The 56,186-nt window shown below is 36.8% G+C and overlaps 1 protein-coding gene across 1 annotated transcript; it reads left to right on the top strand.

Moving 5' to 3' along the window:
* Positions 1–1,830: 1,830 nt before the first annotated feature.
* Positions 1,831–44,205, top strand: UGGT2 (UDP-glucose glycoprotein glucosyltransferase 2; the record flags this gene model as incomplete). The annotated part of the gene is made up of 20 exons (XM_009705505.1): positions 1,831–1,925; positions 5,523–5,729; positions 7,029–7,160; positions 9,118–9,245; positions 10,901–10,996; positions 12,624–12,726; positions 18,059–18,138; positions 19,836–20,025; positions 20,908–21,066; positions 22,243–22,328; positions 27,753–27,837; positions 29,530–29,615; positions 34,159–34,257; positions 34,863–34,947; positions 35,382–35,564; positions 37,374–37,534; positions 37,835–37,949; positions 41,597–41,713; positions 42,985–43,129; positions 43,989–44,205. Coding segments are annotated over 20 exons (2,375 nt in total), but the record flags the coding sequence as incomplete, so codon positions are not given.
* Between the last annotated feature and the right edge of the window lie 11,981 nt (positions 44,206–56,186).

Here is a 56,186-nt window from a genome sequence, read left to right as displayed (position 1 = left end):
ATATATATATATTTTTATATATATGTATTACAAATTGTTGAAATTTGCCAGTAAAGTACCCCAAGTAAGTAAGTATTCCAAGGATCCCATGTAAATAAATTTCCCAATATCCCAGTGTCTTCTTTCGGGAGCCAGATCATGTCCTATTATAAACATCAATTATAGTTAACAGGATAGTTATTTTAGATATTGTAGTTTTGAAATGGGATGGATGTTGTGCCTAGTTGTTTTTTGTTTTACAAACATAAAGTTAAAAAGCTTTGCAAGACGTTTGCATCTTCGAAAACAGTTTTCATACTAATATGGTTTTACTTGAAGATATTAAAGAGACTATATTCAGTTTTCAAGTGACTCTTAGTTGCAGCATTAAGTGATGAATGTGTAGTCTCTGTAATAGCTATATCAAAATTAGGCATTTCTACAATATAAGGAATAATTTATTTTATTTCTTATTTATTAACATTCGGTATCTTTTTATTCTTCCTCTAATTAGATTGTTTAATTTTCATATCTGAAGGTTTCTCTTTCTGTAGAAAAGAGAAAAAATATATATTCTGATGGATTGTCACTCATTTATACATTTTATCTTGCTAAAACTGAGGTTTTTGAACATTTAAAATATTTTTTGATGTAAAATATTCTTATTGCATATGCGAGTACATTCCCCTGGAGTTAGAAGAAATTACAATTACACCAATGGGGGCATAATACTACATGGAATTTTGCAGTAGTCTGTACCTTGTTAACTTCTGGGAGTAGACAGTTAACAACTGCTCATTTACGTCAATCCATGAAGGGACAGAATAATCCTGTTAACAAAGTGCTATTCTTCCAGTAATTTTTATGCGGTATTAACAGTTTTTACTTATTCCATTATCAGAAAGAAATGCCATATACTTACATTTCTTTAGAATAAAATTATCTGACTCTATTTGATTCTCTGTCTACAACCACAAGGATATCTCAGGTAGTTGTCAAATGATGACTGGCTTTCAGTCTAAGTTTGTTTCTAAGATTCAGATCTCTTGTGTAAGACCTATAACCTTGAAGATGGAATCTACATTTCAAGTCTTTGTCCCCAGTATGTTTCTCTAGACCACAACAACACTTAGTAATAACCTCTTCCTAGAATCTAACCAGAACCTTGTAAAATTCCTGTCTATATGTATTACCCTTTAGGGGATATATGATAGACCTGAGCAGACTGATATTCTTCTACAGGTAATTTTGCAGAATTTTTCATGTACCATTGCCCTTCTGTGAAGAATAAAAACCAGAAGGCTATAGACTAACAAAAAGGGAAATTTTCTGCATATACACCTATACAATAGTTTACTTTCTTTGGAATGTATTTGGTATATTGCCATTTGTGTCCAGAAATGGTAAGTTTTGTCCTGCCTTTGGTTGAAGGACTCTCCCTTTGCTGCTGGGGAAAGTGAACGGCCTAACTCATGCATTCTTGTGACTATTGGCTTGTAACTATTCCGGCTATATGACCAGCCTCCATCAAATGTTCACAAGAAACCTCTGGTAAAGCAGGTCTTGTTAATTGGAGCTAGCTTATTATTTAGGGCCCTCTTGTTTCAGTGGTACAACCACAGATTGGCTCTTTTAGTGACTCTGTCATATTAACATAATAAATTACCTCCTAAGAATTTTATTTCAATTCAGAGACCAAAAGATTGTGATGTGGCAAAAATTAGTCTTACAGTTGAAGTGAGCAGTCAAACATACACAGAAACTTCAAAATCTCAAATAGAATGAATTCATTATTCATTATTAGTGAGAAAATTCTCTAGAATGTAAAGCAGAATAATCTTTAATTTTCAGACGAAGATGCATTATATGCTGTTACTATCTGGATTATTGCTGATTTCGATAAGCCAGCTGGGAGACAACTGCTTTCTAATGCCTTGAAACACTTGGTGAGTTTCTAGCAGTTTTTATTAAAATAATTATTGTGAATATGTTCTTAACAATACTGTGCACATTCAGAAATTATACTCTTAAATAAAGGTGTAACGGTATCTTTTTGTGAGTCAGGTGCAGACTTATGAGACTGTGCTTTTTGTTTTGCTCTACTCTCCTGCAGCACTGGCATCTTACAGGCCTGTAAAATGATCATTTGGTTCATGGATTCCTGATGCAGGAAACAAACTATGATGCTGTGCATTAAAAGGGTGAATTTCTTCCCAATTACAGACCTTCTCCCATGAGATAACCTAGCATGTTACCTAGGCCAGGGAAGTTAGGATAATGCCTGTTGATATGAACCATTATGCAGTGTTCTCCTGTGTCATATGGCATAGCTGTGGCCATGAAGTGATCATTTTTCCGCTTGTATACTTTTGAGACAGATTAATTTTTTTATTATTATTATTTTAATATGCTAGGAGGATCATCCATATTTATGAGTTTGCTTATTTTTAAGAATTTAAAGTATACAAGTGAGTGTCACATTGAATATAAATGACAAAAAACCTGGGGAGGTTAGAAGAGTAGTTAGACTGAAATTGGTAAAACATCTAGATTCACTAATAAAGAATGAAACAGGAACCACCCTAAGAAAATTATAAAATTGGTATGTTGCAGGGAGCGTGTGATACCAATTATGACTTAAAAAGAGGCTTAAAAAGCTGCGAAGAGGAATATGCAGTACAAGTCCTTGTTACAGAAAAACCTTTCATTTATCTTACTTCTAGATCTGTGACCCAAACTTGACAGATGTGTTCCCTCTGTAGTTTAATTTTCCGCCCCCCTTCAGTGTGGAAAATGCCATAGCTCCCAACTAGGAAGTGAGAACTATCTGGACAAGTCCCCAGGTGATAGTGAAGAGAATCTAGGAAAAATATTAGAAAAAGCTGTTCTGAGTAAGATTTGTTGGATCTTCTATGAAGTAGCAGTTTAATTGGTTATCCTCATTCTAATTAATAGACTTAAGTAAATCTTGTGTACTTCTTGGTCTAGTAATTTCCGAGTTTCATGACAAAAAGACAAAAACATAGTATTTTTTTAAAGTCCATTGATTTGTATGGAGGTTCTCTACTCCTTTCCAGACCCTTTTTTCTATTGGATCAGGCAGGGTCTAGTAAAATTTCTGGTTGGTGCAGAACAGGCACAGACACCTCTTGCACGTGGCTTGCCATTGGCATTTGAAGAAAAGCATGCAAGAATCTGAGAGGGGAAGTGGCTGAAGGGAACGCAATTTTAACTATTCCAGCTAACATACAATATTTTGAAAACTACTAATACATTCTTACTTCATTTGAAAAAAACTAGAGATGTCTTAGCTGGAAGAGACCTCTGGAGGTCATCTAGTTCAGCCTCCCACTCAAAGTGGGATTATTGCCATCATTAGATCAGGTCTGCTGTAGGTTTGTCTGAGGGAGTCCTGAAAATCTCCATGGAAATGACTTCATCCCTTCCCTTGCCAATTTGCTCTGGTGTTGCACTGCCTTTCTAGTGTAGTTTTTCCTGCCAGGCCAAAATTTGTGACCATTAACCCTTGTTATACTCTTTGCCGATACTGAGAGGAGTTTGGCTCTGCCATGTTTTTCACTCCCCCTTCAGTCATTGTTGGTTGCTATTAGGGTTCTCCATAGCCTCCTCTTTGCCAGACTAAGGAAACCCAGCTTCTTCAGTGCCGCCTCTTAGGCATCTGACCATCTTGGTAGCCCTTTGCCGAAGCCCGTCCAGAATCTCAACATCCTTACTGCACTGTGAGGACCAAAACCAGGCACAGCAGTTCAAGTGCAGCCTCACAACTACTGAGTAGAGGAGAATAAGAACTTCCCTTGATAGGCTTGCCATGTGTCTCTGTCTTGGTTTGGCTAAAACAGGACTTTTTTTGCTTTCAGTAGATTTTTTTTCCTTCAGTTAAGTGTTTTAGTAACTGCACTGTCTGAAGATGACTACAGGTTACAGGCAGTGCCTGCTTTCAGAGCTGATGGCGGTTCATGTCTGTAGGTGTTGCTGGGGCAGGAGCAGAATTGTTGTGCAGAAAGGCCCACGGGTGGGTGCTGGTTCCCTGTGGAGGTGCTTGCTCCGCGTCGAGGGAAGGCGGAAAAGGGTCGCACCCGCAGGAAGCTGCAGATGGGACCGGTGACCCAGGCCTGACCAACGCCGTATTCCATCCCACCCACGGGAATACTCGGTATAAAACTTGGGGATCATGGGGGTCAGCCCTCTCGGTGGGTGCTTGTTCCCTGCGGGCTTTTTTGGGCTCCGCTGGGCTCCTCATGAGGGGAAGGAGGAGGAGGGGTCTCACCCCCAGGAAGCTGCAGAGGGGACGGGTGACCCAGGACTGACCAAGGCAGTATTCCATTCCACCCATGTGAATACTTGATATGAAGCTCAGGGATCACAGGGGTCAAGGCTCTCTTTCCTTCACGGCCAGCATCCTGGTGGGACTCTGCTTGCTCTCCTGCCTCCAACCCTGATCAGTGCATCCCTGAATCCGGTTCCTGTCTCCTGTGGAGTCCAGTCTGGGACATCTGGGTGCCTGCCCTGCCCTATGAGCACTGCAAGCCGGCTCGGTGTGGCATGTGATCCCGCGGTCATCATTGGGAAGATCAATATTGGTTTTGTATATTTCTATTATTAGTAGTACTAGTTTTAATATTATTTATACTCCTTTTCATTGTTATTGCTTTATTAAAGTTTGTTTTAAGTTCCACCCCGCCAGTCTCTCTCCCTTTTCTCCTCTCCTTCCCCTTCTGGGAAAGGAAGGGGCTAACAGAGAGCATCTGCCACCCGCTTTAAGCACCGGCCCAGCCTTAACTAGTGACAGTCTCCAAAAGTAGCATGGCATGACACCTGTCTTCTTTCCAGCAAGGGCATGCTTCTCAGGAACAGTTTGAAGTACCCATTTTCAAGGTTTTCAAATAAATGTTTTAACAAAACTTTTCTCAAGGGCTGCAATTTAAAGTTTGCTGTTTAAATATGTTGCGTACCAGTGATTTCATTCCTTATTTTTGTATTCTTTACTGCAATAGAGTCCATTTACCTTTTCTTTAGTTAGTGATGCTATTTGATCCTACCTTAGAATCATCATTCTCTCTAGTAAAATTTAAGTGGGAAAACTGGTTTTAGCAAGTGAAAGATTTTCCTGCTAAGATTAAAGCGATAAGTGGATAAATTGTCTAGTATTTATTTTATACTTAGTTTGATAGTTTTTGAAAAATAGAAAAACATCTATAAAACTAGTTCTGAAGTCTGTAAATGAACACTTGTGTATGTCCTTTGTTAAAAAAACACTTCAGCAAGAATGCTCAAAGGCAATTGTTCTGTAAAAAAAAAATGTTCTATCTACAATATGTATTACAGAATAGGTGAATCCTTACTAATAACATCTTTACTTCTAGTTGAAGTTCTGAATTAGGCAGCGTTGTATCTTTTCTAAAGACAAATAGCTGCAAAAAATTACCTAAGGGCATTTCACAGAGTTATAAGAGATACGAATATGTTAGGTAACAGCAGATAGAACTGTAAAATTGTGTATTATTCTGTATTTTTCTTCGCAGAAAACAAGCAGTCATACACGAGTTGGGATTTTGAACAATCCTTCATCAAAAATAACGGAAGATAACACAGCCATTGCAAGAGGAATTTTGGCTGGTTTTCTGACCCAAAACAACAGCAACTTAAAAAGTTTCCTAAGTAAACTCAGTAAGGAAGAGACAGCAAAATCCCTTGCTGCTGGAACTAAAATTGCTAAATTCCTCATCCCAGTGAGTGCAAACTAAATTAGACTACTTTCTTTTTCATTTTACATATAATTTATTGTAAGGAGATGTTGTTGAGAGTAAAGGTGTTCAGTCAAACGCTATGAAGTTTATAAGCCTTATACAATTTCTGCTCGAACAGATTTGGATTTTTGATGACTTTTATGTGATAGAAGAATAGAGAATTTCTTTAAAGAAAAGGAAGAAAAGGAGTACTGAAAAATACAGAGTACAGATACTGGAGTATTGAGACCAAAATAATTTTTAATTGTTGATTTTTGTTTTTTTTTTATAGCTCTCAATTAAAATTACTCTATTAATGTTTGTCAAGAATTAAGACTTCAGAAGTAACCTTGCTCTTGTGGTTATGAGCAGTGATAGGCACAAGCTGAAGCAGTTGAAGTTAATGAGCATTGTATATTCTGACCAACATTTTCTGGTGTATTTCTATGAAAATTGATTGATTTAAAATACAAATGTTGCTGATTTCAAAGTTCACATGTAGAGTGGAGCTGAGTTATCAAATAACAGCTGCAAAGTAGTATTTTTAAATAGGAAGGTTTGGAAGATGAATAGAATTCTCTGTCACCATATTGGAAACTTAATTAGCTGGTTTGGGTCATGCTTTTATTTCATTGTCTCATAAATTCTGAAAGACATAAAGGTAGCTAATTAAGCAGTGTATGCATGTTACTAATTTGTTTTGTTATATTAATTGTATCTGAATTAATCTGTTTGCTTGGTCTGTGTATTTCTATATACATAGCAGTGGAGTTCCATAGAGCAGGAGAATTTTGACAGGTAAGGCATAGTGCCATTGTAAGCATGGTAAAATTCCAGCATTTTTTCCCACTTTGGACACTGATTTGTTATGTGTCTTACTGGATGATGCTGGCTTCCGCAAAACATGTTTAAGGTGTATCCAGAGACCACATTAAAATGACTGTGAGGGTTTTACAGTATTAGGGATTTTTTTATACCTTTTTCCTAAAAGTGAGAATATGGTTCAGTTGTTAACAGAGAGTATTATTTTTAATACTGGATCATAGAAAAAGTGCTTAACCTCAGGCTCAACTTTCCTCTCAAGGTTATTCACAGTTGCCCAAGGGTAAAAACTGCACACTACCTAGTTGGAAGACCATGGCTCCACACTGACAGTCATGTACTTACACTAAAACCCAGGGGGTTGTTTTATTTTGATTTCTGATTACCCCGTAACTTGAAGAAAATCCTTGATTCCCTCAGCTGTTAAAAATTTATTTTTTCTGAATCATTCTGCCATCTCATGCTTTACCTTTGCTTTAGGGAATGGATGATGATACTTTTGAGAAGAAGTACAACACTTTAGGACTGGATTTAATTAAAACCCACCAGATGTTCTGCCAGGAGGTTCTTAAGCTGCTTCCTGGGCAAATGGCTGTTATCAGCAATGGCAGGGTAAGAAAGAAGTTAAGTAATCTCTCAGTCTTTCTGTAGGTATTTTTTACTTCCTGGAATTTCAGTTTCAAGCTAAAGAAAATACCTTATATTGATTTCCCACTTATTCAGCCTCTTGTTAGAGAATGGTATGAATGTTTGCCTTGGTTTTTATTTTGTTTTACTCCTAATTTGTTTATTCGCTCTGTTCCATTGAAGCTGCAATGTACATCTGTTATTCCCATAGCTATGTAAGAGTTAATCTGACAAAATTCTCTAAGTTAATATTTGATGTATTATTAATGATATTTAAGAATAAATTTTGATCCTGAAGTTACCTATATTTTACATGTTTGGGATAGGATAAACCTACTGCATATATAATAAAATATAAATTACATTGACTAGGGTAGTATTTCAAGCTCTAAAAACTCAAATTGTTTATAAATATTAAATTGTTCTGTAGTCTTAATGTTTAAATAAAAGTATAGTAGTTTTGTTGTTTCAATTTTTGTATGTATATTCTGAAACCAGTAGCCTTAATTACAGTGTGGCTATAGAAGAACTGTGATTAAAAAATACAATATTGGGTTCAATATTTAGTACTTACATTACAAATACAATTTATACAACATACTCTTTAAGTCTTTTCTATTTTCTATTTGTTGCTCCATCATTAGAAAGAAATAGAGATACTATGTTGGCATCTCATTACTGGAAACTCTCTTTAAATTATGTTCTTAGTTACTCTTGTGCATCCTAAATGGCTTCTGAGATACAACTGAAATAGCACTAACGAACCCACAGAAAGCGTTTTTGTTGGTGAAGCACAAAAGAATTGTGTTGGCTTTTTTGTGTCAAACCTGTCCCCCCCAATAACTAAATATGCAATGTTATTTTGTAAATGGTAATTACTGTTTTCCATGTCTAAAAAAGCTCAAATAATGTCGTATTTTAAGTTTTGAGGAAATACATTTCTTAAAAATACTTTGATAAATTTGATAAGGTATAGTCATCTATCTGAAAGTGTGTTTTTTCCCTTTAAAAGATTACTTTTAAAAAAAGGCCTAGGATATCTTTCATTTCTATCCTTGCTATTTTCAGCACTAAAGTTTTGTTTGTGTGACCAATTTTTTTTTTCTCTAATTATGACTTCTACAAAAGTAGTATGGTATTTTGTAATCACACTATGGTTTTCTCTCTCTCATGCATCATTAATATTAATAAAAAATTCAAAAGTGGAATTTTGTTAGATAACCTCTTGTTTCTAGGAAGCAGTTGAATTTTGGGAGAGGGGCATTCAGCTCCAAACTTGCATCATGACATTGTACATCCTGGGAGCCCCATAGGCTCTTGAAGTTGACTTGAGTCAGTTTAGCCTGGTGGACTATGAGTAGGAAATCCAAACAACATCCTCAAAGCTGTTTTCTGGGACTTCAAGGCACCTTTTTTTCCTTCAGACACCAAATAAATGTGGTAGTTCTGTTTCTTGTCTCTGGATATCCTCCATTTCTTATCTTTGTTCTTCCTTTCTATCCCTTCTGCTTCATTTGAGAAGCCCTGAGAAGTTAAGGTTGTGTTCACAGATTTAAACACTAGAGAATGTGGTAGGCAGATAGTAATTTGAATTTCAGTTTAAAATAATGTACCTAACAGAGCTTTTTCTTCAACTTAGATTTGTTATTTCTAAATAATGTACTCCTTTACATAGGTATGTATAATGAAAAATATAATGGATATTTCCATTGCAGCTGTTCTTTGTGATTGATAATTAACTGTATTTACATAACTGTAAAAACCTAGTCCTGCATAGTTACTATACAGTTTAGTACTATATAGTTTATAATATTAATGTATGTAGGGCTGGGGGTTGCATACTGAATATTGTGCATGCATTTGAAATATTAGTATATTTTTGCTTACAGAAGAAACGTTATTGGGACATTCTACGCTTAGTAACATTTTTTCTCTGTCTAAGGTACTGGGTCCTTTAGATGAAAATAAATTCTATGCAGAAGACTTTAATTTGTTGGAAAAAGTAACATACAGTACCTCAGCGGAGAAGATTAAAGCTATTGTCAAAGAGATCGGAAACAGCAGTAAAAGGTAAAATTCTTTTGCATTTTGAGACTTTATGATATACTGCCTTGTTTATCGCCTATGACAAGTTAATAATCCTTTTGCATGGGAAATATGAACAAAGGTTCAAATATATAGTCATAGTACTCTTCATGCTATATACTCATATATATACACTGTACATGCACTTAAAGTGTTTGCTGTTTGTGTGCTATGTGTTTGCTGTCCTCTTACTTTGCATCCAAGTACTTCTATGTAAACAGGTTTAAGTGTCCCTCATTTCTTTTTTAGCATTTTCCTGACAGACTTAGCATACTTACCTACCCATACCCTATTTTCTAGAAGAAATGGCCCATCTGCTAAATTTTGTATCACCTTTATGCTTGGCTAATTATGCTATTTAACATAGTTTTCCACTGTATATATAAACTGTATATGTTGGATTTCAACTGCATGTGTCATTTACCCTGCTGCTGACAGCCTCTTTGGTACCTTGTTGTTACAGCACAGCGGAGAAAAAAAGGCATGCCGTGTTATTCAAGGGACATGCACCCTTTTATCATTGGTCATATGTGTGATGAGGCTAAGGCATAAGATCACTGCGTGTCCAAAGAATCATATCCTCTCCAACTTGCCTCATAACGTGTGTGCACCTCTGCAAGCTTATTCCAAATACTTTATCTATGTTCATTGTACTTAAAACCAAGAGACAAGTACAGCTAACTGTAAACAATTCCTACTAGCTTTGGTTTACTTAAGAGTAATTATAAAGAATAATAATAAGCTTGATAAAATCTAGTGCACGTTGAATCCACAGTAATATCTGAGTATTGATATTTGAAGTAAGAAAGTGCATTGTCTTTGGGAATCATCAGAAAAGGAGCCTGTAGAGGAGTAGGCAGATGTGGTGCTCTGACACCCTGCTAGAAAACAACACATCTGTTAACTGAAGAAGTGTAAAGATGAGTTCTAGCCAGCTTTTAATCTAAGGATCCAGTTTGTGTACAAAGAAGAGAGCAAAATTACATTAATTTTACAATATCTATTGACTTGCTATGTTTGAGTATCATTTCCGTTACCTGAAAGGACTGGCACAACTGAAAGAATAACTACCAGAGAAACAAAATCAGGAAGAGGTGGTAGAACTATCAAGGAGACAAGTAGTGAGAGGTAAAACGTGTTTAATCAAATATAAAGAGTTAGTGACACTGAAATAGAACTACTAAGGTTTCTAAGGAAATTCCAGTAAGAAATACCAAAAAAATTAGAAGATATGGCCAAGTGAACTTGAAACTTGTTCATTTATGTCTGTTCCTAGATGTTATCAAGAAGGGAAAAAATTGTGTGTGTGTGTGGGGGGAGAAATAAAGAGCTATAAACATCAGCAGATTGTACCATGCAAACTTTGAGGCTGAATGGTAATTCTGCTAATTCTGCATCACTTCATTTTAAGAAGTGTGCAGCTCACAAGCTCTAAGGCAGTAGTGGCTCTTGGGCGTTGTCATGCTAAAAGTTTTACTCAAAGCAACAAATCTCGAGGTGATAATCATTTTGAAGAGGCCAGGTTTGGGATGTGGGCTTTTTAAATATCCCTTATGCAGACAGACATACACACATTAAAATGTGAATGTTTTACTCCTTTTCTAATGAAAAACAAATTATATGTGCCTTATTTAATATAGTGGCAGTGATTTGATTATGAAAATAGATGCCCTACTGTCATCTTTGCCTAAAACAGAGATGAGACAAGATGCTAAATTACTCAAAGAACAGTACAGGTAAGTTCTGTCTGTCATGATAATGCACTTATAGTACCTTCATATTAAAATTAGAATGTACTGGTGACATGATTAATTGGTAATACCTAATGATTTTTCAGCCTTATCCGTTGCTGGAAAAAGAGTGATTACAATTGGTGTGAACAAAAGTGGTGATCTGGAATTAGAAAACTTGGAGTCCATACTTTTACTAAAATGTTAGAAGTATTTTCACAGATTAGAGCTAAAAGAAGCACCCACTGATTTTCATTAATGTGGAAAAGTCTAGCAGAACGTTTTCTGTTTGTGGATCTTGAGTACTGCTGTCAGGGCTAATATATACATGCTTACACCTGTGTAACAGTTCGTGCCTTAGCAATGTCGTTCTTGACCACAGCTAAATACACAGCTAATACAACTAGATCACATTCAAATGCAAATTAATAGGGCTCATTGGCACCTAATTCCTTAAGAAAAACTGAACAGACTGTTATCAGCTAACAGATTTACACTTGGAGAGCTCATATTACTGACATTAGTGTAGTTACTTGTATGTTGGCTCCTTGTGTTTCTGATCCTAGATTTAGAAAATGAATATGCCCTGAGCGTCTTCTTTTGTTGTCATTGTTAATGAATGAAACCTACAATACCAGGATGTGCATCTGTGAATCCTGTCCTCTTTGTAATGGGATACTAATGGTAGCTGGTTTTAATTTAAGCTTAGCTGGGCAAGCTTTCTGGAGCAGACAGCTACATTTTTTAAAACGATATGTGATAACACGAGAACCATGATCAAAATAAAAATTTTTGTAATGCTATTCCCAAATCCCTACTTGCTTTTATTGGTAAAGGTGCTCTCCTATGCTGTGCCTGTGACCTGGCCCTGTTGTAGAAAATACAAGGAGTGAAATCAGTAGTAGCCTTTTTAGGTGGCTAACACGATTTCCAAAGTTATACTAATAACAGTCAATACTATGCTATTACCATATTAGAGGGAGTTTGACTCACTAATGGTACTTGCATTTTTAGGTATATTTTTTCTGAAAAACAAATTCAGATAGTCCATTTTGTGTATTTGCAGAACATTATTTTTTTTAAGTGAGGCTTATTAACATTTCCTTCCTGTACATCCGGAGTACTTTAACTAGGGTCTCCTTGACTTAGTCTAATCAAGTTTATCAAACTAAATTACTTTCTGGACTGCATAAAGCTAATCCATCCTATCAAGTTTCACGCTTCTCAATTGCCATTTTTCCCACTTTTTTCTTAAAATTCTGGCACAGCCGGCACTTGTCAAATGTGATTATTCTAGATATCGGTGAAGGAAACCGTAGACTAGTGACAAAAAAGTCGATTTTAAAATTTTACGGTATGTTTTCATTTTATTTTATTAATTTTGTTATGGGACATGTATTTAATCAATAAACAGTATGGAACTATGTAAGTTAATGCTAAATGTTTAATTGCTGTTCATGTTTAGCTTTCCTAGTGATATCACAGGGAGCAATGATTACTGCTTGAACTGAGGGAGACATCTTCATGAGCAGTAAAATCTAAAGTGCCTCTGATGTTACAAATTCATGCCTGAAAATGTTTGTTATTTCCACAAATTCAGTGCAGAGTTTTCACGTCCCTTATTTTTTAACAGCATAGTGAAAGTCGATCCCCAACAGAACGAACCATTCTATGATGTTATTGCTATTGTGGATCCATTGACAAGAGAAGCACAGAAGATGGCTCATTTATTGATTGTAAGATGGTGGTCATTTCTTTTAATTTACATATTTGTAGTTTAATTTTTACTAAACTTTTTCTAATTTCAAGGTACAAGGTAGTAAAAGGGTAAACAAAATTTATGTATTTTTTAAAATATATATTTAGTTATTTAAATTTGTATTAAAAAGTTGAGGATGATCTCATTCATCATTGTAAGTACCGTATTTGCAATTAAAATTCAATGCCCCGTGAAGTCTTAGAAGTGAGTCTATAAACGCTCATATAGTCAACAGAAGGAAAGGAGGAGATTGTTTGCATAATATAGAGCGAAAGGATCTCCCATCTCAAAACCTTAAGAGGCATATGCTTCTTTCCATTAAGCCAAATCACCTTAGTTTTCCAAGGTACTTAAATGAGGTGATCTAAATCTGACCTATAATATCATCATAAGAAGATTGGACTATAAACCTTTCAGCTCTTGGAAAGGTATTTCTCAGTTGATTAGTAGGACAGAAAAGGAAGAAAATAATAATAATGGTAATAATAATAGTAATGATAATAATAAAAGAATTAGAATGTACAAAACAAGTGATACACAATGCAGTTACTCACCACTCGTCGACCGATGCCCAGTCAGTTCCTGAGTAGCGGCCCCCAGCCAGCTTTCCCCCTAGTTTATATAATGAGCATGACATCGTATGGTATGGAATATCCCTTTGGCCAGTTTGGGTCAGCTGTCCTGTCTGTGTCCCCTCCCAACTTCTTGTGCCTCTCCAGCCTTCTCACTGGCAGGGCATGAGAAGCTGAAAAGTCCTTGACTTAGTATAAACACCACTTAGCAGCAACTAAAAACATCAGTGTGTTATCAACATTACTGTCATACTAAACCTAAAACCACAGCACTGTACCAGCTACTAGGAAGAAAATTAACCTAACTGAAACCAGGACACAAGTATATCTAGAAGTCTCCCATTGTGTGTGGCTATTGATCCTCTAAAGAGAATCTGTCCTAAAAACATAGCTGCTAAAATGATTTTCTTTTTTCACTAGCTGCAGAATATCATGCTATCTCAGGTTCCTTTATAGTTTCCCATAAAAATGTAAATTTTGTCTTCTCTTTATGGTCTGTTACAATTCTGAAGCCTGTAACTTGATTTTTGCTGGATCCTGGTTTATCTTTTTCTCTGCAGTAATTATGAAAGTTTCCTAAATTATTACACTTCTTTTTCCCCTCTCATTTTCATACCCTTTTATGCCTTTTGTATCAAATGTTGAAGCATCTACCCACTCTTCATACGTAGTAGTGAAACAAAGTAAAATATTTTAAAAATGCATGAAAATCCTGATATTTCAAGACTCTGGAATACTAGCTTTTCTCTAGAAGCAGATCTTTCATTTCACCATTCTCAGTTAAAATGAAAGCTTGATATTACTACATGAAAATATTTTCATTTTGGAATTGACTGGAAACTCTCTCCATTCAGCCAGAAGTTCGTGTTATGGTAAGCGGCATCAAGGACCTTGTAGCTCAGATCAGAAGCCTCCATTCCTCCTCACGCAACAGGCTCTCTGATGAGCAATATCTTCCCTAATCCATGCCTAGACAAATGACTCCTATGGTGTACCAAGCTGTTCATCCATCGCAGATCCTACTTCATTCATAGGAGCTGTAGTCTTATTCAACAAGCCAACTCTTAGGAGAGAATCATGAAATGCTGTTGAAACTAAACGAATTGGAAATATTTTAATATACACTTTTTTTAAAATGAAAAATAAAATAACCTGAAAATTAAAAAAAAGTATATATCTAATTATATCTAATATATCTATATTATCTTTCTCTCTCTCTCTCTCTAATATATCTAATTGTCTGGAAAGCCACCACCTCCTGTTGTAGAGACAAAACAGGCATACATATACAGCAAGCCCCAAGCTCAAAGTTCCTAAATGGATGCCTTTCTTATTATCTTACTGTATATAGCATTGGGATATATTTATATTAAAAGAATCTTTTTTTGAATAACATAATTGGATTAGTGTCCAGTATTTTGGGATGGTAGCTATTCACAGTGCAAAATATTTGTAGTAACTACCACAGCAAAGCACATGATTCTTGCCCCGGTCCATGTTGAATATGTCCACATTATGAATTTTTTTTTTTTACCATGGTGAAACCATGCTATTATATTATGTTATGTCATTTAATAGTCACTTCAAAGAAATCTTTTGGTAATTTTTTTAAAAATATAAACAAAAAGTTACTCATATTAAATGGAATCGAGATTGAGAAGGTGTAAACAGCTATGGGTAAACTGTAATCTAAATTTTACTACTTAACCTGACAAAATGGCAATTCAAGAACAGAGGCAACATATAAGTCAGAGCAATAATGAGAGCAGAGCCAAGACTTTTATCCATTTTTAAAATAGATACTGGATTGTGTCAGAAGAACTGCTCTATGTCCTGTCCAGAGGAAGGCAGGCAGAACTTTCCATATAACCCATGTTTTCCCTTTTTCAAAAAGTTTTATCGTAGACTTCAGCATCGAATGTTTCCAGACAAGGCAACAGTCACTGTCTACAGTAGATCTTTAAATACTAGCCATAACTTGACTAGGGTTGGACCACATCAGTTCTCAGCAGAATACATGGAACAGCTAACTAGTCCTAAAGTTATGAAGGTGGTCCCTAAGGTGATGTGAAAAAGTAGAAATTCCTCCTAAAATGAGGACAAAATTGAAGAGGTGTGGTTTTTTTCTCATGGCTCACCAAAACCAAAAAATATACGTGGTGCCACTGAACAAACTATCCCCTAGCCTAACTGCTTTATTCCAGCAGTATGTAACTCTTAGGATTATCTACTTTTTCTTGTTGCAGTAACTGTCAAAGAACTCAAAAATACGAAGAGAAAAATCAAACATTTTTTCCTGTCAATTATCTTTTGCCTTTTTTCGTTTGTTCATTCTGTCTTCAGAGAGAAACTCTTACTCCATTCCTAAATTGATAGGAGCCCCTTTTGATAATCTAGTCTGATTTCCTATATAACATAGGTCATAGGACTTCTTTTTATCAATGAGCATTTGAAGTAGAAATTATTTTTTTAATCTAATCCTAATTTAAATATTGTCAAGCAGTTGAGTACAGACCACAGCTCCTACTGAGCTTTTCCAGTGGCTAACCTGACTGTTAAACTCAGACTTGGAATCGCAAATTTTTATTTAGCTCCACGCTGTAAGCATTCATCATCTCATCATTTTGCTGGTTCCGTGGAAGATTCTGCTTAAGAGTTTATTTTCAGTGTAGATACTTCATATTATGGTGATGTTCTCAAACAATACCAAGTGATTGGTTGAATAATCATGGTTTAGTGAGTTAATGCTTTTCAGATGAGTTGTGGTAACTTACAGTAAGCATTTTGCAAAGTGAGTGCACATGCAAAATAAAACTTGCTCTTAAATAATTTTTAAGTTTTTCAATTTTTTTCTTCAAATTTTACAGTATGAAATACTCCCTGAACTAAATTTCCATGCTTTTCTTTGTATTTTCTGATTTAAAGTAAACAGACTGAACTCTTAAAATACTCTGCTATATAAAAGGCTTTCCAGTCTTGTAACCATTTTCATGTGTTGACTTGAATGCCCTGGCTTTTGGTGTCCTCATAAGCCCTAAATCACAGAACCAATTCGGTATTTCAGAAGTTGCATTGTTGGAAAACACAGAGATAATGCATTCTTGTCTTCTTTGTCATTTTCTGTTTAAATTCCTTTGAAATGTTAATTAAAAATGGCATTGCTCTTTTGGCTATGATGCTATACTAAATTTCATGATCAGCTGATGAATTGGGATGATACCTCAGTCTTTTTCAAGATCATTTCATTCTACACACAGCAACCTATCAACGCAGGTTGCTGAAGTATCATTCTTACTAATGGGGTGAGGTTTTGTCTTGTTTGAGGATAAAGTCCAGTACAGGTTTACATCATTTTGGATGCAACATTTTTATTTGAGAAATTGTTTTCTTTAATGTTGAAAATTCTGTGTGTGTTTTAGTAGATGAAACCAGCTAGACTGGTTAAAAATGCTTTTTATTCTGAATGATAGATAGATACTTGAGTCACTTTGACCTGCATTTTGATTTTGGTGGTCTTTAGCCCATGTCACACAATACTTTCCCTTCTTATGCTTCCAGTGCTGTTGGGTTCTTGTTTCCTGCTTCTTCATTTGTTCTGACCCTTATGCCCTTCCCTAGTCTCTATTTTTTGCTCAGTAGTTTTTCAGTGAGAGTATTCAAGTGGCACAAAGGATGAGAATAAGAAACTAAGAGCAGAACAGATCCCTAGGACTATGTAAAGTTGTAGCACTATAGTAAAGGAACATGCGGAGCCATGGGTTGAACTGAGGAAAGGAAAAAATGGTTATAATAAATGAGAGATTTAAGGATGACCATTGTCTTGCTTTGTTGCCAATTTACTTGCTGTTACAGTAATTTTAGATTTTTAGCCTTAGTGGTATCAGTATTGTAACTTAGCTTCGTATCTTATTTGCTTTTCTGGTAATATCCATAAAGGTAGACACAGCTGCTTCATGCTTTCAAATAAGTACTTTGAATCAGAAAACACAGAAATGAAGATAACTAGGTAAAGGTTTTTAAGAGTGCTTTAAAGAAATTAATAACTTTGTTAACTTAAAACAGATTACTCACAGAAATGAGAAAAAAATACTGTCCTAATATTATAGTTCCTATATAACAGCATCCAGAAAATTAGTTTTTTTAGAAATGAACAGATGAACAAACTGAGAAAGAAGTAGAAAGATTTTCACTTACTGGAATGTTTTGAAGTTGATTGAACAGTTTCACACATCATTAATCTGTTGCTGACATTTAAAATTATTAAGTAATTAAGTATTAAAATAATTCTCTGAGCTTTACTATATTCAACAATTTCCTGCATACAACTATTTTAATAAGAGTGAAAGTAATTGTTTTAAGATTGGTTATTGAATAAAAGGCATGTATTATACTTACAGATTTTCAAGTGCTTTAACATCTCCTAGAAAACAATATGAGAAAGATGATAAAATAATTTACTCAGCTCTTTAAAAAACTGCATCACTAGGGGAAAACATGAACAATTTTGACTATCAAGATTATCATGTGCTAAATCATGCAGTTTTAGAAAAGGTCAAGTCTTTATTTGGAATACCTGACAACATCCCTTAATATACAGATATATTTAGAACTTTAAAATGTTTGCGATTTCTACTGAAGCTTGAGAAATGACAGGATGTTGCAAGGATAACTTTGTCTTATTTTCAAAGTTTGACGATTACCAAGAACCATTTTTTACAGAGGTTTTTTCTTCTGTAGGTACTCAAAGACATTATCAATATGAAACTCAGGTTGTTTTTGAACTGCAGACCTAAGCTGTCAGAAGCGCCACTGAAGAGGTAAGTAGTTTATAGTTTTTCTTACAAGTATATGATCTCACTCAGTTTGGAAAAACAGCCTTAACAGTGTATATTCCCTTAAAAAATAAACAGTAGTTTATGTTTCCGAATTCTTTTGTTGCATTAGTTATTTTCTTTGAATGTAAGTTGACTGTTACCTAAGCAGTTTGCACTAGTCTGGAGGAAAATTCTAATTCTAAGGTGTCAAGCATGGGATCACAGGGAAGTGATGTAGTCCATCAAATGCCCCTCTCATAAACAACCCTTAGAGAAATCAGTGGAGAGTCTTTCACACCTGTGAAACCTTGCAGAGGGAGATTGTCTGCCTAACTTCGTCACTTCTTACAGCCTCCTGCCTGTGTAATGAATTTTACAGATTAAGTACACTGAACTTAAAAATGAAATTCATCTGCGTAAATGTACAGTCTGCATTTGAGATCTTGTTATAATTTGTAAGATTATACCCTCAAAGCAGCTGCCTTAAATTTAAGTTTCTTTTGACAGTCTGTAAAGACCAGGGTTCACTAATTCAGTTATAGACGTTCACACTGAAGTGAATTCCCCAGAGAGGATTCCTTTCCCTCTAAGAGAAATGTTAAAGCACTGCCATCCCTTTGGCAGACGTTTTACCTGTAGTCATCTTATGAGAGAAGCTGGTGGTAGTGCCTGCCCTTTAGCCAGCAGGCTAGAGAATTAATCTCCCACAAAGCAGAAGTCTTTAGTTTCTATTCGGTTTGAGGGGAATTGAACTCGTACCTCTTACACTGCAAGACAGTGTCGTAATGATCAATCTTCTGTCTTGTGTGAATATTGTCATGATCGCTTTTAAAGCTAGGCACTTTGCAGGTGTTAGTGCCTGGTTGTTTCCCTGTGCTTGGGAGAGGTAAGAGGGAGAAGTGTTCTGGCATCTGCCCTGCGGACAGGTTGTATTTTTCTTGCAGCAATGGTTTCACATGAAATGTGTCCATGTACTAGCCCAAATACTTTGGAGAAAAATTGTATTCCTCCTGATGGGTGCAGACTTTCTTGCCTTTTTCCTTTCTGTAATAATTTAATGTGCTTTTTTTTTTTCCATATGAAGCACTCATTGCTTGCTGCTTTCCCTCTCCATCTTCAGTGCTTTTCTTTCTCTGTCCTGATTCTTCTCATTTTGTTGAATATCAGTAGATGAAGGAAGAAAATAATAATTATTTTGTTGTTGCAAGGACCTTTTACCTGTGGAATGAATGGAGTAAGAGCTGGAGAGGAAGAGAGAGACCCCTCCTTTTCTCTGTTCTCTGTCTTTGGTGCTGCTAGTGTCAGGAGTCATTCCCAAAGACTCTTTTCTTCCAGCAGAGATTTGTCCTTCCGTTTAGTTTAGTGATACAGATTCTGAGAATTCAAGGCAGTTCACAGTCAAGCTGTTTAGATGCACCTCTTGGGTATTCACCTTCCCAGCTGTTTAGAATGTTAATGGGAACTTCCACTTCCACAGTAAAAAATTATCAAAAGCGAATAGATCTGTGTTCATCTACCAGCCCATTTGAGATGCTGTAAGTATTGTCTGATGGTATTTCAAAAGAATAGGGAGCTACTGTGCCTCCAAACATCATTAATTTAGTAAACATTCAGTATATTTTAAAGTATTTCAGAAGAAATGTATTTGGAACTTCATGCTTCAGTAAATGTATTTTTTTTGAACACTTCTTTTTCAACAGCTTCTATCGTTTTGTTCTGGAACCAGAATTAACTTATGGGATCAACAAGCACCTTCCTTCTGAACCTGTGGCAAAATTCCTAGAATTGCCAGAATCATCCCTTTTAACTCTAAACATGATCACTCCTGAAAACTGGTTGGTTGAAGCAGTGAACAGTTCCTGTGATCTTGATAACATTCATTTACAGGATGTAAGTAGTAGTTTGTAAATATTTTAAAACTTATGTTGGACCTTCCACCTCAAGGGGGAAATGGAAATTCTGTGAGATTTTTTGTGTCTGTTTTCCAGAAATATTTTCTGTGGTAATCGATTATTTAGTTGGTATTTTACGATTTTTATTTTCATCATCTTTTTTTCATGTTCTCTCTTACTTTAAAAAAGGCAAGTCTTAAAGCAATGAAACAGAAACAGAAAAAATCAGAATGTAGAGTACAAGTTAAAGTAACTTACCTGCTATGTTGAGCTTTATAATGTTTACATGAATACTATTTTTTTGAGATAAAGCAATTAAAGGATTCTGTGTATTAGCTTTCTATTTCTCTTTTATTTTTTAATATTTTTGGTAGTAATAGGATTAACCTAGGTAAATCTTCAAATAATCCCAAATATATGGCTGTTTATTAATATAGATTGAAATACATTTGACCCTTAAAAAAGGGTTCACAATTTTTTAATTATATTTTTAATCCCTCAACTTCAAAGTCACTAGATTTGTTTCAGTCACTAATCTTATGAAAAATATTGAGGGTGTTTGATGAACCGAAGCTGTGTATTTGGAAGGTGTATTGTGCAAATAAAGGTTGGGATTTACCTTACCAAAGCTGAGATGTCTCAGCTTCCTCAACAGTCAATGGAGAGAAGGTCCCTCCAGACAGTGATTCATTCTCTTTATCTTGGTTACCTATTTTAAAACTGAACGAAGTTCCTTCTGGAGGGGTCTTTCTCTTTTTTTTTTTGACAGTTTATGAATTTAGTTGAGGTAAATCCCACACAATGTGTTTGTCATTGTTATATATTGCTTTTCTCACATAGTTAAATAGCATAATTTATTGATGAAATGTTCCTTCCACAGGTAAAAGGGACAGTTATAGCAGAATATGAACTAGAATATATATTGCTTGAAGGACATTGCTTTGATGTGACAACTGGACAACCTCCTCGAGGGTTACAGTTCACTCTGGGCACAAAGAATAATCCTGTCATGGTTGATACTATCGTGATGGCCAACCTAGTAAGTGTTAAATACAGAAATAGTCATTACAATTGCACACTCTTCATGAGAATTCTTTATGACCTTCTTGTTCTTTAAATCCTTTTCTCTGTGTTGCAAGCTTAATAACGTTAAAAGTAACAGGAGCATCCTGGATTTGAGACCATCTACAAACGATGTGCATCTCTGCTTTGCTGAGCTTTCCCCCACTCTTCTTCTGATCCAGTGTAGGTTTGGATATAGTCTAATTTTAGACTCTTATCTGAAGTGCATAAACTGGGAGCCTAATTGCCTTAAGTAGATGGTAGGAAATAGTTATATTCAGATGGAGATTCCACTGGCAAATGTAAGATATGAGTCACATTCTGATGAAAATAACCATTTTTGTTACACAATGATCCAGACAAAAGAAGGCTCCTATTTTAGATTCTTCAGTTAAGTGCTTAAAGCCTCTGTGGACAAATCCACACCTGAGAATTCCTCTGGTCATCCAAAGTAATTACTTTTCATTTTTAGCAGTCTGCAGAGCAGAAGATCTTGTGATTTCTGAAGTGAAAGACTTATTTTCTATTGGCTAAAGTAATTTGATAGGGAAGGATTTTGATGAATAAGATCCGTTACCTATCTGCAATTCTCTGTTCTCTGTAAATACTGTATCACAACGAATAAAATGCTTAGTAAACTGTGAATCTTTGATTTTTACACAAGTACTGAATATGGTCTCAACAGTAGAAGATGTTCAACATGATGAAACTTTTAATGATTCTTCACATTCCAAAGCTTTCTTTGTCTGGCTTTCACGTAGTGATAGCTGTATGCAATGTTCCTAAATTGGGAAGGCGCTGTGTTGACTGGGAAAGTTGTTCCAGACAAAAATTTTAAGTTTCAAGGAAGCTTTTCAGTTTGGGGTCAGTTTCTTTCATGCTGACTTACTTGCTGTTCTAGGTGGAGATTTTGTATACAATTCAAATTCAGCTAGAAACAAATGGAGCACTGAAAGACATTAATGTGAACATGCAGGAAAGGTGATGGTTGGTTGCATCACTGCCATAGTACTTTCAGGGCTAGTTTGAGAGTAAGTAGTGGTTACTAACCTTGGCTGCAGTACCTAATGTTGGATAATTTATTTTTGTATATGTATGTGGTTGATTCTGAAATGCTGACAGAACAAGTGCGCCTCTTTCCTTTTTTTCATAGGGGTATTTTCAGCTGAAAGCAAATCCAGGTGCTTGGACACTGAGGTTGCGTAAAGGAAGATCCAAAGAGATTTATCAGGTTTTTTCGTAAGTATTAATCTGTCTTTTAGAAACATACTTATATTGTACTTTCAGATTCATTTATATTTTGAAAAGACCTGACAGCATTGAAGGAAAATGAGAAAAAATAACATGAAAAAATAAAGCAAGAAGCAAATGATGATTTAAAGTTTGTAAGAGACACCTTATTTCCTGATACTGTGAGTTGTTATTTGATTGTTCCATGTATTCTTGAAGGCATTTGGATATGTTAGTGCATAATAAGCCTAAACTGCTCAGCTAGACTTGATGCAAAGTCTCTTACTATACAGCTACACAGCTACCAGACACTTGCCCTGTCAGTTCCACGCATGGTTAGCATTATCATGCAACTGCTTGCACCAAATCTTGTAGAAATGTCACTCATGGTTTTATTGATGTATATTTCATCTGACATGCTGACATGAGCCAGCAATGCGCAATTGCAGCTCAGAAGGCCAACCGCATCCTGGGCTGCATCAAGAGAAGTGTGTCTAGCAGGTCAAGGGGTCTAATTCTGCCCCTCTACTCCGCTCTGGTGAGACCCCACCTGGAGTATTGCATCCAGCTCTGGAGCCCTCAGCACAGGAAAGACATGGACCTGTTGGAGAAGGTCCAGAGGAGGGCAACGAAAATGATCCGAGGGCTGGAGCACCTCTCCTATGAGGACAGGCTGAGAGAGTTGGAGTTGTTCAGCCTGGAGAAGAGGAGGCTTCGAGGTGACTTCCTTGCTGCCTTCCAATACCTGAAGGGGGCCTATATGAGAGATGGGGACAGACTTTTTAGCAGGGTCTGCTGTGACAGGACAAGGGGTAATGGTTTTAAACTAAAAGAGGGTAGATTTAGACTTACATAAGGAAAAAAGTTTTTACAATGAGGGTGGTGAAGCACTGGAACAGGTTGCCCAGAGAGGTGGTGGAAGCCCCATCCCTGGAGGCATTCAAGGTCAGGCTGGATGGGGCTCTGAGCAACCTTATCTAGTTGGAGATGTCCCTGTTCACTGCAGGGGGGTTGGACTAGATGACCTCTAAAGGTCCCTTCCTGCCCAAATGATTCTATGATTCTATGATTTTGGCATTCTCAACATACTTAACATGTAATTCCAAGAATATGTCCACTGAAGCATTGCTAGCTGTCTAGCAGCGTCTTAATCAGCTGGAGGAAGTGCCATGAATTTCCCTCTTACAATTTTTCAGCCCTGAGGATGCCTCTGAATGCAATGTTACTGATGGGTGGCATCTTTTTATTCATTTCAGTTCTAGGCTTTTTTCTTCAATTAATTCTGAGTGTTTCTTAGTCATCTAAGTCATCTAAGAATCACTGTGGTTACACCTTCACCTTAGGATATAGAAGCACCCTTCAGTTCTGTACTCTGGCTGCATGTTGTCTGTGCCCTATTTCCCTCTCCTTGGAGAAACCTCTGTACATGGAAAGAAGTCATGTTGTACTCCAGTAACTGGCATTTAGTTGCCACCTGTATTGCTTATAGATCTGTAATTTCTGTGGTTGATTTTCATATGAGGAACATACGCTAGCCATCATTCTAACTATTCCTTGGAAAAATAATCTTTCTCTCATGTTTTATGTAAAAGCATAGATCTGTGGCATATGAGGGCTCCCTCTTGAAGCTTTGGATCCCGTCACTTCTAGAGGAACAGTATGGTTTTAGTTTATTTCAGCTTCAGTTCTTCCTTCTACACCCCCCACACCCCCAGTTCTGTGGGCTGAAACAGGTCTATTTCTTATGAAATATTCATTAATACTTGGAGTTCAGGAACACATAATTCCCTATGATGCTTAGTCATCAGCTGCTATTAAAAAATGAAAAAATTGATGAGCATCTTTGCTGTTTTGAGTATATAGTTAATGCATCAATTTCAATGTTACAGGAAGAAATGTTAATGGGATATTAGGTTCATTCTATTTGTTTGAAATTTTCAATGTATTTTTTCCAGAAACCACTCAGAATCTGTTAAAAAAGCAGAAAAATGTAGTCTTTATCCTAAGAAGTTCACTTAATCTCCACCAACTGTAGATATATCATTTGTGTAATTTAACATTCAATTCTTAAGATATATAAAGTGATTTATGAAAGATATCATCATTAAAAAAAAATGTAATGAGATGTAGATGAATTAAAAAAAGTGTAACAAAATTAAACCAAACCACTCTGCATTCTAGGCTCGATCAAATAAATTTCTGCTGTTTTTTAAGATTACTGATTTTTCACTAAGAAGTAATACAAATGAGCTTAATTGAGCTCAGCAAAGTTATGTAAAATCAATACTTGATGAGGAACCTAAATGATAGCATTTATTTCATTTAATTATTACAAGTCGTAGGCTTAGAGTGCAACAGCTAAAGTGTGTTTAGGAGGCTGTACCAGGATCTTTGATATTACTTTTACTGATATCAGTATTAAGACTATCAAATTGCTATCAGAACTCAAGCAACTATTTGACAGGATGGAATTTTGCCAAGAGGTATTGCAGTATATTCTCCATCCTTGTATACTTAGTCATAGCCTCTCCTGTTGAACTGTGAGATGATGTGTTTTCTTTGAGGCACAGGCCTGTACATTATAATAGGAGTTTTAAGAGAAATACAGGATTTTGAAGTTACAGCGTGTTCTACACCTCAATGCTTATTTGCTTCTCTCATAGTAGCATCTAATACACGTGGAAGTAATTTATTTTTTACTCTATGTAAATACACAGCTTTTGTTTGTTTTTCCCCAAACACTGCTTCTAACAAGGATCATGATTTTGAAGCAGTCACACTTGTAAATCAATTTGTTATTAATAAATTACTATGAATATAAGGAAGGTGAAAATTGGAATACTCAGCAACAGTCTGAGCACTGCTTATTATTGGAACTTTGATTCTGTGATGTTGGTAGGAAAACAGGTAGGTATTGCAAGATAAGACTCTGCAGAAAATAGTTTAAAGATACATATATATTTTTATTTCATTTTTTAAAAAGGCAGGTAGATGTAATTTATTATATTTTGATGGTATGCAGACTGCTTAACTGGAAGTTGTATCTTTTGTAATTCAGGCCAAGAGTTTTTTGTTTGTTTCTTTGTTTTGAGATTTTAAAGGGTCTCCATTTGTTGAACTTGAATGCTTTTGTTCTCCATATGGAAAATTCTATTTTGTATTATATTGATATTTATTTGTATTTATGTTAAAAGTATGTAGATATTTTGAAACATTTTAAAGCTGTGACATAAATATTCTGCTGGACATGTTTAGTTTTGTACAACAATTACATAACAATAAAGTAGTTACTGTTAAATATTTAATAGTGCTGTCGATATGCAAGACATTTTACTTAATTTAAAAAGGAACTTGTGCCTACTTTCAGTGAGTTTACAAACTCAGTTACACTAAGAGCGTTCAGTACCTTTTGGACAAAACACAAAATCCTTATTGGTTTTGTTAAGGGAATTTATAAATTATGATCCCAGTTCTTCCAAACCCCAGGTCACATTCAAAACCTTATTCACATGATTGCTCATTTGAAATGTGCATCTGTTACATGAAAAAAATTACAACATGCTGAATATCATATGCACAGAGACAGAAAAAGGACAAGAGGTCCTGTATAAGATTCAGCACACTGATTTAAAATTAGAGAACAGTATGATGGACTCGATTTTCTTTCAGAGAGATGTCTTCCTAAAAACAAGTGAGTATCCCAGTCTGTAAGTAGGCATTGAGCATGTAGTTGGGTGACTAGGAATTGAAATGAAGTACTCTGTCAGGAAAAAAAGTTACCATAGTGTAATAGTAGGAAGTATACAAATATGTGAATGAAGAAGCACATAAATTGGGTCTTGGGACCAGCATTAAGTGTCCAAGGTAACTAACAATGACTGTCACTATTTTCAGTACATTGTTGATACCGGGACAGAAACTCATCACACTGAGTGCTGTGCAGAGTAAAACAATTGGCACTCAGTAAAGATGGAGCCGACAGTGAGGGATCCATGGAGGAGATCTAGAGAGACAAGGCAGCTTTATTAAATCTACAGCCGAACCAAACACTTTGAGAATATTGTAAAGACTTTGGAAAATCATCTTCATTAGCAGAGCTGCAGAACTAACTGCAGAATTCATAACATAGAGATTTTGAGTTAACTGAGTGAATGACAGAGATAATTTTAACTGTGTAAAAACTGAGGGCAAAAATGGGAACACTATGCCAACTGCTGCCATTTCTGCCATCAGCAGTTTGTGTTTGGCTCTAGTTTTACTATTTTTGGAGCTTTTTTATGACATACTTTATTTAAAATGGAGATCTGTACCCTTTTGAGTACTGTACATCCCTGTGATAAAAAGGCAATTCTTTGCCGAGTGTTCATATATGCAATATTTTAAAAGTGTGAAAATGAAACTAAATTGGAGAGTAGAAAAGTCAAGATAATGCTGAACGTTGTTTTGTGCAAGAGCTGGCCATCTCTATGAAACTTGGTAATCATAGCCGCAGTTTACAGAAATGTAGTAAATAGGAAATTCAGATAACTATATAAAATCCTGTCATTTTTAGATAAGTAGTATGAAACAGATTGAAACAAGATTTAAGTATTCCTGTTTTCTAGGCAAAAAAAATAAATAAATCAAGCCTAAGGGGTAGCATATTACTTAAGAAAGTTTAATGAAACAATTTTTTTGTATGCAAGGCCTTAGCAAGAGGAAACTACATAATGCTGTTGGAAAGACAGAAAGGATTGAAGGGCTATTGAGGTATAAAAGCTATAACATTTCAGAATTATGTTATTACACTGTATCACAGAGTGACAGCAACATTGTTGATACTTGTTGCTCAGTGGACTGCAGTACAGTTTTGAGATGCCTGAATGGCTTTAAACTGATGTTCAGGAGGGCACATGTTCATGTGGTGCCTTGTACAGCCATGTCTTTAGGGTTTGGGGTACAGGTCCCGAAGCCAACCAGCCGAAAGCCATTCTTTACTATCTCAGCACTGTGATGAAGCTTTCCCATGACTTTAAAGCAGATTTATTTTAAAAAGTATTTAATTTAATGCCATCATACCACAATTTCCAAGATGTTTTCCATATTTGAAAAATAAAATGTAGTTTAATATTTGAATGTAATATATACCTGTATAATACATAATAACATAATAACATCTTCAGCTCTAGGTTGCTGCATTTTTTCATTGGTTGATAAAAGTTCCTGGGAAAATCCGAATTAAAAAGTGAGGACAATGTGGACATCACTGTGGACAATGTCTAGTGATGAATAAAACTCAGAAAGTTTCTGAGTTAAGATATAATTAGATGCAAGTGAAGAAATTTTATCTCTATAAATATCAGCAATCCTAAACCTTATACTCTAATTAAACACAAGTAATAATGCATGTTTTAATGAACCAGTACATTTGCATGGGTTTTTTTCTCCTCACAGCCATGAAGGAACAGATTCTGTAGCTGACCTGACAGATGTTATCGTGGTATTAAACAGCTTCAGAAGCAAAATTATCAAAGTCCAAGTATGTAAAGAGATACCTTTTTTGTCTGCAGTATTTCCTTATATGAAATATGACTAATGCTTACATGTCTTAGACTATATTTAATTGGAAGATGTATACTGAAATATATATTTTAGATTTTGTGTAATTAAACAGAGAAGGGTATGCAAATTAATGTAGTTAATTTGATCCAATCAGGTTATACTAATTGCATGGAAGATTGTTAAGTAGCTGTTAAACTTAGGTAGGATTTATCTCATCTAGCTTAAGGTGTCTAAGAGTGTAGTCTAGGTGCCTTAAGCTCCCTCTCAGCTTAATAGGGTGAGAGTCCAAAGAACTGCTTATCTCAGCGTATGTATGTATTTAAACCAAGGGGCTGACTGCCTCTTGAGACATCCAGTTCTCTCCTGTGGCTGGGGGGGGATTTTACATGAAGTCCAGATACCAGAGAGGAAGTTAAAATTAGGTATGTTGAATTCTACCCTAAGCTACCAAATTTGTGTAAATGAAATTAAGAATGAAAGTAAGGTAAAGATGTATCAAAAAGAGATAATGAAACACCAGTTAGATTAAGGAGAAGGAACCTCATGGTATTACATGTTTTCCACTGTTTTGTAAGTAACATTTTTGTAGGTGTCCTTGGTACATTGTATCCTAATTTTAGACATTGACAAGAAGAGAGAACTATGTAAACGTTAGTACAAAAGGAATTTTTAAAACCACATATATGAGCCTCTTCCCGTCCTGTAACTGAAAGTTTCAGAACCTGGAGAAAATGTGTAACTCTGGAGCGTGATGACCCTGCCTTTAAACGACAGACAAAGGGTGAAAGGGTGCCATTTGGGTCAAAATAGGAAAATTAATCTATGTGAAAAGTGGTATGTATTAAGCTTATAACTAGAATATGTAAGCTCTGTCATTCAGTTGAACTGTAGAATCACTTCAGTGATGCCTAGCATGTGGCTTCAGAAGCATTAGCTAAAAGATGCATGATTTAGTGTGAACAGAAATTGTAAATGTGAGCTTGACAGCATAAACATGTGAAATTAATATGTTAGAATTGAGTATGTTCAAACAGGCAGTGTTTCAGAAGCTATTTGCGTTTCAAAAACAATTAGGTTTCTTTTAATCAAGGAAATTAAGGTCAGCAAACAAAATTATTTGGAGCCTGTATTAAGTGTCTGGGTAAGACAGCAGAAATTGCTTAAGTTGGATGGGAGAGCTTATGTTTCAGGGACAGATTTGTGACTTTCTCCTTGTGAAGAGCTTATGAGAATCACAGTTTTCCTTCAGGTAAGTTCCATGCATGGTGCAACACCCTGCTACCCTTCTTCTGCTAGCTAATGACTGGATCACAAACTCATGAGGGAAGAAAATGAGATATGATTCCCCACACTTTTAGTTACTGTTTGCATAAAGAAGTACAGAGCGCTTGAACATGCTGTTTGATTTATTAATCACCATGTAATTTTTCATAATTGATTACTTTTCTTCTTGTTACAGTAAGTTCTGTACATAGTTTAAAAGTATGAAATGACCTTTTTACTGTTCAGTTTAATGTAGTTCAGTAAGTATTTTACTGAAATAGAAATTGGTAAGATGTTGGTCCGACTCTAGCCAGTAAGTACACCATAGTTAGTTATCATGACTGAAGTAGTAATTATTACCAACTAACTTCCCCAGTTACACAAATACATTTATTTTAATGACTAGGTACGGAAAAAGCCTGATAAAATGAACGAAGATCTCCTTACTGATGGAACAACAGGAGAAAAAGGAAATCGAGAATCAGTTACAAGGTAATGCATAATTTGCTTATACTTTAACTGTGCCAGGACATGTTTATTATTGCTCATACTTGATAGTGATACAAATATGTAAAAAAGCTCTCCAAGGGTTTTATAATATAAATAAAAGGGAGGAAAAGACAAGCTATAATGTCTTGTACATCTCATTCTTTATTTCCTTTTTAATCTCTCCTTTGCATTTCTAGTTCCTGTTCATTTTCTCCATTGGCAGTATTTTTATTTTGTTGTGGCAGGGAATCAATCTCAGTGTGAAAATCTTGGCAAGTAATGTGGTACTCAGATGTATCAAACTGAACATCAAAAAGCAGGCTATGTTGCTGCTTGTCTGCTGCTAGACATAATTTATGAAAGCTCAAGAAGTGTTTTTGTATTTGTCAATAAAATACCTTTTACTTTAAAGTTTGAGTTCTATAAATAATTGTAATAAACATCTCAAGATTTACATTGGGGGCTAATAACATTGTAGTATTTCTAATTTACCATATACCATTGTAAAATTTTGTTTTCAGTTGCTCATAATGTTGCTCATAATGATGTTGTCTGTGGATGGTGTGTGGTTCAGGCTGATTTTTTTTAAATTAGATTTTAGTTTTTATTAATAAGATACAAATTCCTATGAAATCTTTGTATCATTTTCGAGAATGAGATAAGGATAAAAAGGATGTTTCATCTTTGCTTAGAAAAATTTTAGGTTTTTTTTAATATACTAGTATATCTGTACTGTGGATCAGAACATGGGGTGTTGTACGAGTTTCCAAGACATGTTAATTGACCTTTCAAGAGCATTGCAATCAGATGACCTTTAACATATTTTAGAAATAGTGGTCTGGATGCTCTCTGAGCAATCTTTCCTTGTAACACTTCAGAGACCTTTTTCACAAGAAACGTCTCAAAAGGATAATGTTCTCAGGTGTGAAAATTGGGGTGCTGGCAAAAGCACTTACTGTTTTCCCAATGTTTTGATTTCTTAATGTCAAAGAAGCATGAGCTTGGGTCTTTAATGTGGAATGCTAGTAACACAATAAATTCATCCATTCTTTCAAGGTAATGATAATTCCTCTTCTGGATCTTCAAAGCCGTTGTGGGGGGCACTTAATTTGCAATACATTGTTTTCATACTGGACTCCATCCGCTTTGTAGGAAACACTCATGTTTGCTCTCAGCAAGTCTGATTTCCAGCACAGGTTGTTTCTGCAGTATGCTGCCAAGTGCTAAGCTGTCATGGCTGTATAATTGCAAAGGCAAAGAACTGAAGGTAACGCCTTGTGAAATAACCAATTCAGGGCTAATGACTTGACTGTGTAAGCAACTTAATCCAAGTAATCATAGATCTCTTTGCCCCGAAAGAAAAAAGAAATTGTGGTAGCTTTGTCCATAAGTACCTTTAAGCATTCAAGATTTACTGTCAAGGTACAGTCTGATTCCTCCATTGTTCAGGAGAACATCTTTGGACTCTAATTCAGATGGTAAGAAAGGGATAATGTCAGTATGAAGGATTTAAGAAGAATGGATTTTTCATCACTATTTTCTCCATATCCTAAAGACTTTCTGGCCCCAAACGACTGCTGTGAGACTCAGAAAAGGTTTTCTTCCATTTTCGGAAGCCCTGGCAATGGTTGTCAGTCACAAAGACTGTTAAAGAAGATAAAGAAAAGGCGTAGCAGTTCTACTTTGTCTAGTAAAGAGTTGACCCCCATTAATCCTCGGTACACAGGTTTCTTGGTAGATCCAGGACTGGCTTCTGTTTCAGCTTTATCATCTTTCCTGACAAGGCCTCTTGTATCTCAAGCCTGGACATTCTATTGAGTCTCTGTTGCTGATTTTATGTTTATCACCATTATCCACAGATGATTTTACTGTTGCAACATTGTCAAGATTCAGAAAGCCTTCCAGACTACTATACTACAATTCTCAAAAATTTCTTTCTGAAGCCACAGGTCAGGGAAGTGGACCCACATTTCTGCACAGTGGTGGGCTTTTTTGCAGAATGACGTTAGTTGAAGGAATTGTTCATCGTCTTCAAGCTTCCCACATCTAATTAGCTGCATCAAAGGATGTATGTGCAGTGGTCAAAATCTTAGCTCCCTCTTAAGGTTACAAGGCCAGAAATCTCACGATCTTCTACGTCTAGCCTTTTTTCACAGTGGGTTTGTTCATCAGTGTGCATCAGGCTCAGAGCCTGGCTGGGCTGTTGAAGCTCCTCACCCAATAAAATTTATTTGCTCTTCCCGTTGATTCAAAGTTATGGCTCAAGGGCATGATTTGAGGCCTGCTGTTTGTCTGTCAGCCTCTTGCTATCTAGGAACTTGTCAACTATCCTTCCTCTTTGATATCCTGGAATGATAAGTATATCCTGTCAGCACACTGTTCGTTACAGGAATCCACATGTGCTCTGACGTGGGACATGTGTGCATACCACATTGCCCAAGTCCTTTCATAACTGAACTGCCCTTCTGCAATTGACTGCTTTTCCCATGTGACCTTACAGGTTAATCCAGCAATCTTCAGAGCAGCTTGTTCAGTTTAGAAGATCTCTGCCTTCTGTAAAGCTTTGCGTAATCAATATTTTCAAGATCCTTACATCAAAACCTGATTTTCTTTTTTCACGTCTGTCTTTATAGTCACATGTGGTGATGGTTGCATTATAAAGAGCTTGACATTCTTTCAGTCCTGCTATCACTAAATATAAGAAACGGGACAAAAAGTTGGAAATAAAGAAGACAGACTGCTTGGGACTGTGAACTGCAGTCTATTTATCACGTGAGAGGTCAGTGCTAGTTGGAGTGTTGTTGTCTTTGGAGATGCCACACCATGCAGTCAGTGCTGCTCCGCTGATGTCCCTTTCTTTTGTGTTTGCTATAGTCCTGATCGGTACAACTGTGCTATCTGCTGTTACCATTGCTGAGTGAAAAGAACGTGGGTTTCTCAAAAGATGATTCACATCACTTACACACGTTGCAGCCTTCTGAGATTTCAACCTTATATTAGTGGAGTGATGTGAATTCTTTTAAATATGTTGGAGATCTGAGACTTGTCTCATTTGTTCTTAAAAATTATGAGGGATACTTATTTTTATACTTTTTAAAGTATACTTTTAAAAGGGATCTAACCAGAAGAAAAATTAATAGGAGTGACTCACACAATCGAAGTGTGTGAGGAATGACACACCCCAAAAAAAGACTGTTGAGGTGATCTCCAACAATAGCAAGCCATACTGTAACCAGTTTGGCTAAGGCAACTTTTGCAGTTCCGAAATCTGTGAAGCAGTGCTCTGAAGGAGACTACAGCCACCATTCCCTAGCTGTGTGTGCTGCAAGGCATACGTGATTAAAAGACAATCCTGGTAGACTTTGGTATTCAAAGCAAGCAATGAATGCCATGCAGCAGAAACATAAAACCTCTGGACAACATACCTTAAGGATATAGGGTACCTCATAGGGAGAGTAATTGGATTAATTTAAGGAAGAATTCAGCAAGTATTATGAAAAACACTCGAGAAATCCGATCACCACAGACCACTGAATGTTATGAGAGTAGTATTCTGGGAAAGGCCACTACTCCTAGCCTTGTTATTTGCTGCTGGTGAGATGCTGGGCTAAATATGTGGTTTGGGCTGGTGTGGCCATCTTTAGAATCACGGAGTCATAGAATTATTTAGGTTGGAAAAGGCCTTTAAGATCATCAAGTCCAACCTTTAACCTAATACTGCCAAGTCCACCACTAAACCATGTGCCTAAGTGCCACATCTACGTGTCTTTTAAATGCCTCCAGGGATGATGACTCCACCACGTCCCTGGGCAGCCTGTTCCAGTGCTTGACAACCCTTTCAGTAAAGAAATTTTTCCCAATATGCAATCTAAACCTCCACTGGTGCAACTTGAGGCCATTTCCTCTTGTCCTATTGCTTGTTACTTGGGAGAAGAGACCGACCCTCACCTAACTACAGCCTCCTTTCAGGTAGTTGTAGAGAGTGATCAGGTCTCCCCTCAGCCTCCTTTTTTCCAGGCTAAACAACCCCAGTTCCCTCAGCTGCTCCTCATAAGGCTGTGTTATAGAGTATATATTCACCTCAGCCACCTATGGGGCTATGCAGACATCCCTCACCTCTAGAATATGCATTGGTTCTTCTGATGTAGAATGCACATGGATGAAGCTTGAAAAATAACTGTTGCTGATTTTAAAAATAACCGGTTCTCATGATGCTCTGGCTGTGTGTCTTTCTGATTTTTTGCTTTGGTAAAACGTGGAGTTCTTGCCAAATTTGGGTTCTGTTTGATTGAAAATATTGGAGACTGCAGTTGTGCCATCCTTTGTCCTGAGTGACTGGGTATGAGGTGTTGCTCCCAAAAGATTTTGTTATCATAGGCATGTGCAGTGGGAATAGAATGTAAGTGTATTCAGTTACTGCAGGACGAGTATTTATTTTGTGTATTTTCTTACCTTTGATTCTTTACGAGCTTAATGTTAATGTAGTAGTATTTTCTTTCTGCTGAATGTTTACTTTATGTAATAATTTGGGGGGTTTTTTCCTTAGATTTTCAGAAGAAATTCCAACAAAAAAGGAGGAAAAGAAAAGCGATACTCTTAACATTTTTTCCGTTGCTTCAGGCCATTTATATGAACGTTTTTTAAGGTAAGGAAAAGTAAAAGGGAAACGAGAATTTCATAGCAATACTATAAACGTTCATCCTAAAACTAAGCAGCTTAAAGAAACTGACCTTTTTAACAAGGTGTAAAGAATAAATTGTCAAAGCATAGAAAAGTTGTATACAGTGAGGGCTAAATTCATCTTTGAGAACAAAGTGTTTCAGTATATAGATGTTCAGAAATACTATTATTCTTTGAAGAAAAAAAAATGTTCTCCATGTCTTTCATGGGTGCACGTGCAAAGTGTGAACATGAAAGATGAAGTTCAGCTTCTCTTTATAAAGACATAACAAAGTGACTTCATTAGAGCTGAATCTGTTTATGATAATGAATAGAATAAAATTTGTTAAGAGATCCACTCTTGAAATTGTTCCTTCTAATATTGCTTAGCCAGTCTGGATCAAATAAGTCCATCTCAGAGCAGTCTTGAATACATGCTCTTTAAATCTTTTAATTAGAAATAGACAGAAATTTCTGCCTCAACTAGGTTAAAGAAATTATGCTTAGAAAGTTTGAGCACCTTTTATGTGCAGTTGAAATTTAATGACCTGTGTGTATTTGTTTGTTTATTATAGACTTGTATTTCCACAGAATTATGATGCTTTCTGTCCTACGTCATACAAAAACACCAGTTAAATTTTGGTTTCTGAAAAACTATCTCTCCCCAATATTTAAGGTAGGAGAAACATCTTCCTTTTTTAATTTTTTCTTTGAAATTTTAAGTAGTGGAGTTTTTTTTTAAATTACGATTGAGTAATTATGTAGTTCAAATTAAATTTTCAAAATTGGAAATGATCTCTGAATGCATTAAATACCAATAGTTTTAAAAGTCTCATGTGTAAGGTGGTTCTTTTCTGGAACCCAAAGCCCAGTGATGTATTACAGTAATTTATTCTCTTCTGATAGTCTCCAAGAGCTTGAAAGAAATGCTTTTTGTATTTGTGTAACTGGGGATGCCGCTAGAACTAAAGAAACATTTTAAAATAATAAATTACGTAGTCAGTAAGGCCAACACAGCTGCAACTGTGTTGCAACATTCCCTCTTTCTCCTTTTGAGTCCTTATGTGTTGCATACATGTGCAACTAATATTTTTTTGATTCTTCTTCTAGGACGTTATTCCTCACATGGCTAAAAAGTATGGTTTCGAGTATGAGTTAGTACAGTATAAGTGGCCCCGCTGGCTTTATCAACAGACAGAAAAACAAAGAATTATCTGGGGCTACAAAATTCTTTTTTTGGATGTTCTTTTCCCTTTGGCTGTGGATAAAATAATATTTGTCGATGCTGACCAGGTAAGAAAAAATAATGCTGTATAGACGTATGATGAATTCATTTTGGCTTGCGTTGATCCAGTTTCATTCTCTGTGGCCATTTTGTTCAGATGTTGATCTCGTAAGACTATTGCGGTTGTATGAGCAGAACGAGTACTGGTGCATAACATGAAATGCAATAATTTCAATTGTCTTTAGTCATGTAGAAATTAACAGTCTCACCACACTGAATTGCCCTAAATTGCCTGCGGAGAGAGAAAGGCACCTGGAGGGGTACGTATGATCTTAAAGCTGTGTTGTGGTTTAACCTCAGCCGGCAACTAGGTACCATGCAGCCGCTTGCTCACTCCCCACCCTCTGCGGTGGGATGGGGAGGAGAATCGGAAAAAAAGATACAACCCATGGGTTGAGATAAGAACAGTTTAATACTTGAAATAAAATACACTACTACTAATAATAATTGTAATGAAAAGGTAGACAACAGAAAGAGAGAGAGAAATAAATCCCAAGGAAGACAAGTGATGTACAATACGATTGCTCACCACCCGCTGACCAATGCCCAGCCAGTCCCTGAGCAGTGATCGGCCCCTCCCAGCCAACTCCCCTCAGTTTATATACTGAGCATGACGTTCTATGGTATGCTCCCTGCCAGCTTCTTGTGCACCTCCTCACTGGCAGAGCATGGGAAACTGAAAAGTCCTTGACTTAGAGTAAGCACTACCTAACACACTGATGTTTAGTTCTTGCTATCAACATTATTCGCATACTAAATCCTAAAACACAGCACTGTACCAGCTACTAGGAAGAAAATTAATCCTATCCCAGCTGAAACCAGGACAAGGTGCATTTCACCTAAGGCATATTTGAGTGATTCTGTCTCTGGGCTGATTGTGAGAGGATTTCTCCACTATGGAAGGAGTTTGAGGTGATTAGTTTAGACCATTTGAACAACTTCTGGATGGCTGAAATTTTTCAAGATTAATCCTGTCTCTGTTTTTCTTAAATTTGTATGCAGTCTTTCACTCAGAAATGAATATTGTATAATATACTGAAAGGTAACATGCTGTCTCAAACAGATGAGACATTGAAGAGTCTATGACATGGTTATTAAAAATCTCAGATCAAATATTACGTATTTTGGTCCTTTTCCAAAGCTTGAGAATAAATTAAATTTAGATGTAGTGATCCAGACTGCAACTTTCTGCAATTTCATCTCGATACAGTAGTAATACTGGTTGTCTGTCCTAACTACCGTAAGGATTTCTCTGTACTCCGAAACACCTAACTTTTTTTTACCATTAATAAATTAGATTAGTGGGGTTTGATGGAAGAAGGATTGATTAGTAAATAAAGGACATTTGTAAAATGTCCTTATAACCTATTTTTAAAAGTACTTTACTACTAGATTCAAAGATTTTTCAAATGTTGCAATAATTTTGGAGTGCCCAACTTGTGCAACAAATAGGGAAGATTTTTTAGAAGGGAGATGCTCAGTAGATTTTGAAAGTTATACTCCTGCATGAAGGAATTTAATATTGGGCAACCAGAAACACTGGTCTATGAATTAAAAATACATTACTTGTTTTATTTAATTTACTTATGAAATGTGTTACAGAGATGGCCACAGAATAAACACTTTTTTTTTCTTGATCAATAATTTGGTAAATATCATTCCTGTGGAATACTTTATCTATACTCCACTGTCATAGTGTCTCTATTTATTTTTTTTTAATTAAAATTACATTTTGGGAAGCTTGCTGCAATAACTACCCTCATATGCACGCCTTAAAAACAGCATTAAATTATAAAAATAGATATATTTTTATTTAGATTGTGAGAACTGACCTAAAAGAACTCAGAGATCTAGATCTAAATGGAGCTCCCTATGGGTACACACCTTTCTGTGACAGCCGTAAAGAAATGGATGGATACCGTTTCTGGAAATCGGGATACTGGGCATCACATCTTGGGAAAAGGAAATACCATATTAGGTAAGATAACTCCTTACATATTTTTGTGCAGTTTGTGAATTTGATTAAAATCTGGATCTTGGTATTGATCACTGAGGCATTCAAAAGCAGTTACCCTATAGTCGTTCTCAGTAAGAGATGAATAAGGCATGAATTCTGATGACATAATTGATTTCACTTTTTTATTGTAGCTTCAGCCATTTAATTTAAAAATGACTCCTTTAGAATGGGAACAGTTTTTGGTTTCTTGTTACTTTTATTAATGTTATCATAAAAAAGGTGAAACTCCACAAACCTTTTTTTTTTTTTTTATCTTTGTAGTGCCTTATATGTTGTGGATCTTAAGAAGTTCAGAAAGATTGCAGCTGGAGATAGGCTTCGGGGCCAGTACCAGGCTCTTAGTCAAGATCCAAACAGTCTCTCAAATCTGGATCAGGTATATATGGCTTTAAACAATTTGGGTTTAATTTTATTTATCTTTTTCAATATGCATGGAATTATTTTGTATCTCAATTTATATGTTACATAATTCTGGAACTGTTTGCCCTTTGCTGTTTTAGCACATTTTCAGGTGTGCATATGAGCATAGTTCAGAAAACTGAACACTAAATGTTGATTACTTTCGATAATTGTTTAATATGAAAAAAAGGAGGAAAAAACAGCATAGAGGACTGCTGTCCTTTATTTGTAGTTGTTCTATGTGCACTTGTGTTTTTCTAATGATAATCCTAATTCTGATAATGGTAATTATATTCTTCTTTAGCAAGAGCTTTTTTCTCTTTCTTCTTTTTTCCCATTAATGTAAATTTAATTTTTTGTAAACTAACTGCTAATTCACTCCAGTGGTTGCTGTATATGGGTGGGGTGACTGCAGTCTTCATTTATATAACTCCACCAATTTTTAGAGGTAGGTAGGGTAAGTCAAGGTACAAGTCATAAGCATGTAAGTAGATCTCAGATGTATGGAATGTGCTTAAATTTATTATTTTCTTCTGTAGTAGAGGTTCTTTAACTCAGTAGAAGATTGATAATACAACTCATCTGATTTCTGCCTGAGTAAATAAAACTTTTTATTTGTATCTCTCTTTGAGTGAACTTTAGAAGGCTTTGTAAGTGAGATTGTCCCTGCTTTTGTAATTTTCCTTGTGGAATTACTAACACGCAAAAGTTTTTTACCTGCCTGTAGCAGTAAAGGGATCCCACAGTAGCAAAGCCCACGTCTCTCAGTGCCTGCATTCCACTGCCTTACTCTGCAAGCGAGTTTCTCTCTCTCATATATTATTACCACTTGCATTTTTTTCAGAAATAAAACTAAAAAATGAAAATAGCAGGTCTTACAAGACTGAACAAAGAAAAGTGGAAATACAGCTACACTACAAACTCAAACTAGACTGGACACAGGGGGTTGGAGCAGCCCTAAGCTGTAACTGTTTAGAGCAACAGACTGACATAACAGCAACAGTCAGATTTTACCTCTCTTTTCTGGACAACAGAATGAATTACTGGCCCTGTATCGCACACTTAGAGAGTCCTGATGTGATATAGCTGTATATTTTTCAAACATAGTCTTACCCATACGTACAAAGTGTCTTTCAGAAAGACCTTAAAGATTTAGAAGCTGGTTACAGGGCTTCCACCATAATGCTGCTTTTCAGAAATAGTAATTAATTTTATCTAATGTTCTCAAAATATTAATAATGTATATCTTTCTATTTTAAGATTCTTATATTTTCAGTTACAGTATTAATACATAATAGCATGTATCTCTTACAAGTCTGTTGGATCAAATTGAAAGCCACTTCAGGGTCAGCTGCCCTTCCCTCAGCACGTCAGTGCTGAGAGTAGACGTTAAGGTAACAAAGTCCTGGCAGAATGGAATTGGAATTACTTTGGAAAGGGAAATATTTCAAAGTAGTATTTTTGTAGTAATCTACTTTCTGACTGTATTGATAGGAATCACCTTCTGTCTTCATTGCTACTACTTACACCAAATACAGCAACATTCCTAGAAATATAAACCACGTTGCAATGTATTTTACAAGAGTCCTGGAGAGCTTTTATCTACTGATAAGGATGCATTACGATACATTTTTTTAATTTTTATTTTTATTTTAAATATCTGACTGGAGTGCTCACTGCCGTTCTCAAAGAAGCAATCTCAGCTCTTTGCTAATCTGCCAGCACTGCTGCCTTCATGGATGATAGTTAAGGTTATGCTAATATAAACCACAAAATAGAAGTAGATGCAAGGGAAAAAAGTAATTTTAAATGTGTAAGTAAGTAAAGAACTCATAGGGAGAAAATTTACACAAGATAAAAACTAGACTTCCAGTACAGCATATTTCATTGTACTTTTTAAAGAGAAGCATGGAAAGGTCTATGTATAGATGACAAAGCAAATACTTGACAAATATTTATACTAATAACAATTCATTAAAAAATAATTAACCATCTTGTTCTTAAAGAATAAAAATCAGCAGAGAGGAATGTAAGACTAATTCTTTTATTAAGAGGCAATGTTTTTATATATTTTAATCGAGGTTTTATTTGCTAATAAAGATGCTGCTCTAGAGGAGTCCCTTTTAAAATTATGTAGGTTATCTGACTAAATGTGAAAACAGTCATAATTGTAAATCAAAATGAAGAACAACTTTTAAATGTTGTTTGTGAAAGTCTGAGAGACTTTACATATTTTGTAAATCTAGAAGTTTACATATTTTGAATGAGCAAGAATTTTGGCACTGACAGTAAAAACAATCTGTTCTTACCCTTGTTCACTTATTTTTCTGATTCATGAATATTTCCTCTTTGATCTTCTAGACGTATTTTAGTGTTTTTGAGGGTAAATCACTTTCTTCTGAAACTTCTAAACTTTTTATTTAGAATTTTTTTTTATATTCTTCAGCTTACTTTAAATCTTGGAACTAGCAGCTGTCTTTCTACTTTCTACCCCATATAACAATTTTTACTTCACAACTTTGAGAGTTACTGTAGCAATTGTGATTTCATTTAGAAAGTCAGAGAACAGAAAACGAGTCTCTTTTCTCTTGAAGTTGAGATGGTGATAAACCATTTATCTTCCAAAACTTCATAGAATTGAAGTTTTCTTTTAAAAAAAGCATTCAAATTAGTCTAATGTGTTGCCTCTCAGTATACTTATATTTGATGTAATTTTCCTGTACTAATGTCTATATTTGAATTAAATTATTTGCCTTTCATAACACAGCTATATATGCTATTTTATTCTGTCACATTTAGCAGCGTGAATCTGCAAAATAAGATGCGACATACTTATTTGCCTACTGACAGTTATTTTTAAATCATGTAGAGGTTGCACATGTGAAGGAGCTTACGAATGAATCTACCAATTACACCCGTTATTTTTAACTGTGGCCAGAGTATGTGCAGCATATGACCGCCAGAGTTTTTTCTCATTTGTAAATGCTATTCCCTACATTCAGCAAGATATTGGTTCAGAGTTTTCATTATGAGTGTACTTGACTATATAATAAAAGTTAAAAAAAAAAAAAAAAGAAAGAAAGAAATTTCAAGTGAAGTAGGGAAGATAGCCAGAATAGCAATTTAAGAGCTTTTCATTTTCACACTTATGTTTCTGGAATCCATTTTCCTAGAAGTCTAAATTTAGAGTAGTGGCGTAATCTTGGATTATATGCTTTAGAGCTTTTTCTTCAAATTTGAGGAATGGAAAGATGGTAAGTTTTGCTTTAATAATTTCACACAGTATAATTCAGTAGTATTTATAGTATGACATGCAGTATCTGAACCACAAGTATTGGACAGCAGTATTGCTTATGTCAGACTAAGGAAGGACACATGGAAGTACAAGAGGAAATTGCTTGAGAAATGAGAGGTGGAATTGGACATCAAAGTGACCGTGACTAAATTTTGAATCTACTTGTAAAAGAACTAGGTGAGCACTTAGAAGGAAATGTAAGAAGAAGGAAACGTAAAAACAATTTGCAGAAATGGTAATAGGCAAAGATATTCTACTTTTAAGTAGTTGCTTGATAACCAGTTACATTAAATTCAATGCTAATTTATGATTTTACAAAATTTGTACAGGATCTTCCCAATAATATGATTCATCAAGTAGCTATTAAGTCTCTCCCTCAGGAATGGCTTTGGTGTGAAACCTGGTGTGATGATGAGTCCAAGAAAAAGGCTAAAACAATAGACTTGGTGAGTTGATTTTGAGTTATATTAGTTTTATAGATTAAAAACTTTGCTGTAATTTCTGTGGCTTTTGAGACAGGCATATGTGATGTCTTGGAGGCAGCCTTGCTGGAAGGCACTGGAACAATATGCCCCTTCCCCTAAAATACAGCAACTTTTCTCCTTTCCTCTGAGACCTCTCCCGCTTACTCTGTACCAAATTTACTTATGTTAAAGCTGAAAACTGTACCCAAAAATTAAATGTTGCTATCTGTAACTGGATAGGATTGGGGTTTTTCATACCTGTTTCTGTGTTTTCCTTATTTTTTTTTATTCAGCCAGGTTAGTGGAACTCTGATGAAGTACTGTTAATAGTCTGGGTACTGTGTGCTGCTATTCCCTACAAAGGTTACTCCAGGACCCACTGTGTAGAGGACTTAATATTATCATGGTTTTCTTTGTCCATTTCACCACTTTAAACAGGAGATAACGCAGAGCTTAAACAGTGTAACACTGAGGAGACTATCCATATTTAGAAAGAAGAAAGTGTCTTGCTTTGGAATTGAAACAGAAAGAAAATCTTCTCTGTCATTATAAGCCCCATCCCATTTTTAACCCCATTCTTATTTTTTAACAACCCCTACGCGTTGTAAGTGATACTCCAGAGACATAATTCTGAAGAAAAACAGACAGTTGGAAGTTGGTGCAAATATTCAGTATGTAAATAGTTTTGTTTTCTTTGTGTCTTTACAGTTGTTAAAAAAAGCTTTTTTGTGCACTAAAGATGGGTGATCTCTATTCAAGAAAGATTGACATTAAGTTGCTAGACTTTCTTTCAATCCTTATTATCATGTATCCCTTTTTATTATGATTTCCATTTATATTATTTTATGGAAGTAATCAATAAATTTTCTAGACAACACTAGGGGAAGCATCACAAACTTAAAAAACATAACAGATTCAATTTCAATATGCTAATGTATATCTTGTATCTCCCTGTGTAACTTTCTACACCTTAGTAGTCTTGTGCTCGCCATGTCTCTGCTGTCCATATAGTCAGGAGAACATGGAAAAATAAAAGTACTTACAATAAAATGTTTTGAGTTATTTAAACAGGGTTTATTTACTATTTGTTTTCTGTGATTTTTTTTTTTTTTTTAAATTAATATCAAGGTAACTGACGTTGCCCGCTGTCCTTCAATGAAATTGTAAATGCTGACAAAATTATTATAAATTCCTTGGAAAGGTGATATTTTCACATTTGCTATGTTTACATCTAGTATGTTTTAAACTTTCAGTGCAACAATCCCCAAACCAAAGAACCAAAATTAAAGGCTGCTGCCCGGATAGTTCCTGAATGGGTTGACTATGACTCTGAGATACGAAAGTTAATACAACAAATTGAAAGAGAGAAGAAAAATCTAACGTCGTTCTTTCAAAAAGGTAATTTACATGCATATTCATCTGTTAGCTTTTAAAAAATAATATTGTTGAAATTAAAATTGGGGTCAGTAGGCACAAATATTGTATTTGTGTAATTTTCCCTGCTCTTAGAGAAATTGTGTGGGTTTTAATAGCGTGATGCTTCTTTACGTTAAGAGTTACACTAAGTGGATAAAATCTTTTTTGTCATACCAGAATCTAAGAGAAAACTTAGTGGTGTCCTATTCTTGGACCTCCAATACAACCAACTCTTCCACATCATTTGAGCCACAAATATTAAATAAACACATTAGTTTAGACCTCACTTAGAGAATCTAAAGCTAATGTCTATGAAGCATTAAGTAACTAAGTCTCTATTAATTTATCTCCACATCTTTCACTCTGGGTTATCTACGCCCAGAGGCCTTTTTGCACCAGACTACATGGTGGTTTAGTTCACAAATAGATTTTGATTTTTTTTTTTTTTTACTAAAATAGTTTTAAACTGAGTTAGTTAAATAGCACAAGAAGAAAAACACTTACAGGACTTCCAGTAAGACTTGACTTCTTGGAGTAATGTGAAACAAAAAAAAATTTTGATCTCAACTCTCAAGGTTGAAGAAAAACGTTAGCAGATAAATATTTAAGAGTCTTGAGTCAGAGAACAAATTCACTTTTTGTTACAAAGAATTCTTAGTAGTTTTTATTCTTTGTGAAAGCTTATAGTCAACTTTTAGCAAGGCACTAAAAATGAAGTTCATGTTGCTGAACTGACTGACTAGCAGTAAATAGAAAGTAAAGGGCTTTTTCCACATTTTACAATACTAGTCATTAAGTCTTTATATAACTGGGGTTTATTTTTTTTTTCCTTTGGTTACAGGTCTTAAGCACGATGAACTTTAGCACAGCCTGTAAACAGCAATGGTGACAGCTCAATAGTCTTCTGCAAGTGAATGGAGTTACGAATGTTACATTGGACACTATTTGTAACATTCTTTAATGTGAAGTCAAATATTTTATAACTTGTAGTGTTATTTAAAATGTTTTAAGTGAAATACAAAAGCAGAGGAGAAATGCACAGGTACTTGATTTTTTTTTTTTTTTTTTTTAACCAGTGTAGAATAGCTTTCCTAATTTCTTTGATTTTTCTTTCCTTTGCTAAAAGACAGTTTGCCCAGGATTTTAGAATACAAAGAACGATATGTTCAGCTCTTCAAAGATATATTGTGTCAGTCTGGGGGAGGACACACACATCAGATATGTACATGAAAACTGTTTTGTGCATATTACATGCATTAAGGTAGTATATTTAAATATAAAGAATTTTGGTTATATGTCCGTAGTTTTGTCCCTGGAGAAATGCTGTGGTCACAAGAAAAAAATCTCAGTGTAGCTAAGATAAGACATAAAAAAATGACTTATGTAATTTAGACCACACAAATCTAAGTCAACTTAGAAGCTCAGTAAAGCAAGGAATGTTACTTTTATTATGCAGGATTGCTGCACTCTTACTAATTTAAAAAAAATAATTTTTGATTCTTAGGCTCACTTAAATAGTATGTCATAAATTTCCATTACTTTTTTTGGTTAAGATGATTTTCCAGCCAGCATACATTGCATCAGAAAGTCAGTACCTGAAAGTTGTTTCCACTCAGTTTTGATTATCATCATCCTGTTTAGAATTGAAAATAAAATAATAAGATACATGAGTAATTTTGATGGTCAGTGGTGTCTACTGTAATTTTCTAAATATGTACTCACAAAACCATTGCTTTAATGGGCTACTGACATTTTGATCCCACAAAAATTGCAGTGAAAAGTTCTTGCAATACACATATTTGAAAATAGGGAATTTATTTCGTAAACTGAAATCCAGTGCCTTAAATGCATACTCTGTTGTTTAGACTGTGCTGGTTTCAAAATAGATTGAATATGACCACAAATTCATATAAGAACAGCTTAATGCAGTCTTTCAGTCTAAATGCTTGAAATTATAAAGAGTAATTTACACTAAGTGGGTGAATCCATGACGAGTTGCATAATATTTCCATAGCAGCAAATAATAAGAAAAATGAAGCGTATTTGGTATGTACTGTCATTGTCCTCAGGCGTTGGTTATTTAAAATGTCTTACTGTAAGAGCAAGTATTTAAAATCATGCTTTGCTGATAATTTTCAAGTCTTAGTAATATGAGACATATAAATTTTTTTACAGCTTTTTATATTTTTTGTTATATTACCTTTATGCATTTTGAACAGTTTTAACATGTCACATACAGATTTTAAAAGGTCCGTTGTGGGCATTTTCTCTGTACAAAGTACCAACTAAGTATTTGCGGCGTAACCTAATAGCAATAATCAGTAAATCCTAATGTCAGTTCTCTTTAGCTATCCCATTTCACTGCAGTATCTGTTTTGTTATGCTTGTTCTCTGACATAATTACTTAAGGATATCAGCCAGCAAGTTGAACATATTTGAACATAGATCTTTAAGTTGGTGTTTTTATACCATGTAGATGGACTTGCAATTGACTTGGTAGATGTATATGCACCATTACTATAAATTCAATGCATAACAAGGAAACAACTGATATTCCATATCAGAGAAAAAAAAATATTATTCAACTGCTTGCTGCTTTTTTTTTTCTTTGCCTTTTTTTTTTTTTAGTTAAGCTTCCATCCTGATGCTTTACTCTGCATCGATCTGCCTTGGAATTTCATGCCTGAAGTGTGCATTGGAAAACTTTTTTTAAGCCAGAAGTTAAAGGTTCTTTAAGAAACCTTAGTTCTCTTTAACTATGATTATCTGTGTGGGAAATTTCTGTTACGCAGTATAAAAAGTGGATAATTTATGCACTGGTTTCTTGTTCATTTTATCTGTAGCATCCTGTTCTTTTTAAAATTGGATTACTTCTATAGGCTTTAAAAAAGAAATAGCTCTTTAAATACTATTTCCTTGAGATTACTTAAATTATTAGTATATAATTTTTAGAATGTAATTTGCTGGAGATATTTTAAAGATCTGAAAGGTTTCATGCCATTTTCTAGAGTGTTGTATATTTTTGTAAAATATGTTTTACAACATTTCTCATTCCTGCATAATAATACTTTCAAGGAAAGCTCTTTTTTGAGATATATATTGGTTTGTAAAACAAAGAGGGTCCAGAAAATATATTCACTGCTTTTCAAAGATCTCTTTAAAGTATCACTTTGAATTATTAGCATATCATTATATTTTTAATACCAAACTGGTGGATTGTATATGTTATGCAAAATATTAAAAGGTGCCACTGGAGAAAAAACTAATTATTTTCTGTTACCCTATTTTGTATTATACAATATCTATTAAAAATACTTGGTTAATAGATCCAAGGTAAAAGTATTGCAGCAAGTCCTCAAATGTCTTTAGATTAAAGAAAGTGTTTGTGCCAGGAAGCAACAGCAATGTTCAAAACTAGGAATCTACTGTAGGTTGAGAACTTAGAGATGCAGAAAGAGCTTATTTCTAGTTTCCGGTCTGTGTGCTGTGCCCTGTGAAAGGGAAGCAAATACATCCTGGATTATAGGAGTGCTACCGAAACCTGGTTCAAATCAGTAAATAAGCAAAGTAATATTTGAACTGTTCAAAGGAAGAGTTTATACAATTTGTATTCATATTACTATTACAGTGTCTTTTCTAGGTCTTACTCTTCTTAATATCAACTTATAAGTTTAACAGAAAATGAACAAACCAGACATTAGTGTGGTATTGTTGACGAGCCAGAGCTTTAGCATTGAAAATTTTTCTCAGTAAGCTTCCTTTTAACCTTTTTCCTAAATGAAGCGCTTGCCTTCACACCGAGACTCATAGAATCATAGAATACCAGGTTGGGAGGGACCTTAAGGTTTATCTAGTCCACCCTTTCTTAGAAAAAGCACAGTCTGGACAAGATGGCCCAGCACCCTGTCCAGCCAAATCTTAAAAGTGTCCAACGTTGGGAAATCCACCACTTCCCTGGGGAGGTTAGTCCAATGGCTGATGGTTCTCACTGTGAAAAATTGTCTTCTTGTGTCCAGTTGGAATCTCCTCAGGAGTAACTTGTACACATTACCCCTTGTCTTTTCCATGTGACTCCTTGTAAAAAGGGAGTTTCCATCTTCGTTGTAGCGGCCACCCTTTAAATACTGGAACATAAGGTCTCCCCTAAGCTGCCTTCTCTCAAGGCTGAAGAAACCCAGTTCTCAGCCTTTCCTCATATGGCAGGCTTCCCAGTCCTTTGATCATCTTTGTTGCCCTTCTCTGGACCCTCTCTAGCCTGTCCACAGCTTTGTTGTATAGTGGGGACCAAAACTGAACACAGTATTCCAGATGTGGCCAGACAAGCATGGAATAGAGTGGGATAACAACTTTATCTCTGCTGGTGATGCCCTTGTTGATGCAACCCAGGACACTGTTGGCTTGCTTTGCTGCAGCAGCACAATGTTCACTCATATTGAGCTTGTTGTGAGGGACCCCCAGGTCCCTTTCCACAGAGCTGCTCCCCAGCTGGGTAGATCCTAGCCTGTCCTGCACTCCTGGGTTATGTTTTCCCAGGTGCTAGACCTTACATTTGTCTGTCTTTGTTGAACTTCATAAGGTTCTTGTTAGCCCTCTCTTCCAGCCTATCCAGGTCTTCCTAAAGAGTGGCTCTCCCTTCTGAAGTGTCCACTTCCCACTCAGTTTGGTGTCATCAGCAGACTTCATCAGAGTACACTTGATCTCATCATCCAGATCACTTATGAAGATATTAAAGTGTTGGGCCCAATATCAATCCCTGGGGGACCCCACTTGTGACAGGTTGCCAGTTTGAAAAGGAGCTATTTACCACTACCCTCTGGGTGCAGCCCCTCAGCCAGTTCCCCACCCACCACATGGACCACTTGCCCACACTGTAACGCATCAGTTTCTCTAGGAGGAGGCTGTGGGAAACCGTATTGAAAGACTTGGAGAAATCCAGGTAGACAATGTACCCCTCTCGCCCCACATGAACTGAGCAGGTTACTTTGTTGTAGGTGATCGGGTTTGTCAAGCACGATTTGCCCTTGGTGAATCTGTGCTGGCTCTCTTGAACACCCTCAGATGGATGTAGTCAGGGCCCATCAATTTGTAGGGTCAAGCTCCTGCAACAGTTCCCATATCAACTCTTCCTTCACTGACGGTGGGCCTGTGTTTGCATCAACCTAGATTTTTGTTCCCAAGGCCTGGGGCCCAACAGTGCTGGTAAAGACAGAGGTGAAGAAAGTTTTAAGAACCTCTGCCTTTTTGGCATTGTTGGTGACTAATTCACCTCTCCTGTTTAACAGTGGGCCAGTATTTTCCTTCTGTTTCTGCTTGTTGTTTACATATCTGAAGAACCCTTTCTTGTAGTTTTTGACATCGCTGGCCAGTTTCAATTCAAGCTTGGCTTTTGCTTTTCTAACTGCATGTCTGCATGCCCTGGCAATGCCCTTGTAGTTCTCAACAGGTATTTGTCCGCTTTTCCATCTCTGGTATGCTTGTCTTTTGGTTTTGAGCAGACTCAGAAGCTCCCAGTTAAGCCAAGGGGGCTCTTGCTCCGCCTGCTTCCCTTTTACCTTTAAAGGGGGTGAACTGGTTTTTGTGCTTCCAGGAGAGCATTCTTGAACAACTCCCAACACTTGCTAGCTCCTTTATCCTCTGAGCTGAAGTTTGTTCTTCTAAAATGTAAAACTTTAGTCTTAGTACTGACCTTCAGCATGCTCAGCAGGATCCCAAACTAACTCCACAATATTGTGATCGCTGCAGCCAAGGGTGTCATTAACCGAGATGATACTACAAACCAAGCAAACCTGCTTTTGAGTAGCAAGTCCAGCAGTGCCTCATTCCTGGTTGGCACATCTTATATTTGTATGAGGAAGCAGTCCTCTACACATTCCAGGAACTTGATGGATGACGTGAGATGCTGTATTGTTCTTCCAACAAATGTCTGAGTAGTTGAAGTCACCCATAAGAACCAGGTTCCTGCAGTAGCGGGACGTGTGGTTATCTGGCAACGGAGTAGCGGCAGGCGTGGTGGTCTCTGGTGGCCTCCAGCAATGTTGAGACAGTACAACTGACGGTCCCTTACAGAGCACTCGTCATTTCTTTTTATGGTATCCACTGTGTGTGGTTGGTACAGTTTCTCCTTGCAGACCTTGCTCGTGGGTGTCTACAGCTGTTAAACCTTCGTATCTGGCTTTTGTTGTAATGCTGCCGTACCTTGCCAAGCTAAATAGATGGTTTCTTCTTTCCTGCTTATGCCTTGGTTTTTTGATTTATTGCTTTGTTCAAAGTCTGGATTTAAGCATACGTAAGAAAATTTGAGTGGAAGTACTGAAACCTTTGTTGATGGGGGGTGACAGTATCTTTTATTATATTAGATCAGATCCTCAGTTGGTTTCAGCCAGCATCATGTCTCTACCGCATTGTGTAGCGCCACATATGGGATAATCTGCTTCTCAGCATGACGGGGGCTGCCATCCAGCACGCATTGTTTTCTCCAGTGTATCTTTTTTACCAGCTTCTTTTAGAGTGATAGACTGACTCTTTTGTGGCCATGAGGGGAATAGTCCTTGTACACCATGTTGAAGTGTGGTCTTGGCTCCTGCTCTGCTGCAAGCTGTAGCTCCAGTGACTATGTGACGTAGACTGATGAAAAGGGTCGTCAGCAGTGGGGAGTCCATGCCCTGCTCCTCTCAAGGAAGGGCTTCTTCAGGGGGCAGGAGACTCAAAGCTACTCCCTTTGCTTACACTTTCGCCATGATTTGGTGAATATGTCTTTTTTTGCCCACATCTTCTCCTGAGCCTCATTCAGATGCACTCTCGAGATGCATGGATTCAAATCCCTGTGGAGCAGAGGGGTTGAAGACCTCAGATCTCCTACTGCCTGAGAGAGTGAGCTCACAGTGAGGCTATCATCGTGTAAGAGGACAGTCTCGAGACATCACTCATGGTAGCTGATGTCATTTTGAATGTCAGACACATGTCCCGGCAGCTCCTGCTGACGCTTCTCAGCCAACTGCATGCCGAATGTCTCAATTGGGTTTGTGACTTCCTCTCCAGAAGGCAGGAGTCACACAGCTATAGCCACAATCTATATTGCTGAACCTCAACATCTTGCTGATGGAGATCTTGGTTCTTTTACCTTTGAATCCTCGCTCTTGAATGAAGTGTTCTGGCAGCTTCTCATCACACATATTGCCAGAAATCTTGAAAAAATGCCACGTAACTTTCTCTTCAGTGTTTTACTCTGGACCAGATTTTTGGGCTCTGACAACTGTAAAATAATGAGATGTAGGTGGGTTTCAAAGTGCGTTTTGCTAAACATGGAAATTTATTTATATCTGTGGCTTAAACCCAGAATCAATCAATGCTCTATGCACCTTTTTTTTCTTTTAACCTAAAGATATGCATGAAAAACACATTAATAAAATTATGTAATGAGTTACATGGCTGCTAACCTTTTATTATCAGATAATTATTTTCTTCCTTTGCAAGAGATAATGGGTCTATACAGATGAATATATATAAAATTGCAGGCCTAGAAGTGCTTGGTCTCTTTCTATACCTTTGAGGTGCTGCATCTCCAAGGATACCGAACTGTAGGGTCAGAGTTTCCCAGCACAGCACAACATCATTGAGCAGTACGTCGACATTGCCTAGCACAGCAAGTAGCCAGAGTTGTACCTTGTGAAAGGATTGGGGTAGACACTCTGGTAGTACCAACTGCATCCTGAGCTGATGTGGGACTTCTGGAAGAGAGACCATCTTTGCTTGCAGAGCCTTTCCTTTCAGCACAGAAGGGTGCAGGTGAAAGAGAAGCGACCAAAACTTCTCCCTTTACAGCGTAAGGGCAAAGGCACTTTCAGGAGGGTTCTTCCCCGCCCCCCCCTCGCAAGGTCAGTTCTGAGAAGCCAGGTTCCAAACATGGTTTCTTTCAGTTGACATGTCGTATTGACTCTGTTTTTAACTTTCAGGTATTTAACAGACTGATGACATGTGGGCAAGTTGACTCGCTTCTCTTCTAGTGGAACCTGTCTTCGCTGAAGTGTAAATGCTGTCTTTGTCCATAAGTATGTCTAGAACACCTTTTAGCAGTGGTGGTTCTTGGTGCCTGTAGTTTTAGCTACTCACTCAAATGCATGAGGCGTGCTGTCAGTCTACTGTGATTTACCTCTCATATGGACATGCTGTGTAAGAACATCAGGTTTTCAATTCTTTATCACCCTTAACCTTATCCTATAGCAAGCATCCGGCAGTCTCTAAAGCACACTGAGTCTTGCAGTTACAACAGCAGGGAAATATGTTTTGCCTGTAGAAAAATTCTTCACATTTAGGAAAATGATGCAAGAGATGTACCACTCTCTGGTGGTCTGACAACTGCCAGAACTTGGCAACATAAGCCCTAACAAAGAGCTGTTCAGCTGTGACTCTACCTGTAGCTTCTCTTGTCTCTGTACATTGTGTCCCTCCCCTCCTTAGTTTGGTGGAATCGCTGCTTACAGCTCTGAGCCTGAAGAAAAAAACCCACCACCAACCACCCAACTGCCCCAAACCCAACCCTAATCCCGCCACATCTCCTTCCCCAGTCCTCACTGAGTTGAAACTTCAGGAAATCTCTCTCAGATCCTGACTGCACCTCTTGCTGGTATGCTTTCTTGAGGTCAAGAAAGTCTGAAGTGCTCGTGTCTGACAGGCAGGTCACAGATCTCTAAAGACAGACACTGGGAAACCACACTGAGGAATCTCACGTAAAACCTGGCCTCTTCAAGAAGCCCTTGCTTCCAACCACCCCCCCAAACATCTCATCTCACCGTCTGTCGTCTCTGTGCAGTTTCACACATTTGGTAGCCACATGCCATGCAATTTTAAAAACTCACTCAGACACCTTCACTCTCACCAGCTGCGCATGCATCCACGCCCTTCACCACCATACACACACACAAGCCAATGTGTACAATAAATGGCTTCCAGCCAGGAACTACTAAAAATTAACAGTTTCTGAGGAAGAGGTTAAGGAAATAACATGCACTTTTTGATGACTGATAAGGAGCTTGCTTACTTATTCACATTGTCACTTGTGTGTGTATGTGCTCTGGATGACTTGAGGTGGGACTGCCATCTTTACAGACACCACAGACGTAACTCTGCTCCACCTCTCACGGGGCCGCGCAGGGGCTATATTGGCAAGACGACTGCCCTCAGTTGCACTTTATGGCATCGTGTATGAATTGATGTTTTCTTCGGTGAAGTCGCCGATGGAGTTCAAGCTCCGCCAGAGTACATGGAGGGCAGAGTCCGCATGGAGCCCCATGCTACAGCTCCAGGCTCCTACAGACTCTGCAGAGCAGCGCTGCCTCTCCTCTTCAGCTGGCACTGAAGTCCGGCTGAAAGAGCTGCTGCCTGAGTAACTCCTCCTGGCTCAACAACTTCCCACCCGCCTTCCAGTTCTGGTACTTTTGTCAGCCCCATTGGAATATTTACTGGATTAAAAATAAAGTAATAAACACAAAAATCCATGTACTGTCTTTAGAAGTGGTTTTCATCATTGCCTGGAAATCACACATAGAACACACGCTCATCTTGCACGTCCCAGGTGCCCTCAGCCCCCTACCTTCTCTCCCCAGAGCTCCTGGCTGGCCTGAAGTTCCAGCATCAGGAGGGAGGGCAGAGGGGATCCCTCCTTTCCCCTGCTGTCACCAGCAGCCAGAGGCCTGGAGAGCAGGCTGCTATCCAGCACAACTGGCTGCCACGCCATCTTGCCCTAGCCCCCGTCTGTTCCCTTCCTTCAATAAAACTGCCACGCTCCTGCTACCTGCTCAGCTGCACAGGAGGAAAACCAAGTTTTGAAACCCAACTGTGAAGGAGCCAAATGCTGCTTCGCTCTGTACCTTGCTTGTTAAACCTGACGACTTCGGCGTGAGCTGCTTAAGGCTTTTTAATTTGGCCCCCAAGCCAGTGTTCTGGGAGCCTCCTGCTGCATTTCTGCACACCTCTGACTTCAAACCTGGAGAGCAGGATGAGGAAAGAAGGGCAAAGACACTGCAGTGCTTTCTTATCATCATAAATATCTTTATTGTGAAAAATACCATAAAATAATTCCCGCAGTTCTAGAAAAAAACAGTTCTTGCTTTTTAGATTTATGATTTTATAGAAAGACATTTTATGATTTGAAACATTTGATAAATCTCTGGCTAGCTTTACTTACCCTTCTCAAAACATAAAACTGCTACTTTGAGATTTGCTGAGGGAAAAAAAAAAAAGAATTATTCTCCCATTTATTTTTTTATTTGATGGATAAAAGTGTGTATTACAGAACAAACAAACAATACCTTACAATAAGGCACTTTTAAATACAACTAACCTGCTATGCTATACTGGCTCATTGCCAGCAAAGCTCCTACAAATCACAGCCCTAAACAGAAGAATAATTCTTATTCCAAGCATTGCTCTGAAAACTGAAACGACAACAAGCTTTATTTTTTTAAATGAATTTAAGCTGACACATGTTCTGCGTATGTCACAAGTTTCAGCTCTTATGTTTATGATTCACTTTAATACTGATTTATTAATACATCAGTATTGAGCATGTATCAAGTAAAATACACTGCCCCCCACCTTCATTTTAAAACAAGTTGGAAGCCAGTTTATTAAAACTGAAAGAGATATTCAACAGAGAAAGTCTGCATCTACATACAGGCCAATTATTGTTAAGGATGCTTCATGCACACCTCGGGGTTTACAAACTACCAAGACATTGATTTCAATGTTCAGGTACTGAATATTATTGCACTACAAGACACCCACTAATAAATAAGAAGGCGACTTCAGCTTCTTTGTGCATTGCTTGTACCGTTAACCCTCGGTGTGGTACCAGCACTTCATTTTCTAAAGTCACACCAGGAAATGCATCACTGTATCTGGAGATCCTCAAAACGTAAACGCTTTCTTTTTAACACAACTCTGCCTTTCTGTGTTTTCAGAAGTACCTTAGAGCTAAGAGCCAGCATCTGCTCCCCTAAAAACGGCAGCAGAGCAGTAACACTTCTTGTAACCAGCAGCTGCTGAATATCGGGAAGCCTTGTTCTTCATTGGAATTTTTTGGTTTTGTTTCCAAAACAGTCTTTCACAGAAGGAATCTATGAACAGCATTCACACATTAATCATCTTCCTCCTTCTACGGACTACATTGAAGACTTTTTTTTCTTAGTACGTAATTTTCACTTTCCCATTCATTCTCAAAATAAACATAATCCTTTCTGCTCCCGACTGCTTCCAGTGCACAGCAGAACTGTCCACTGCCTTAGAGAAAGGAATCGGCTCTGCTCTAACGTCAGTGCCTATAACACGTAATTTATTTCTCAGGGACCATCTTATTCCGTCTGTCAAAGAAAAAAATTAAAAGCTGGGAAGCAATTTTCTCCACTATAGCTTTTAAAACAGAGAAGGGAGACAGATGAGAACCAAAAAGCCAAACAAAGGTAGTCCCTTAACAGAAGATGTGTCACTTCTAGCACTTCCCCCGCACACAACCATAGGTGGCTGCAGTGTTTACTCCGATTCCCTGAAACGAAACACCACTCCTGTATGTATAAGATATGACATACTGCTTACATGGGTCATTCAATGTTCATTTAAAAACAGCCCCTTCCCTAGTGAACAAGGCAGCACAAAAGTGTTTATACAGAGCAACGGCTCACATGCACCCGACGTACAGGGACTGAGGGTGTCATGCTGCAGGTGAAGGCCACCGATCCATGATCTGGTACTTACTGCCAGCAAAAAGCACGCGCGCAGAGAGAGCCACCCGCGTTGGCTGATGCCACTGAGTAATGGGTTGTTTACTGTGCAGCAAGTTCCTACATCTGAGCCCTCGAGGTCCTACGAGAGCTGTGCTAGCCTACAACGGTGTGAAGAGCATCCCAAGCATCTTCCACAGACTTTAAACAAAAGGCTTCAGACAGGTCAAAAGTAGAAGTTGAACTTCGAGAAAGTGATTCAACTTGGGCAATATCTGACACTGGAGTTTAATAGGCTGCTGAGCTGTTTTTGTACCACCAACTGGTACAAACCACCACATACAGTCTCCATCTTGACAATAAATTTCTGCTTAACAAACACAGACCTTTAAACTGATGTTGAAGAAACGAAGCCACACGGTCTCACAATGATGTTTGTAAAGTACTTGAGGCAGGAGACAAGGGTTATGCTTCAATGGCAACTCCAATTACAGTAATAAAACCCCCACTTTTGGACTGAAGGCTTTATTTGTTCATTTCGTTTGTTTTACTGAGGCCGCTTATGCTTTCAAATGCCATGAGTTGAAGTGAGAAAAGATTCCTATCAACTGATTATTATTTTCCAGTTAAAAATCCAATCAAGAAAACAGGGGCAAACTGCAATTCTTGCATTCTAAGAAAGTGGCTGAAACTCGTCAGTAATTATGACCTATTCAGTTACAGAATCAGACTACTCCCTCCTAGCAGCTCCAGTCCTGGTAACACCTCACATCGCATTCACGCAGTTCAGTCAATTACACTAAACCAATTTTAGCTACCTGCAGATAGAAAAAGTAAACCAGACTTTTGGCTAATGGAAAGTTAGTCCCTCTTTTTGCACACGGTTGTTTTTGCAGGGTAAGGCTAGAGTTGATATCGTATTCCTACAGTCCGCAGTACGCTCGGCTCACAACCTGCATCAGTTCCGAGTTTGTGTACAGAGAAGTAACAAATTGCTGCCTACTCAGGAAAATATCACATAAATTTTTTTTGTCAAATCTCAAGCAGGTATTTTGTTAAAGTGCAAACTACTCAAAAACAATACCTAAACGTCCCAAATCACATTCAGAAAGAGTCTTTTGAAAAACATCAGGTATATTTTTTTACTGTCATAGTTGCCAATTACTGCCAAGGAAATCACTCCAATTCATTTCAGGCCAATGAATAAAGCGAGCAGACATTTTCAAATACAATTACTTACAAGCAATCTTCCTTCGGAGTGAGTGTTCAGACTCAGTCGGTGCGCAGCCCCTTCGCCTTACCTATAGCGCTGCTGACAGTGACAC

This window comes from Cariama cristata, unplaced genomic scaffold (assembly GCF_000690535.1).
Source record: "Cariama cristata isolate BGI_N322 unplaced genomic scaffold, ASM69053v1 scaffold1698, whole genome shotgun sequence".
NCBI classification, from domain to species: domain Eukaryota; kingdom Metazoa; phylum Chordata; class Aves; order Cariamiformes; family Cariamidae; genus Cariama; species Cariama cristata.
Note: the sequence above shows the minus strand (reverse complement) of the source record. Positions and strands in the feature narration are given on the sequence as shown.